General features: G+C 39.6%; 1 protein-coding gene across 1 annotated transcript; it reads right to left on the bottom strand.

Moving 5' to 3' along the window:
- Positions 1–25045: 25045 nt before the first annotated feature.
- On the bottom strand, positions 25046–56227 carry LOC149288005 (SR-related and CTD-associated factor 8-like). Its single transcript, XM_089492149.1, has 19 exons — positions 56198–56227; positions 39098–39181; positions 36639–36683; positions 36032–36193; positions 35047–35197; positions 34453–34583; positions 33813–33986; positions 33300–33376; positions 32774–32891; positions 31606–31734; positions 31239–31348; positions 30921–31114; positions 30649–30749; positions 30338–30451; positions 28848–29004; positions 28446–28597; positions 28011–28134; positions 27591–27662; positions 25046–26640 (listed from the first exon to the last, which is right to left on the bottom strand). The coding sequence occupies exons 1-19, from the start codon at positions 56225–56227 to the stop codon at positions 25046–25048; spliced, it is 3720 nt and encodes a 1239-aa protein (XP_089348275.1).
- Between the last annotated feature and the right edge of the window lie 15862 nt (positions 56228–72089).

Raw genomic sequence — 72089 nt, 5'->3', positions numbered from 1 at the left:
TGCTATTTCGTTAGTAAGGTGTAAAATTTCGCCAAGAGCAAGACGTTTGGCCGTAGCACCCATCCTAATCAAATGCCCCCGCATAACTGATTTGTGAGCCTCCCAAACCGTGGAGAAGGAAGTCTCACGGGAAACGTTGTCAGTAAAATAATGGCGGAGTTCCTCCATAAGGATTTGAACATTCGCCGGGGAAGAGAGAAGGGATTCGTTCAATCTCCAGCTCCACACCTTAGGCGGAAGGTTAGCAAAAGACATAGTCACATATAGCGGGGCATGATCCCCAAGAGTTGTGGGCCCGATACCAGAGGAGGAGAGCATAGGCAAGTGGTGATGAGAAACAAAGATGGAATCAATGCGAGTGTAGCGGGCATGAACATGTGAGTAATATGTATAGTCTTTAACAGAGGGATGTTGAACTCGCCAGGCATCGACGAGCTGTAAATCGTGAAGGACTTTCTTGACTTTCGATATGCGGGAGTAGGGGATATGTGATCGTCCAGAGGAACAGTCCAGTCTAGGGTCAAACGTCATATTAAAATCGCCCCCCACTATGGAGATCCCATCCTGAAAGTCCGCAAATGTGTGAAGGGCAGAAATTAAAAAGCCAGTCTGATTACGGTTAGGGGCATATATGCAAGCAAAAGTGACCATTTGGGACACAACAAAGCCTTTAATAAAAATACATCTCCCCTCAGAGTCCCTCCAGGTGTCCACCAATCGGAAAGGCAAAGATTTATGTAATAAAATAGCGACACCTTTGGTTTTAGTATCACAGGAGCTAGAGAAGTACGTTTGGGAGAATCGTTTAGCACATAGGGTCGGTTCTTTACCATGTCGAAAGTGAGTTTCCTGAAGGAAAGCCACCTTAGATTTAGTGGATTGTAGGAAGTGAGCTAACCGGGATCGGCTTTCTGGTTTATTTAAGCCCCTAGCATTGAGGGTGACACACTTAATAGTATTGGAATGCATGGGGGCGGTACTCATAAGGACCAAATGCTATCAACCAGACAGCACGCATCATAGGAACTACAAAAGACAACAAGAACTGAGAACGCAAATAGGGAAGTCCCACAAAGTGGGTTCGAACTTGATGTAGGAACATCAAAAGGAGAGCCATTAAATCCAAAAGATGGATTTGACCGAAAACCGGAGTCACTAAGGATCCGGATGGGCAGCTCGAGGGGGTGTAAGATGAAAAGGAGACTAACAAATGAAAATACAGATATGTGTAAAAAGAAAATGAGAGGAACAGGTGAAAGCACCGTGTCCCACTGCTGATACGAAAACATAAAGCTGACAAAGCAGCCCAACATAAAGAAATTGGCGTGTGGAAAACATATTAGGAAAACAAAAGTGTATATGGGGATGTGTGTGTGTGAGCAAGGCGAGTATGTGCACCAGAGGCGTAGACCTTATACAATGCTACAGAATTAGAAGCTATCCGGCACAGTCAGGAAAACAAAAATAAAAGAGTGCCAGTAACAGCGGGGCACAGAGAAGTGTCATGCAATAAAACATACGGGCATCTCTGTAAACATCATACGGTAGTTGAAACCCACAAAAGGCGCACGTAACAAGCTCAAATGTGGAGCAATCATACAATATAAGCAACAACCACTTGGGATGAAATATGTGTGTAAATGGTGTAGAAAACGGGTAGTGTGTGGGAAACCAGAGGCATTGCTTCTGTATCCAAAGGAAATCACCTCAAGGCTAAGTGTAGCATGAAATGCATGTGTGTAAGTGCAACCGGTAGCGGGTACCGGACATGATGTGCAAAAATATAAACAAAAGGTAAACACCGAAAACATAAAAGCGAGAGACAGCTGCCGGAAAAACAACAGGCACTTAGCTAGAACGTCCATCCAAATGCTTGGAAGCCCATCCGGGCGGCACCTGGACCGGCAAGACGACAGTAAGTCATCGTAGAGTCCTCAAAGGCAGTGTAGCTGGACACATAGCGCCGGTCACAGGGGCGTAGTGGTAGTCCATGCGATGCAGAAGCGAGGATGAGAAGAGATGCCGCACATCAAGCGACGGAACCAGCCCCTGGAACAGGCGAGTCCAGGACAAAAATCTTGGCGGGCCGAAGGTGGTGCAAAAAGTCAAAGTCGTGCTCAGGGGAAGGTGGTAATGTGCAGACGATCACACAGGATCCGGTGAGCCATTCAGGTAGGCAGAGAGTCACCCTGCCGAGGTCTACGCCGGCGTTGTGGTTTTGACACCCAATCGCGGTTCGGATCACCAAGTTTAGGCGGAGGCACGTAGGAGAGTTCCCAGTCCGGGACAGTTAATGCCGGTAGGCCCAGCTTCTCAAGTAACCCAGGGATATCTGCCGCTGAGCGCACAGTATAACGATCCGGCCCTTTACGGACCATCAACGAGAACGGAAATCCCCACTGATATGGGATGGCGGCCTCGCGTAGGGCAGAGGTGAGGGGGCGAAGAATCCGGCGATATTGTAGCGTGATAGGTGATAGATCAGGAAATACCTGAATGTTGTGTCCTTCCCATTCCAAGGTACCAGCTCTGCGACATTCAGCGAGTATGGTATCTTTAACGACATATTCCGTAAGACAGCAGATGACATCCCGAGGAGGGCGATCATCTGGTTGTCTAGGCCGTAAGGCTCGATGAGCCCGGTCAAATTTGATCACAGTGTCCTCCGGTTGGCGGAGTAAGCGGTTAAAAATAGTGCTGATGACATTAATCACCTCTGAGCCAAGAACAGTCTCTGGGATGCCGCGAATTCTCAGATTAGATCTGCGGCCTCGATTATCTAAATCTTCAATCTTCTGCATTAAGCGTTGTATCGTCGTGGCTTGTGCGTGTAATTGGTCTGATATAGTGTCAACAGTGGAGCGCGTGGTAACCGCATCAGCTTCTAAGGTAGAAACCCGATCTCCCATCTGCTGCAGGTCTTTTTTGATGTCGGAGAGGTCCGCTTTTAAAGGCGCATGGGCCTCAGCAATGATGGAAATGAGGTCGGCTTTGGTCGGCAAATCTTTCAAAGTGCTGCGCCAGTTATCCTCGTCTGAATTAAGGGTTAGATGCAGTGGATCCTTACCGGATTCAGATGGCAAGTCCGAAAACTGACTCCCAGGGCTGCCAGGCGGCGAGGCCTTCTGCATGGAGTCACGAGAATCAGCATCGGTAAGATTCTGGAAGAAAGACTTGACCGAAGTGTGAATCTGTTTGTCACGCGAGTGCGTGTGTTTCGGAGTAGCACCAGGTTTCGAGTGTTTCCCCATTTGTGCGAATTAAACGCCAATTTTAGCCAACTTTAAGCAGTGGGGTAGCGGAGCAGAAGGATTAAGCGTCCATCTTGGCAGACAGTTGGCCACGCCCCCCAGTAGATTTACTATCTTAACCCCCTGTTAATGTAACATCTTTGTTGAAATTAATTATCTTTTATGGGGTTAGATAAAAACTAATATGACAAGCTGAGCTGACAGGTTTAGAAGAAGTATTAATGAGAGAAGAAATGTGTTCTTGCGCTATGTAGTTGCAAATGCAATAGGACAACAAAGATGTTATAGTTCTGTTTTGCAGTTTTTAGACAAGGCTGCTGTCAGCCTCAATCGAGACAAGCAGACATACATGAACAGTGCCAATAAACATCTATGCAAATTGAGAATAGCAGGCACTGAGTTAGTAGGCATAAAAACCAAGATGAAGGTGTTACACAAGAAACTGAGTTGATCCTGGAGAAGCAACATGGAAAGAAAAATATGCACCAGATCTGAGATGAGACATACGTGATGACTTTAATCTAGCAATGCATCAATTCATTAGCATTATTCATGCATGTCAAACATATGGGGTAGGAACAGCCCTGTTAACAGAGCAGAGGATCAGTAGACGGAAATGTACCCCCAACATAAATATGCCAGCTTGGTTAGGTTTTTTTAATATCAACTGAAAATGTAAACGAGGATGCTGGTCACCGATCACAAGTGAGAGCTTACAATTAAAATACATTTACCATCATCAGTTACATGTCTGACCCAACAGGTAGTTCAGGAGTGATTGAATACACTTAGTTAAATAATTGGAAGATCTTTTATTTATTTTTTACAGGTTCACATTCAGGAAGTAGTTCTATGCAACCAAATCATTAGTAGGAGTCAACATGGTTTATTCACTAAGAAACCTATAAGCCACATTGTGGACCAGGGTTATGCAGTGAATGTGGTCATGTATGCATAGCTTCTCACACAATATACCGTATTGGCTCGGATATAGGCCGCCCCCGTATATAGGCCGCACCCTAAAAGTTTGGTGCTTTTTTAAAGAAAAAGTTTTTTTCTTTAAAAAAGCACCAAAAAAACATGCTGCCACTCTGCCCCCCCCCGAGATATGCTGTCACTGTCCTCCCTCCCCGAGATATTCTACCACTGTCCCCCCCCCGAGATATGCTGCCACTGTCCCCCCCCCCTGAGATATGCTGCCACTGTCCTCCTCCCTCCCCGAGATATGCTGCCACTGTCCTCCTCTGCCCCCCGACTTACCGGAGCTGACTCCCGGGTGTCTTGCGAGGCCGGCGGGGGACATCTACGCAATACGCGTATACAACTTCCGGTGCCGGATGTGCCGGCACCGGAAGTTGTATACGCGTATTGCGTAGATGTCCCCCGCCGGCCCCGCAAGACACCCGGGAGTCTGCTCCGGTAAGTCAGGCGGGGGGCCAGAGGTAAAACGCATCGTGCGGTTAGACAACCGCACGATGCACTTAGACAACCTCCCGTGCCGGCACCCCCCCCCGTGGGAAGTGCTGGCAGGGGAGGCTGTCTGAGCGTATCGGGGAGTAGGATGCAGGTCCCCTGCACCGCTGCGGGGGATCTGTATCCTAACCCCGCTGCCTGCCCGGCGCCCGGGACTGCATGTCCCGGGCGTCGGGCGCTAGACCCCGAATATAGGCCGCACGCCCACTTTAAAGACTTAAAGTGGGGGAAAAAAGTGCGGCCTATATCCGAGCCAATACGGTATATCTCAAATAAATATATAGGGCTGTGTGCTGCAGATCTATGGCCACAACTCAAAGCCAGTCAGCTTAATTTAATGCACACTTTTTAATCCTACCCATATTTATAGCGAAAAAGACGCAGATTCTTACAATATACTTCTCAGACACAACCAAATAATACTAATTACCCACTTAAGACAATACATTATATGAACCCCCTTATGACTCAAGTCAATATATTACATATATTACATATTAAAATAGTGAAATCCCTATTTCTATGGAATTTCACTACAGAGATGCCAAGTTGCTCTAGATAGAAAGTATTACTGTGCTAACTATGCATTTATATTTAATTCTACAACAAATCTTCTAAGACATTACCTCAGTGTTATTTTTTTAGCATTAAATTATGGCTTTGATTGCCAGACTTAGCAAAAGAATTTGCAGCTAAGCACATTTTTTCTTTAGCCCCAAAGAAACATACATACCATCGTGGGACTTTACAAATAGCTCTTAATTTCATCTGCTTTTGAAAGCATTTTTAAGTTACAGATGTAATAATATAGTAAGCATTTGCATGTTATCTTTAGCATCTGAGGAGACTGATGTAAAAATACAAGCCAAATATTACAGGCTGAATGAAACCTTCTGTGGGTATGTACTGTATGTATCATTTACAAAAGTACAAAAGAAACATATGTTCAACTTCTTTTTTTTTTGTGATTTTAAGACAATATAGTGCTGTCCCACCAAACAACCCAACAGTGGGAATCAGAGGCTGGTTAGGGAAATCTGTGTTTTTGCAAGACAGAGCTTTTGATCTCCGATAGTCTCGACCCTAGTATGTCTTTAATCATGCCCCAATGAACGTTGCTAAGGGTAAGTATGTAGTGCTGTGTGGCATGTATGTTCCTGTCTTCTGGTCACAGAGAATCCCAAAAGGGTCTTTTATTTAATGATTTCACATAATATCTTTGTAGATAGATATATTTATGTGGAATATGTGGACACCTGACACCTGTATGAGCTTGTTTGACACCCAATTCCAAACTATGATTATTAACATGTAGTTGCCCTCCATGATTATGGATAATTCTCACTTTCTACAAATAACCAACTTGTTATAAGGGACTTTGAAACTAAGATGACCATACTTCCTGAACAGCTGACCAAAACTATGTGGACACCTGACCATCATACCTATATGAATTTGTTAGACGTCCCATTCTAAATCTATGGGCATTAATATGGCGTTGACTCCCCCCCCCCCTTGCAGCTATAACAGCCAGCACTCCTTTGGAAAGGCTTTCCCCAACACCTTGGAGTGTGTGTAGGGGAATTCATGCCCATTCAGCCAAATAAGCATTTGTGATGTCAGATACTGATGTGGACAAGAAGGCTTGGCTTGCAGTCGGCGTTCCAATTCATTCCAAAGGTGTTCAATGGGGTTAAGGTCAGGGCCACTCGAGATTCTTCACACCAAACTCATCAAACCATGACTTTATGGACCTTGTTTTGTGCCCTATCATGTTTAAACTGGAAAGTGCCTTTCCCAATCTGTTCCCACAAAGTTGGAAGCACACAATTGTACTGACTTCCAGATAGTGATGTATGATTCATCACTCTAGAGAGCATGTTTCCACTCCTTCAGAGTCCAGTTGCGGTGTGCCTTACACCACTCCAGCCAACACTTGCCATAGTGCATAGTGATCTTCTGTTTGTGTGCAACTGCTCAGTCATTGAAAACCATATCATAAACCCCACAGTGCTTGTCATGATGTTGCTTCCAGTGGCTGGTAAATTTGATGTGCTACGCTCTACAGCACTTGGCGACCCATTTTGTGACAGTGTGTGTGGCCGTTTCACGGCTGAGCTGTTGCTACTTGCACTTCACAATAATTGCACTTACAGTATGGCAGAAATGTCATATACTGACTTGTGGCAAAGATGGCATCCTGTCTCATGTTTAAAGTCACTGAGCTCTTCAGTATGTCCTGTTCTAATGTTAATGTTTGTCTATGGAGATAGTATGCATACCTGCTTGATTTTATACACTTGTTAGCAATTGCTGAAACACCTAAACTCAATAATTAGGAGAGGTGTTCGCATACTATTGGTAATATAGTGTAGGATTATGGTATACACTCAAAAAAACAAACTCCCAGTACAAAACAATGTTGAAGAAATAATAATTTAACCTGCCAATACGATATTCTTAAAGGCATTTAGGAATATCATATTCTGTATGAGATATATTATTGATTTAAAAGAAAGCAAAGGTGACATTTTAACATCTGGTCATTAAAATAAATCCCAGAGTATATCTCTTATATGAATCATTATCTTTTCCTATTAAATTTTTGACATCCTAAAAGTACACGTGTAGAAATAAGGTGCAGGTAACACTGAGATTCTAGTCATACCACATCAGCATTTTTATATTTAGACCTTAGCCTAAGGCGTTGTTTTCCAGTCCAAAATGTCTCATACTTAAGCTAAAAAAAGGCACTGGAAATATTAAATTACACTTACAATGTGCTGGTAGCTTGCTTACAATACAACGGTAGCTTACTTACCTACACTCCTGGTGTATAATGATTTATAAAAATAGAACTGTTAACAACTTAACAATTCATGGATAAACAATGGCTATTAAATATATATCGCTAGGATAATAATTGCTCTTTAGTAACACTTTAGCTCCGCTATAGATCAAATATCCAACATAATAAATCCAACAGTAGTTTTATGATAGTCTACATGGGCGTTTCAAAACTAATTTAGACCAATGGATCTCAAGCTGAGCAGCTAATTTTTTACTTTTAATGCTGACCATGTAATCTTTATATTGTATGCAAAAAGTTAGAATTGCCTTCATCTTCAAAAATAAACTATTACAAAAGAAAAATTGGGTTACATTTTACAAAATCAATTACCAGAAATGTAGCGCTGAAGCTTAAAGAAAACATTACTATTTCTTAATCTATTCAGCTAAATCAGGAATCTTTCCTAATTGTTCTGAGTCTGGAAATGATCATCATGTCCCAGCCTAGCAAAACTGCATTCAAAGCTGTCTCCTCAACATACCAAATGTTTTACAGTCCCATGGAGAGTGACAGCTCTTTTAAGATCTTAACTTTAAGTGATTGAAGATGAGGATAAAGAGTTTTGGGTAAATATTAATGCCAAATCAAAATATGCTCTTGACCAGATGCTATGACAAAGTATACTGTTAGTCTTTAAAGAAGGAATTCACTTAGGGAACAAAGACAATTCACCTTTGACCATTTACATAGCATCAATAGGAGCCGTTATACATAGAATCAGTTGTATGTAATAAAAGTATTCAAAGCCTTGTAAGATAACCTAGTTTTTAATTTACAATAAAAGCCATCATGCAGCATGACTTACAGTCACACATCTCTCTGTGTTGTGTTAATAGTTTAAAGCACAACATATAGATTATGTTCAATGTTGGTTAACACTCATGGAACTTCCCATTGTAGGCTACCAGGAGCTCTCCCTCTTTCGCAAGAGTTGCTTTGTGAGGGCGTGTGGCTAGCTTACTCTGTAGACTTGACTACCCAGGGATAGGGGCGGGGTAAGCACTAGAAATTATTAAGTAGATGGGGAGTAGGAGGAGAAGTAGGCAGGGTGTGGACATGTTCAAATGCCTCTCCCATGCCAGAAGAAAAAGGACGGTGGCTCAGAGACCCAGGAAACAGGGTTTCACCTGGAGACTCTGAGTAAAATCTGGAGAGTTCAGAGTATGTTGTTCCCATGTATGAGGCTCTGACACTTTCTATAACCACCAGCCGCATTCCTAAGGCTACATTGGTTGGTATAGGCATGGTTACAGATGGATATGGACACAGCTCCATTGGACATGGGTTCCATTTTCCATGTGATAGTCCCGATTTTCCTTTTTGCGGGCAGTGATGATCATGGGCCACCCCTCCCCAGTGAAGGTGCCCAGTTTGGACCTGTGAGATGTTGGGGGTAAATACATTGATTTACAGAATCAATGTCTATTTTCTATTATCCCATACACAGGAGATCAGACTGTCTGACATCCTAAATTCTCCCTTGTCAGACCCAGCCTTTCTGAGTGTAATAGCTAACATCCGCCAGAAAGTAACTAGAGGAGAGACCTCTGACTGCCCCCTCTGCTGGATGTTTGTACATATAGCCATCAGCAATGCAAGGCTATGGGAGAATGCTTGAAAAAGATGCAAACCTTTCACTACTTTCAAACCATTTAAGTCAGTAGTATTCTGAATAATACACTATAGGGAAATAGGTATGTGTTGAACGTGGTCCTCTAGAGCATAACAAAATATGTAGGAGGGGTATTATCATAATCAGAATAAACCCTAATTGACATTTTAGTATGTATTTTTTATATATATATATATATATATATATATATATATATAAAAGCACATGTCCTGAAAAAGGATGTCTAATTTGTAGAGGTACATCAAAGAAAAGAATGTGAATCTTGATTAAACCAATGTATGGTAAACATGGCAAAAAAAAATTTTCTTTAGGGTACTAAAACCCCTAGGGACTGAAAGGGTTTTTAGTTGTTACGCTCCAGAAACGCATTAAATAATCTTTATGTATACACTACAGTATATAGCATACTATAAACCTTTTTAATGATTTTTACTATAGAATTTTATTCTAAATTGGACAAGACCAGAAAACATGGTTAGACTAGATGGTTCCGATCTGCCATCAAATTGTACGTTTTTAATTCTTGTTATTTATATATATATAGTGACTGTAAAAGACCTCTTTACATTTTGAGCTTCTAGAAAAAATGGAAATCAGGAGAAAAGAGGGACACAGGGATTTGTGACCTAAAGAGGAACTTTTTTTGGCCTGAAGAACACTTGTGAAGTAAGAGTTAAAAAGCAGTTAATCATATGTATGGTATTTGACCATTAATCTTCAGATATCATATATGCTGCTGGCTGCTGCTACTTGCATTGGATTTAAGTTAGCTTCCTGCTTTCAGTAGAAGTGGCGAGGATAAAAATTAGACAGCAACGAGTACTAAAGAAAATATGTACGAATATGCATAGGAGCCCATGCAAAACATACTCCTATATGCATTTTATATGTAAATATAGCTGGAGTGGGCCCTTTAGTTATATAAAGCCTTTAGGTTTGTTGATTTATTATATAGTTTTATTTAGTATATTCGTTCTAGCAACTAATTAGTTAAAAGGGAAGTTATAGAGGTTTACTGTTGTTATTGTTTTTATTTTTGGTATTATTACTATTAACTATTTAATTGGATTATTATAATCAAATATAAATTTTAATGCAAGACAGTTACCTCCCATAGGCCACTGATGAATAATCTGTTGTTTTGTAGTACGTGGCCTCAAATATTGTGGCACATCTCTGATTGGAAAATATCAACATTCACCTGAATATTTATACAGTATACCATACCTCCCAACATTTCAAAATGTGAAAGAGGGACACCTTTTTTTTTAATCTCACGGAACTCACCAATACAAGCAATTGCACTTTAAAATGTCGCGCTTGCATCCCCACTTAAAACGCTTTATTTTTGTCAGCACGGTCATGCATATTAAAAATAACCAACACATTGAATTGAATTCCCATAAGGCTCAGCCAGACATACTACTTCCATGATGCTGGCTGAGCGTCATGGGAAGCGCAGCAACAGTAAAGCTACAGATGCTAGCTGTGAACTAAAATTCCTATGATTCTCAGCCAGCCAGGTGTCCACCATAATGCTGGCTGAGCATCATTGGAAGAGTAGTTGACAGCAGCAGAAGTTTTTAAATTAAAAAAAGGCTAATATCAGCCTCCCTGCCAGGCCTCCTACACACTGCCCTTACACACACACACCTGCCCATAAACACAAAAATACACGTACACTGCCCTTACACACACACATATACACGTACGCTGCCCTTACACACACATATATATACACGTACACTGCCCATACACACACACACACACACATACACTGCCCTTACACACGCATATACACGTAGACTGCCCTTGCACACACACACAGACACACACACACACATACATGTACACTGCCCTTACACACACATATACTTGTACACTGCCCTTACACACACACATACATGTACACTGCCATTTGATTTTGGAATCAAAACATTTGCTACTGCAAAAATGTTTAGATGAAAAAGTTCCATTTTATTCAGTGAAACTTTTATTTCTTTATTAATTCATGTAAACTTTTTTTTCATGTTTAATAAAAGCTATGATTGAGAAGTTTTTGCTTTTATTTGCCATCCTGCCCCCCGTTACGCACATCTGCCCCAAAAATGCCTTATACCCCCTATATGCCACTCTGCCTCCCTGATATGCCTTATACCCTCCTATATGCCACTCTGCCTCTAGAAATGCCTTTTAACCCCCTATATGCCACTCTGCCTCCAGAAATTCCTTATAAACCCTATATGGCACTCTGCCTCCAGAAATGCCTGATACCCCTATATGCCACTCTGGCATATAGAGGGTTAAAAGGCATATCACGGGACAGAGTGGCATATAGGGGGTATAAGGCATTTCTGGAGTCAGAGTGGCATATAGGGTTTATAAGGAATTTCTGGAGGCAGAGTGGCATATAGGGGGTTAAAAGGCATTTCTAGAGGCAGAGTGGCCATATACCACTAAACCCCCCCCCCCCCCCGACTTACCACTGCTTCTGACTCCCTGATGTCTGGTGGGGGCAGTTGGTGGAGGCCGGCATTCATGAAATTAAAGGGGTTGGCATGCACGCACTGCGCCACCCAATGGTCGTGCCTCAGCACTTCGTCCCACGTCTTAAAAGGGGTGGGACGAAGCGTTGAGGCACGGCCATTGGGCAGCGGAGTGGGGGGGCAGGACAGAGGAAGTGATAGGCGGGACAGAGACCCAAAATCGGGTTGGGGGCATGGTATACCTGGATGAGCATAGTTACCCTTAGCAATTGTAAAGGGTTTATATATTGGTGACACTCTAAATGGTAGTAGGTGTTTATCCTTCTCACTATATCCAAGTATGGATGAAATTACTCATTAGTGTCTCATCTTCTATGGGGTGGCCGCTCATCATCTCATAGATAGGATTGTCACTTAGATTGCAATGTTATCAGAAGAAAATATGGCAACCCAACTCACAGCTTCAATATTCAGGCCAGATTTGTCCTAGATTTTTTTAAAACTCATCAGAGACCTACCCTAGGTCTGCCAGATTCTATGCAGAATGTGTAGTATTTCAACACTCTTCTTGATCCATGAAGAAAGTATTTTCAGCAATCCATCTGCCACTCTGTTCCATGGTTAATTCCTGCTGCCACAGTAAGCTCATATTAAGTTGAGGTGGTGCAACCAGAATAGTTCCTAGGCCTGTATGACCTTTTACAAATGAGGACGTCTTAGGAGAAATCAGGCCGACCTTGCTACCTATCTTTACATACGGTATGTTGGGAGGAAGCTTGCTACAATATGCCGAGCTGGTCTTCTTGTGGGTTTGGGATCACCCAACACTTGGTTAGGAAATGGGCTGAACTGGACAGTATGTGAGGGATCCTGGACACGGAAGATCTATGCAAACTGTTGAAATAGTATATAACAGCCCCAGTTTTCAGCAGCTATACCCACAGATTTCAGGGCAGACTGGAGGTATGGAAGCTTACAGCATCACATACATACTTCTTCTATTTTAGGAAGCCTAAACATGAAGGGTTAGATTGCACAGATAACTGAACAAAATAGGGGCACCATTCTTCTCAGAGGAGTCCTTATATGCATTTGCCAAGAAACATCTATAAAGACCTGCCTGCTGGGCTAATCCCAATGGATTACACTAACTCCTATACTGGAGTATAATGTGCTGTGTCCTCTGCCATACCAACACCCATGCGTCCATGTCTTTCCCTATACAGGGGAACATTGGGGTTTCGGCAATAGCATCATACAATTTCTCTTTTCCTGAAATGCATAAAGGAAAATGGGGGATATGGTTCCAATCTGGGTGCACATAGGGACCAGGCTGTAGTCCATTCCATCCCCACTGGAGAATTTGATGAGAACTCCAGGGCCTTCAAGGTCCTCATGTACGGTGCATGTTTAATCCAATCTAATTAGAAATTAGCTCCTAAATAAACATGCATACATTTACATACATACTCAGAGACTACAACCCACAAAAGAAACACAGAAAATGTGATGTTTGTAATAATTTATTGGAAAACCCTATGGTGTACTAATTTTAGGAAATAATACTTACAGTTGAGCATGAAATCTGAAAATTATTTTTATTTTTTCAAGCTATGTTTAGAAACAAACATTGATAGTATGAATATAAACTTGCCCTGCGTCATTGGTTACTTTCAAAGGACGAATATATTCTTGATACTGGACTAATCATAAAACAGTGTGTAATTGTTAAGTACATAAAGGAGAGATTGTTAGCAAATGCAGTAATAAAATGCCATATTTTGGTTTCCTTATATGATTTGGCCGCTTTTGGCCATAATCACCTTAGTCATATTTATATAAGCAAACGTTTGCTTCGCTGATCCTCAACAAAAACAATACTGCCCCTTTAACTAGACTCCATTCTGTAAAGGGGTGACTAGATATTTAACTCTCAAGATGTCAAGCATATATGGATAGAACATTGTAGAAACCAAGGGAGCAAAGGATGTTATGAAGATCCCAATCTAAGCTGCAAATAACTACATAATGTAGGTAAACCACAACATGACCAGTGTTTTAAAAGATGAGAGTTCTACACCCTGCTGAAGTTAACTCTGTATCTAAATGTAGTATTAAACATATGTGGCCCAAACACAGAAATAATCTAGTACAATTTTTCTCCTTTATATTTTCTGCCAAGGACCCTTATGTCACACAGGTCTAGGTTGTTCCCCTAGAAAGTTATTTTATGTGTCTATACATTTAGAGGATCAAATAAAATGAAAGATTTGTTTGACTAACATGCTATAAAGCAGGGTTGTCCTGAGGTAGGTCTTTATTTCAAAGGAGGAGAAATGTTACAACAAGAAAAAAAATATCCTCAATCTAAAATGAGGACTGATTAGACACAAGGAGAAAAAGGCAAACAAGATTGGCCAATAGTTTCTTATCTGTTGTCAAATGTTATGCTTCTATGTAGGTCAGATATGTAGATTGAAACCAGGTGACCTTGTATCTTAAGTGCAATGAGCACTCAACTTCACCAGCAGTACACCTGACAGCCAAAGAGGTACTCACCTCCTCTTGTTCATAATCAGCATGTCTTGTGATCTTCCTTCCTATATGTAACCATACAGACAGTGTTCTTAAGAAATAAATTAAACAATGCACGACACTCCCCTCTGCACTGATGTCATGCGGTTGGCTGGTGTCAAGAGAGATCTCCAATCTCACTCATTAAGAACTGTATTGCACTAGGGAGGCCAGTCACCAAGTAGGGTGACCTAGTAAACCAACTATTTTGCCAGATCTGCCACCCTGGGTCTGTGCCACTGATTGTTTCCTCTTTCTGTGCTGTAGAGGATCTATTGGGTTTAGTATTTAACTCTTTGATGGTTCTCCAAGATTATCATACCTACTGTTTACCGCTTACATGGCAGCACTTTCAAAGGGTTCTTTTATTATGCTTAGGGATACTAACGTTCTACAGCATTGCATCGCATTCCTAACCAACGTAGCTATTCTGACCCACTAGCAGCTGCCGCACCTATCACCAAGGATAGCTCTACAATCCTTAGATGAAGTCACCATGCATTCCAATGCATGTAATGTTGGCAGGCACAACTGCTTCCAGCCTGTTATGTTAGGGAGAGACTTCTGACATGTGGGATTGGTGGGGAAAGTGGAGGTAGGTGCCTTGAAGACATGTTTTTAAACATGGAAGAGTGTGAGGCGTTGACTGGAATTTCTAGTCATCGTAAGCTGAGGGAGCTTTTACCCATATTACACATTTGGGGGCCTAGGGTGGTACGTTTTTTTCTTCAATAAAGCAGTGACTGTGAGACACTTGGAGAGTTGACACACTGAAATGGGGGCATTGAATGTGAGGTTATAGGGGCTAGAAACTAAATAGGAACTGAGCCTAAAAATAGTCAGATGGCACCAGGTAAAATCTTCCAGCATCTGACTATGCACAAGCTTTGACAAACTGTGTCAGAAAGATCAGGGCTATTTTACCCAATGGAGCAATTGAGTTCCTAGTTGGGAAAAAGAGGCTGGAGTCCCAATTTGTGTTGGGCAACCATAAATAGATAAGCTGGAGCTGTCACTCTTGCATTAAGAAGGTTATGTATGTGCAAAAGATAAACTGTACCAAGTGAGCTCACACCACGTTCAAGAAGTAGAACTAGGCACCAAACATATGTAAGCTGATTTAGTGTGTATGATAATGGAGAGAGTTGGAAACAGCGGGTCTTTGTTGGTATGGTACATAGAAATGAAATGTACTGGTATACTGCAAAACCCAGCGAAGTGACCTGCATAGTGCATATAACATTACATTCTGGCCAGGTCCTAATTTAGAAGGTTATATATGTGGACCACTGCCCTTGCTTCCCAGTTGGTCGGATTAAATACTGCAAGGTATGGAGGTATGCTCCTTAAATAAGGAAGAATTTTTTTTACAAAAAATCTCACTACAACAACTTCAGCAGCTAAGGGCATATATCCAAAAGGGAATTAAGGCAACGTTACGTAAATAATACTTTTGTTTGCAGTTAACTCAATGATGGCATCCCTCGAGCAGGCATAATGAAGATCCTCAGACCACAGCTGGTTGTGGGACAAAATCTCAGTAAACAGTGGACTTCAGCCACAGATAAATTTTTTAAACTTGTCCCTGCCGGGGAAACTGAGCCAAAATGTGGTCAAAATAAGCATAACTAATCAGGTTTGTATCCTATAGTTGGCTTTTTTTGCTTAAACTAACCTACAATGAACAACCTAATAAAGAAGTAACCTAATAGGGAGGAGTCAGCCATGATACACACACTCTTTAGAAACTTTATTACGTATTTTAATCTGCAAACATTCTTAAATAAATGAATGATCTACATTAAGTGGACAGGCTAAGAAGTCCATGTCTTGATCTGTGCTGCTACCGAGGCTCCTCCCTACCTTGGCTTGGCTTGGGCCACTCCATACTCAAGCTGGGATAAGGTTCTATGACTGAATTTAGCTTTGGTACACTGTTCTTTTAATTCTTTATCCAGGTCATAATAATCTGAACAGCAGTAGTTATGTTATTTTTTTTACCGTGGGGTCCTGTATATTCATGACACTTTCTTCCTGTCTCCTTGTACTGGTTCAAAATAGTTTTGAACCAGCATGGGGAGAGGGTAACGTACCCCGTGGTGAAACACTGTGCGGGAGCAGCCGGAGAGAAAGCTGCAGGAGCAGTTAGAGGGTAGCGGGGATGGGATATATGTATGTGTTTGTATATATTTATGTATGCATGTGAGCATGAATGTGTACTTGTGTGTGTATTTGTGTGTGTGAGCATGGATGTGTAGGTGGGGTGAGATGGAGTATGTCTTAGTGAGTAAGTGAGTGTAATTTCTGTAAGTGTGTTAACATATGTTGTATGTTGAAAGGGTTGGGACCAAGGGGCAAAAAAAACCCCAGAGCAGTTGTGTGGGGGCAATGATGGCACAGACTACCTGTTAAAGTTGGGGGCCCCCGGGGCAATTTTAACACCAGAACCCCATGGTCTCTAGTTACACATCTGTCTCCGTAGCTGGAGATACTTGTGTCACCATGAACACATGTAAGTTTCACTTTCTGCAAATAACCAACTTTCACACTTTTTATAAGGAACTTTGTAACCAACCTGAGCATAGTTCCTGAACAGCTCAAGCTATTTGTAATTTGCACACACTTGTAATAAATAGTGCCCCCCCAACAAAAACATTGCAAAGTGAAAGGAACAAATAAATGCCTCCCTTGCCGAAAGAAAGACTAATTCTTATAATATGTATAATATAAACACGTGGCCATCAGAACTGTGTACATGTTATCATAATAATAGTGCAAAGCCCTTGTTCTACCACACCTGAAATATCAAACTTAAAGTAGAGAATCATCAAAAAGCTAGCTGAACAAAAAATATTGTTTCACAAATTACCTCCAAAGTATGAAATATAATCTAACACAAAATCTGTATTTCCTGTACTATTCCCAGAGGTGACAAGGTGTATTCACTAAGCTGGGAACTACAGGTTAACTACGTGATCATGGATATTTAAATCAGAGACATAGAGTCACTACCCACTGTGTATAGGATTAAGTGTGGGTGTGTTGCACACAAAAAGCATCAGGCAGATGTTTTTGGGAACAAAATTATACAGTAGTTCCTCCTTCAAAACATACTTTCCTCTAGTACTTAGTTGAATCCATTGTTGGATACAAAGCAAGTGTCATTCTGGTAACCCTAGATCAAGTAATATATACATACAATTTCTTTTATCACACCAGCCTAAGGGCTGGGCCTTCCATGGGAAGCACTTTTGCATTATATATTTTTTTCTACATGATTACACTGTTTTTTGCACAGAGAAGCTGTTTTAACACTTTTGCGGTAGTTGTGTTTAGATGTAATTTTCTCCTCATTCATTTAGTGTACCCACGCAAGTTATATATATATTTTTTTCAGGACAAGAAGGGCTCTCTTCAGATACCATTTCTTTGATCATATTATCTAATTTCCTATAAAAAAAATAAATAAAATATGATGAAAAATTAAAAAAACACCTTTTCTCACTTTTATTAGAAAAATCTTTTACTCCTGCTATGTTTTTTTTTTTGCTTTTTTCTGCAAGTTATTGGGCAATAAGTACAAGTAGCGTTTTGCTATTTTAAAACCATTTTTTCCCCAAAGCGGGTCACAACAACCTCAATGGGTTTGTCAGGTGTTTGGTGGTTAAAAGGCCACATTTTGGAAGTGTACTCTTCCCCCCCTATCTTTGAGCCCAGCAACGCCAATTTACCCCATCAAAGCATTAATTTCTTTAAAAATTAGACACCCCTTCAGTATTTGAAATGCTTTTACTTTAATTCTTTCCATGTCAAATTTTTGGCAAGATAAAACGCTAATTTTAGCACTAATGTTATTTTTTTTTTTTATTCTTTTTGGACTTTTATTTTACATTTTGCTGGAACTGGATGGTTCATAATGCATAATTATCACATTGTGATTAGAAAGGTGGGCATACCTGCATTCAACCTGCAGGTGGAGCCAGAGTTCTCTAGAGGGTCTGGAGACCCTCTGGCAAACTTTTCAAACTTTGTTATTCTCTTTTAAAGGACGCGCCACAATCTTGCGAGTGGCAAAATCACTTGCAGTGGCGGTTGTGACTGCTCTCCGGTCACAGCACGTCCTGAGGTGAGTGTTCGGTGTCGCTGAATGCCTCGTGATCGAGGGAGGGGCCAGACATGGCCCCTGATGCCGATCTCAGTGTTGCTGAATGCCTAAACACCGTTTAAGCTTGTTTAATAAAATGGCGTGCGAGGCACATCATAGGTCCTCACCTGACCATTTTGGCGTGACGTGCCTGACTCGTCAATGGACGTTAAGGGGATAATACAATCAGATCGACTGACAAAGTACACTTTTTTTGGGACACTGAAAAGCGAAGGTCCGGCTTTCTCGTGAGGAGGGGAGGTAGGTAGCTCCCCCCTCCCGCCTCTAGCGACTGTCTCAGTGGTTCTGACCCTTGTGAGGAGGAACCAAGAAGATCCGGCCCTCCTGCAGGCCTTATGGCTGGGGAGGGAAGGAAGGGGCCGCATATCCTTCGGGGGTGCGACCCTGAAGAAAATGAAGAAGGGGACCTGGTGTCGACCGCGGCCTTATGCACAAGTCACTTTTTTTCTTTGTTCTTCACAGCGGAGTCACAGCGGGCTCCAAAGAAAAAAATACATACTATCGCTTCTCGGCCTTTTGGCTAAGATCAAATGAGTACCTGAGAGAGATGGAAAGCTTGGTACTCTGGCCTTAGGCCTGGGATAGCATGAAGCCCCGATGCACGATGGTGCTGTGTGAGGTTAAGCGCACTTCATCTTTTTTGTTGCACATTTCCGGTAAGCGCTTTTTGCACCTTGGACCCCTCCATCCACTTTTTATTTTTGTATACCCTAGCCTTTCGGCCCGGTGTGCGGTGTATACAGGGTAAATATTTTATCACACTAGCCTAAGGGCTGGGGCTTCCATGGGGAGCACTTTTGTATATATCCTTTATTCTAAAGACTGCACTGTTTTGTTTTTTTTGCACAGAGCAGGTGTATTTTTCACCTTTTGATTTTTATTGAAATTGTATTGATATAAATTGTTTGAGCGACACCGCACATGGTTTTTGTACACTGAAAAGCCAAGGTGCAGCCGGGTGGCCTAAAAAGGCCCGGTTTTTCTGGTAAGGAGGGGAGTTAGGTAGCTCTTCTGAGCAGCCCCCCTCCTCTTGCGACTGTTCTAGTGGTCCCAACCCCTGCAGGGAGGGACCAAGAAGATCTGGCCCTCCTGCAGGCCTTATGGCCGGGGAGCAAAGGAAGGGGCCGCATATCTTTTGGGAGTGTCCTGGTGTCCACCGTGGCCTTATGGCATGTGGCACTAGCTACTTTTTCCTTCACTGCAGAGCCACTAATCTCGGGGCTTCAATACTAATTAAAAAAAAATAAATACATGGTATACACTTTAGTATGTCAGGTGAGAATTAGGATTTGCAGAGATTAAATGTTTACTGACCTTAGTGTATTAAATAAAACGCTATCTATGAAGTACAATAAAAGACTGGTGGACTGACAGAATGGAGTCAGTGGTGGTGGTGACAACTAAAGAAGACAACTGAGTGATTCCTTAAAACGAACACGCACATTAAAAATCCTGTTTAGCGTTACTTCTATTAGTTGTCATTGCACTTTGGTCTAGCTCTATTCCACACCCTATTTTCCCTCAATATGTTTTACTTCTTGACCTTGTTATTAAATGTGTCCACTTCTGGATGCAGAAGAAGCAGACTATATTTATTATATCATGCTACACCCCACCATTTTTACTGTACCCACCAACTGGAGGCTTCTCTATCCCGGCCATTGGTTATAAGTAAGGCAAAGTGTTCTTTAGAGTGGATAGAACTTAGTACCCATGTGGGACTGCAACTCATTACGAGATGAGCTGCTTGGACAAAAGGTGTTGCTTAGCCAGCCCAGTGACTAGATACACATTGTGGATTTTTTCTGCACTTTTTGGTATACATTTTTTTTTTATTTCACTTTCTCTAACTATATTTTACACCGCATCCCATTGGACATCATCACATTTTTACCATAGGATACTTGGCTTGACTTTTGGCTGTGCCTTCAACTACAGCTACTTTAGCTCTCGTAATGTAAAATACTGCCTCATCTCTGCTGTCCTGTGTCAAGACAAACACTGTATTACAACAATACAGTGTGTACCGTAAGACATCTACCTAAAGATGGAAAAATAAATATCCATCTTTGAATTGCAATACTGCCATCTACTGGTGTTTAAACATCTTTTTAAATATTTTACCTATAAATATATAAGCTGTCTTGGAGACAGCAGACTCGTGATTATGAATGTCTGTTAAACCTGTCATTTCTTTCAGACTTGCTGGTGTAGAATTTCTTCACGTTCATAGGTAGTCCTTTCACTTTTCCATCAGACTATTTCTAACTGACCTGTAAGTAAAAAATTATATTGTGGAATGCTATGGTGTTTTATTAGTTAATGAATCAATCAAGCCTTTTCCCCCTTATTTTTTGAATATTATGTATACATATATTAATATACTTTAGCACACTCCTCCCAACATTTTAGGTGTCCATATCAGGACGCCTGATCTGGGGCAAGAGACGGGGAGAGGCCAGTTGCATGATCACCAAGCTCACCTTACCCATATAGCCACCCTGTGACGCTAGGCCAAGTGGGAGCTTCAATGGATTATTTTTTCCTTAGATTGTAGAGCTCCCTGGGCTATTCAACCCATGATTGTCACTGCCCAAAAACTAGGCCTGTCCAGCCAAAAAAACACAACAGAACTTTTGAGTGGAATGCTTTTATTTCATTTTAGATTAGTACCCGTTTTGGCAGTCTGTGCTATTTACATTTGTAAACCAGCCTTTTTGTGATTTAATCCTTCAATCCCCTTAGAACTGTAGGTCCTTACAACTGTGGCAAAAAGCCCATTTGGACATTGTTGCAGTCTGGACTCTCCTCTGTCAGCAGAAGCCCGGGTCATTGGCTTCCTGTCAACTGACTATGTGTAATGGGAATAGTGGCTAGCACCGGTACATTAGCAGTCAAGGAATGCCTGATCATATGATTTGGCATTCCTTCTGGTAGGTGTCACTGCTGACCACCACCAAAAGTTCACTTGAGGACAGGAGAGCCTCTGCAGGCTCTATCTAGAACCTGCTGTGCTTTCCCATTGCTCCCCCTTCTGGCTAATCACTGTTATTGCAATCAGCTATGAAGCCCTGCTTGCTGATCACATTGTTGATGATGTTGTCTGTACTGGTTGTGAAACAAAAAGAGAAAAACTTTAGAAAAGGTTAATTAAATCAGTTATGCTAAAGGCTTACAGAAATATTTCCCCTTTAAGATATAATAACGCGATTATCAAACTAGGTTTCCGACTTAAAATAAGTCATCCCCAACCATAACAAAAGTTATGGGTGGTTGTTTTATTTAAATTGTATTTAAAAATGTTTGTGATGATCCTTTCCATTTTCCCAGATTGATAGGATGTTAATCTTCCTTTTTCAGAGTTTTCCAGAGCGTTCCTCTTCCTGTAGAATTTAGCCTCCATTACTCAATTTTAATCTATTTAAACCACTCACGTTTGACCCCTTACCTATTACCTACTTTTAAATTGATCACTAGATCATAGTGTCCATTGTTAATTTACATCATGATAGCATATTACTTTGTACTTTAGCGAGACATGGCTCCAGTAAGCTTGAGTTATACTCCATTATGCATGTTCTCCTAAATAGGCGACAGCAGACAAGTTTTCAATAATAAAAAAAAAAACCTCCTGTAATTATCGTATCAGTTGACCTAATGTGCATTATGTTCAGTTGGTAGATCTGAGATCTCTTGAGCATAAATCTCAGTGTTTGACAGAGTCTGACTTTATTTTTATATGGATTTTATGGCAACTTCCAAGAAACAAAAGTTGAACTTGTGTAATTGTTTAAATATTTTTGCAGATTGGTGCATCATTGGGGATCAATGATACACATCTGTATAAGATTGTATATAAACTACATGTATGCTATTCACAAAGCATGGAAGAATAGCATACAAGTCACACAGCTTTATGGCTCACCCAAGACAAATCCAAATGGCTGGTACTCTTAATGCAAATTCCAAAATATCCAACCTAATTTACCAAAAAGTGCTACTGCTGGTTAAACAGACAACTTAACATACACTCTTACGAAATGAGAGAACAACCATACACGCACACTCGTCCTACAATGATGTGGACCGAGCAGTTTATCACACTTCCTATTACAAAAATTAGACCGCAGCTGGAAAAATCCCAGAAGCCAGGTATATGTATAATATGTATAATATATATATACCACTTTATAATATGGTAACAAACACCTTGTGTGAATAGTTACAAGTCATTAGCAGCACATTATTAGCGACAAGTACAAAGAGCCTACTTGTGCACCAAAATGTGTTGCCTTCCCCCAAAGACCTGGGGGCCTGAAACACACGTGCTACATAGGCCAACTTTATGCTTCCAAGACCTATGTATTGAGTTATATAACTCCATCATTTTCTGCACCACCTATCTGCAATGGTAAACCACAAGTTTGACCACTACTTATTGTATCCTTTAATATAGTGGCCACAGACTGCAATCACAGCTTGAGCACAGAAACGTCAATGTCTGGCTTCTGTGCAGCCCTCGACGTCTGGAGTTGTATCTTCCTTCTAATACACGAATACCTTGTTTTTCCAAAAACCTCAAATTCTATCTTTCCTTTGCTACAACTATGGTACTAGCAAGATTACAAGGAGTGTTGGTGTATACGTATGTAGTCCTCTGAATAAAAATTAATATTTCATTAAAAACCCTACATTAATGCTCAGTGTCACAATCTATATGTACTATGCTTTCCCTCCTGTATCTAGAAAAGTATATATCATATATATATATATACTCAAATAGAAGACCACTATTTTTTTTACATTTTTATTTCTACAGAGCTAGCTACAAAACTTTATAAAACACTAGGAGTAGGAGTTTGTGGTTCCAACCCTCTAACCTCATCATGAAGTAGGGAAGGCCAACTACAACATCTTCACCTTCAAAAGAAATGGGTTGGCCCTTCATAATTGAATCAGTTAAAATTCTTGCTTTTATAAACATTCCCAGAGTAATACTGCTGTTCTTTAGTGGGTTTACAGCATATTTAATCAAATTTTGATAGCACTCACAAGTATTTGGATGGATATATTGGCTCAATGTATGAATACCTAGTAGGTCCATCAGAGACTAATACAGGTTGAAGTTTCACTTAATCAGAATAGGAAACTAATAGAAAGTTGTTTATCCCATGGTTTATCTAAAATTCCACATATTAGTGGAAACCTTTAATAGAATTTATAACTTGCGTAAATCCTATGAGAAAATGATGCTATTAATACCTCTTAATTGTAAGAGAACTGTAGATCTGAAAATACTGTAATTTACACGTAAAACCATCAACTACAGCAATTATTTTTAATGTTTGGTAATCATTATTACATCATACATTCCTGTTTTTGTTGAAAACATGTAGCAATGAATGCAGAAGAGGTCATATTAACACAACAAATTCAAAGACCCAGGCCAGATATTTTCTATCGCATTTCAAGGGAAAAATCAATGTAATAAAACACTGCAAAAATGAATATTATCCCTGGATACCAAATGATAAAATGTAGAAAGAAAAATATATAAAAAAAAAAAAAAAAAAAGAGGAAAAATGTCTTCTGATGAGAAATGCTCTGGTTCATCATAACAGAAGATGGCTGTCCCTCCAGATTAATATTTGGAAGATTTTTCCATCAGAAAAAAAAGGAATACATATGTTGGCATCAATGTTGCGTAAAACCAAGAATACGTTGTTCTGTACCACAAAAAATTAAATAAAAAAAATGAAAAGAAACGGGCATATGTTTCTTTCAAAGCGGCGAATACGAGCAGCGATAATCCGCCATGTTTGCTCAAGAAACTGAGAAATGACCAAGTTCTTGCATACATTTCAACAACTCTCCAGTTGTTTAAACATGCCTAAGTAAAACATTTAAATCACATTGCATGTTAAAAAAAAAATACAATACCTGGAACATTGTTATCAAACAAATGTTTTATTAAGATCTAAAAACAAAATGCACCCGACATTGAAACATACGTTTTTCATGTAATTTTTTTTTTTTTTTAAACTCACTGCAGTACAAGAAACAATTCACAGACACTTAACTGTATTATTACAGGGATCGTGTTGTTGTTGATTTTACAAAATATTTTTTTTCTCCTTTCTTTTGTATCTTAGTACTGCGAACGGCACAGACTGCCAGTGCTATTTTTTGAGCCAAATTGCAGGAACGTGGGATTAATCACAGCTTTGGCTGCTTGTTAAAATTCAAGAGCAGCCTGAAATGCACATTCAGTTCCAACATCCAACCCAACGGTAGCATTAAAAACTTATTCTTCCATAGGAAGTCTTGTTGACGGACATGTTGTTAAAGATTTGTTTTTAGGTTAAAAGCAAGTGGGGCAATGTTTTTGATTCCTAATTCAGAAATAAAAAATAAAAACAAATAGCTCTAACTATCATGTTCAGAGTAAGAGAAGTCTATATAAGTCAGTTGTACAGTTTTAAGGTGAACAGTAACGTCAGATTAATTTAATTCTGGCTGACAATGAGAAAACTAGTAAGGTCCAGTCAGCCAATAATCTATTACAGAGAGATGACAACTTTACAAAAGGTTTCATTACCTACTGAGTGATGATTATGTTCCCTCATTTTCTGTGCTTTCAACCACTGGTTGACTTTCTATTTCTGGTTTCTTGTCATCTTTCTCTTCGTCCAGCTTGACGGAAGATTCTGGCTGTTCACAAAGTTCAGGTTCATTTGATTTTTTAACAGTTTGTTGTGGACTACTGGTTTCTCGGTTTTCTCCATTAACCTGAGGAGCATCCTCCTCTTTATGAGTTGTGGTCGCCTCAGGGAAGTAATCAAAAACCTGTGGCTGAGGAGGCATCCAATTTGGTGGCCGCTCTCGCCCAAAACGGTTGCCATTGACCTCTCTACGGAATCCAAAATCACGATCATCTCTGTCTCTCTGTCTTTCCCAAGGTCGACGGCGGTCATCAAAATCCCTATGAGCATCTTGTTCAAATCCCCTGTTCCAATTTGGAATATTTCTAGGCTCCTGTCTGTAGTTTCCATGGTGATATCTTTCATCGTGGAAGCCTTTTGGACCTCCAAATACAGGAAAAGAATGTTGTCTTTCATCAAAATCACCTCGATGTCCCCAAGGTTTATCAGGTGGAAAATGTACTTGCTCCCTCCTACCAACACCATCTGGAGGCGGCCTTGCAAAATGATCTCTGCCATCAGTAGGTGGTCTGCCAAAATGATTGTGATCGTCCAATATAGGTCGTCCATAATGATCTCTGCTTTCTATATGAGGTCTTCCAAATGGATCACGTGTTTCTATTAGTGGTCTACCATAGGGATCCCTTCCCTCTAATGGTGGTCTTCCAAAAAACTCCCTAACTTCAAGTGGATGCCTTACAAAAGGTGGCAAATCTACTGGATGACCTCCAAAATGCATTCTTGCATCTATTGGTGGCCTTAATGGACTGTCTTGGCTTTCTGAAACGTTTGTTCCCTTTATTTCAAATCCATGAGGACCTGGTCCCCTTCTGTTTTCATGAGGGTCCATCTCTGGTTTCCTTTCACTATTATGAGATTCTTCAGGAGTTAAATGACCTACAGATTCAGAAATAAGTTTTTCATGGCCCTCAGAAGGATCTACAACAGCCATATCCTGTGGCTCATGATCATCTTCTCCATGCCCTACTTTAACGTCCCTTTCCTCAGCAGAACCTGCAACCTGATGTTCTTGGCTACCTACAGCTTGGATCCTCTCCTTGTCATTTTCACCTGAAGGTGATGGACCATGAGTCTCACGGCTTTCTATTCTGGGAAATCGATAATCTTGATCACCATCTTGCTGAATGTTATTATTTGAAAGGGGGATGCTTTTTTCTTGTTCATTAGCAGTATCTGTGTTTGACCTTCCTTGAACTCCATAAGGTCTTTCAGGACGAGGAAAAATATCACTTGGAGGGAAAGGCATTGGATGTACATGGGGTTCAATTAGTGTGGGAGGAAGCATGCTCCTTGGTGGAGGGGGTGGAGGCATCCCTGGTTGCAGCATAGCAAATCTTGCTGTAGGTGGCTGTGGCAGTAACCCCTGACGAATATCCAAATAAGGCATGCCAGCCACTCGACCATGCATGTAAGGATGGACAGTCGCAGTGAGAGGAGGCTGAACACCCAAAACTCCAGTGCTGCTAACCACAGTAGTTTGAGCATCTGAAAAGCACACAAACAAATCACAAACGTCATATTATTGTACAGAACTATGTTTTTGAATGGCAAGTACCTTAACTTTCATAAGCCTAAAGAAGACAACTTTGAAGCCTACAAAGTTATTTATACACAGTTGTATTTTTGTATGTGTAAAACGGAAGATTAAAGCAAATCTGTCATCGAAAGTGCTGTAGTGCTGTGCTGTTAGACTTATTCTTGCTTAACACTTAAGCTTGCATAATAATATACTTACTAGTGACTGCTGTCCTTTCAGATGATTGCTGTTCTGCTGGCTGTGATCTTTTTTCTTCTTGTTCTTCTTGATTACTTGCCGCGGGATTAAAAATAGACTGTGTTGACACTGTTGCAGTAGCTTGAGAAGTCACAACTGACCCAACAGGTAACATTAAGTTCCCGTACGAAACGTCTTTCATGGCATCTGGAGGCAATTGCATTTGTGGATGGACCAAAGCTGTAAAATATAGCAACGGATTAAAGTTTATTCAGTCTACTTTATGTGAATATCTTTGTTAACGATGCAATAGCAATTAAGGAATGAATTACATTGTTGGCTGAAAATTAAAGCAGTTATACATTTGAGAAGGGGGTTTCCCTTGGAACAGCATGCTTATGTTACCAGTGCCTTTTCCCGCTATGCACATTAAACACCCCTGAGCGTCTCAATTACCGAGTAAACTTGTGAGCAGAAAACATAATAGGTTTTAAGGCTCTGTGCCAAATGTATAGAATTAAGACAAGCAGGGATCCCCCGGTAATATAATAGGAACAACCACATCTGACAGGTTTGTCTTTTTGCATATGAAAACCAGGGCATATCAAGTCATCATTAGTGAACCATACAAAGAATATGATGGTAAAGATTATGGATTTAAAGTGTGGTAATTTGGCAATTCTGACGTTTCCATTCCATGGCAGGTAACTTTATCCCTTACCTGTTGAAATAGCTGAGTTAATAGCAGGAGGAGGTGGAATAGCAGGAGGGGGTACTGGTGGTGGAATGAAACCTGTAGAGTATAAACAGTTGACTGAATACATCAAGCACATATTTTTATGGCTGGTTAAGAGTACAGTCAAGCATCAATAGTTTACCAGGTATACAAAGAAGAATGGTACAATGGTCTGAAACTGTCGAAGGTTAAAAGTAGAGACCTAAGAAAGGTAATCAAAAAGAGACCTAATTTGCAAGATCCTGTATGCATAGACCTGTCTGCATATGTAAAATCTTTATTCATTACGGAATTAGTCGCACATATCCCTAAACCACAAATCTCACTCTTATTCATAGTTGGAATGTATGGTACGATATGCTACTTCAATGCCAACAAATACCCATAAAATAAATTAACACATACCTGGTGGTGGTTGTGCAGGGTTGAAACTGGCACGTAAAAATGGAGGAGGTGGAGGGATAGTGGTGAATCCTGGTGGAGGAACCGACATGGAGAACGCAGGGGGAACCAGGCTTACAGCTGGGACCTGTTTTTAAAGCAATAATAAAAATGAAGATTCATTTCAACAACATCATTCAACAACACCATGCTAATGTTTATTTACATATTCAATGCTTTTTTCTAAATGCCACACCAAAAATGGCAAAGCAAAGAAGGTATGAAGACATCAGTAAGAAATAGATAAGAATCAAATAAATTGTCAAATGAAAGATAAGATTCACAGGTGAGAAAAACGCAGAAATGAGGATGATAACGTAGGCTGAATGTCACATCTCTCCAGCGGCATAGCACGATAGTCGGGTTCCGGCTAGGCACGTCGGTCTTATGCTTCTTTACCTGCAGCATCGCAACTGGCTGAGTGTAGGCCTCGGGTTGTGTAGTTATAATTGCGTTCTTATGGACAACAGGACTCTGAACATTTGTAGTTACAGGAGTGGGTGGTGGCTCTTTTACGGTAGCGGTTTCGGTGTTTCTCTGGGTTTCCCATTCTGGAATACAAGATATATAGGTTTTGTTGTTGATGGAAGTTGAACTACTTTCATAAAAAAGCACAGTGCGTGTGCCTTCTTTAGGAGACCTGGGCAGTGAAATACGCCAATGAACTGAAGCAGAGTGCAGATAGTGTGGACATTATATTATGTATGTATGTATGTATGTATGTATGTATATATATATATATATATATATATATATATATATAACGCACACATACACACAGATTTATGTGTTTTTTTTTACCATTATTTACGGTCTCCTGGTCAATCATTCCACCTTCTGCAAAGTCATCCAGATCATCCAGTTTAACTTTCTCCCATGGGATATAAGTTACCCCAATATCAGCATCCCAGAATTGTTTGTATTCTGTCTTCACACCTTTATTTAAAGCCCAGGCAATCTAGATGAGAAAAAAAATATTTTTTAACTGCTGTATTTGTGTCCTTGAATAATCAATTTTGAAACATTTTTAAGAATTTTCTTTTTGACAAAATAACACGTTCAGATATTCTATAGTGTTCAGTTATATTTGTTTACATTGTGGTTTATATATTTTGTACAACTTGTACTAATGCATTGCTACAAAAAAAAAAAAAAAAAAAGAGAAAGTAAATATATAATGATAAATTTTAAGACGTTTGGGCATCTGATCAAAAACTATATTTTCACAGCCTTCACACTTAACTACTGTATTTGCTCGTTTATAAGACGACCCCCCAAAATCTGATTATTAATTTAGGAAAAAAAAAAGAAAAAGCCTGAATATAAGACGACCCTTTAGGAAAAGTTTTACCAGTAAATGTTAATTTATGTAAACTATTATTTTTTTTTTTAAATAAAAGCTTTGAGAAAAATATTTTGTTTTTATTTTCCAACCTACCCCCCCAGTTATGCACATCTGCCCCCAGGCTTGCCACTGCCCTAGAAATGCCTTATACCCCCTATATGCCACTGTGCCCCATGATATGCCTTTTAACCCTCTAAATACCACTGTGCCCCATGATATGCCTTTTAACCCTCTAAATGCCACTGTGCCCCATGATATGCCTTTTAACCCACTATATATGCCACTGTGCCCCAATGACCCCTATGTGCCACTCTGCCTCCAGAAATGCCTTATACCCCTATATGCCACTCTGGCATTTAGGGGGTTAAAAGGCATATTATGGGGCAGTGTGGCATATAGGGAGGTATAAGGCATTTCAAGAGGCAGAGTGGCGTATAGAGGGTTAAAAGGCATTTCTGGAGGCAGAGTGGCATTAAGGGGGTTAAAAGGCATTTCATAGCACTCTGCCTACAGAAATGCCTTATGTCCCCCATTTAACACCCTCCCCCCAAACTTACCGGTGCTTCTGACTCCCCGGTGTGTAGCCGGGGCAGCGTGTAGACATCTAGGCGATTCATGTAGGCAACGTCTGCTGCAGCCGGAAGGAGGTGCGGTTAGCAGCGGGGGTTGTCTGCGTCCATCGCACAGACCTTCCCCAGCTGTCAGTGAGGAGAGTTCCCCGAGTCAGAAGCACCGGTAAGTTTGGGGGGCATAAGACAGGAGGATCCAGGTCCCCTGGATCTTAGTCTCATAGTCAGATCTATTTGAGGTCTGAAAAAAACCTTGTCTTATATCGAGCAGATACGGTAATATTTATCAACTGGGAAGTATGTGTGAAGCATATTTAGGACTCATGCATCTTACAGCGGTTTCTTTCCAATACATGTCACTAAGACACTAAACAAACCTTAATAATTTTGGATCCAATTTTGCAGGAGCCAGCACTAAGCTTCTGAAGTGCTCGGAAAGCATCTTGCCTGTGAACCATGCAGACATAAGCACAACCTCTTGGCGGAATCATCTATAAGGATAACATGTTATTAATAAATTAAGAAATGTAAAAATGAAAACATGTTTTGATATGTTTTATTGTTGAAAAATGTAACTTATACAATAATGTTTTTAACTTTTCAGTAAAGATATGTTTCATTCTATTTAAAATTTGATTTATATCACATCAAGTGCATGTCACACAAAAAAAGTAGCTCTGCTACTTACATTGATTGATTCAACTTGACCAAACTCTTCAAACACGTTGGTCAAATCTTGCTGCGTTGCCTTTTTGTCAACCTGACCAACCCACAGTGTGGTACTGCACACTAACAAAAGGGATACAGGAAAAAAACCATTACATTTGCACATACCATTTTGGTAACAAACATCAGAGGATCTGCTAATGCATGATTTATTTACTGAAGAGATCCTATTTTATATATATTCCTGTATTTTAAAGATTTTAGTACAAAAGTTTCCAAGCTCGGTTTGCATACCACTCAGCGTTTTGGATCTTATAGGAGGCAGGCCTTTTTTCTGCCGTTCTTTCTCCCTCTCTCTTGCTCTTCTCTCACTTGAGTACGATCTGGATGTCTTCCGTTTTCTTTCCCTGGATCTCGAGCGAGAGCGTTTTCTGTGTTTACGTTTTCTCGAACCAGAACGTGACCTTGACCTCCTTTTTCTCGGTGACCTTTGGAACATGTCATAAAGAAGTAGTAGATCATGCATTTTTGTATTTTGGGGATGGATTTGATGTATGGCAAATCCAAAACTACTATTTACAAGACTAATCAAATGAAGCAATGATTGTGTACCTTGAACGAGACTTTGAACGTGTCCTTGGCCTTTCATCTTTCATTAACTTCTTTTCCTCTTTTTCAAACATCTCCTCACTTACATCCTGCATTTCCTCAATTTCCATATCCTTATAATAAGAAGAAATTGTTTTCTTTGTGTGTATATATATATGACAAAAATCAATAAATATACATATATTAAACTTGGCTGTACAAACTCTTAATCACCAAAGCAGTAATTGAAACCTGACCTAGTTCCTAGCGGTTTATAAGAACAAATGTGATGAATTAAGGATAACATACTGAGTAATTCAATTACATTTTTTATATAACTATACAGAAAGACAACTGTATATGGAAAACAGATTAGTCTTGGTATTTTCACCTCTTGCTGCATGTTCATTGAGGCATGGATTTGCGGTTCTTGTTCCAGAAATGGCTGTTGGCTGTCATCCTGAGAAGGTGTAGCAGAATTTTCAGATTCAGATACTTCCTGGTTTTCCTGAGCTGCCACCTAGATGAAAACATTGGTATACAGCATCACAATGGCTATAAATGTTTATATTATCTTTTAATTACATCACACTAACAATGTATGTAGCGATTCTTTTGCAGTACATACATTCAAAGGGTATGACAAAACTAGAACTGACAGAGTAAGACAGACCAGTACATTAGGTAAAAGGGGCGCTGCAGGTAAGTTGAGATGTAAAAAAACCCCAAAAAACATATTCCATTGATACTGTTAAAACCAGAATAATTCACACATTTTAGCCTTTCAAAATTATGCAAATGTATTTTATCCACATCAACACTCTTTTTACCCAACCTCAACAAACAAGGTTTACTAAACAGTGGATTTGTAAAATCTGTGAAGTAATAGTTTATATTAAAATATTTTTGTGTATATCAGTCCCCTTTATTACACTTCTATCAAGACAATCCAATTACTCCCATTGTCGATTGAACATAGTTGTATCTAAATCAGATGGACCTTCTAATCACAAACTAAACAACTGTGAAGCTCAGAATACCTGCTTGTGTTTTGGTTTTAAAGATCTAAATGATAGAATACACTATGTTCTGATGTTTGCATGTAGTTTGGTTTTCACATATATAAAATAACACTTTATTTAAAAGGGACAAAAGGGACAAGGTGATGGACGATTAACCTAACTAGGTGACCTGATTATATTATGCTTACGTAAAAACATAATGATGAAGTCCTCAACTGTTTCATTTACAGGTGTACTTAAATCCAAATTATAGAGGAGAAGGTCAGTCTTTTTAATAGCCCTATTATAACAAAGTAATGATTTTGTTTAATATCCCTGTTCTGAGAAGTATTTTGTAGTTATGTATCTCAGTCAATGACGGAGGTTAAGCTATCAACCATGGCCTGTATGTCACCGACTGTTCCAGTACATGACCAGAGAGGGTCTGAAAGAAGTCTCATCTTTAAAAAAAAATAAAAAAAATAAAAATAAAAAAAATAATTGGAGTTTGTTAAAAGTCTTCCCTTCTTCACCATAGGAAACAACAATATACATTACCTTTGGGGTATGCTGATGCTCCATGAACTGCTGTCGAAGATGCTCTAAATTTTGCTGCTGCAAATGTTCAGCAAGTTGATGAAAAATTGAGTGGTTCATGGACTCGGACACCAGAGGCCTGCAAGAGACAAATTAAGACATATAAATATTGTATCCTCAGCGGCTGCTGAAGCACGTATGACCAATGTTTAGTTGGTTACTTGGCTAATTACATGCAACTCTTCTGAAACTGAACATAAGCCTATAATATAATCACACAGATAAATAAGTGACATCACTAATGTATTCGGTCATACATCTACCAAACGGTGTCTAGAGTTAAACCAACAGCAGTTTAAATTAGCTCAACAGAACATGAAAAAACCTGAAAAACACACTTACAAATATTTTAAAGGATTAACTGAAATAAAGACACCGCTGAAACATGTATGTACAAGGTACAAACTGCAAAAGGGCACTTTGTTTATTTTCCAAGCTCTGTTAGAAACACACACACACACACATATATATATATATATAGCCTTACATCTGTGAGGTCTCCTTTTTTGTCTCTTCCGTTTGGTCAGAACCATCTGTAAAATCTCCAAACCTGTCCATGAGTTTCTAAAAAATAAAAACACTCAGATATAAATAGCTGTTAACTACTTTAGATAGGATACTATATCTACCTAACTTGGACTCTGTTAAAGGCCTCCTGGGAGTCATTGAGTTACAGCCAGATATAAACATAATGTAAAGGGTGGAAAATCCTCTATCATCACAGAGTGGATTGTATCATTAATAGACAGTGTACAAAACCGGCATTTTTCTGCATTTAATAAACGCCAGTACATGGTCATACCACATTGTATAGGTGTGAGTTTAATCTATTTACTAGTTAAGATTTATATTTAAGGAATCAAGCAGCAAAAGTGTTCCTCACAGGGCAAAGACGGCTGGATTTTAACTGGTTATAAAACTATTTTCAACTTGCAAAACTATACAGATATACAGTATATATATTTAACTTATATGGATGAGTGCACATTGTAAGAGGTACCTTGCTGAGAGACATGCTTTGTTCCAGTGGGTTGAGTGTGTTGGTTGCAGCTGCAGCCGTGAGTTGAGCTGTAAGTGCCTGCAGTTGAACTACTAGACCAGCATCTAGTGCTTGAAGAAGAGACGGCTGGGGCTTCTGTTGCTGTACATGCAAAGACTGGACCAATTGCTGAAGCTATAGTTAATGTAATACATAATAATGATTAAAAAAAAACAATTTTAATACTCATTTAGTCGTTGCTATGTACTGAAAATTCCAAAAGCTATTTTTACAAATTCAACTGTAATATATAAACATTTAGAAAATCAGCATACTGGGGAAAAACTAAAAATTCCCAGATAACTACGTTAAAGTCATTATTCAATAAATATGCTAAACTTAGTACAGTGCCTTTTTTCTCAAATGTATACTGAAATAAAATCTTAGATTTCTATTTTTTTTTAAATTGAAATAATGGTAACACTGCCTATTTTTACAAAATGCTATGGATTAAGTAAACCAGGAGCATACACAATGCATTTTAATGTATTAACTCTGCCACTATTTTAACACTAGGTGTCAGAAGAACACTAGGATTTGGAAATGTCCGCTGGTTGTGATTTAAGCCCCTGTTCATCTCTTCCACATTCAAAGGGCTTACCTGCTGTCCCTGAGGGCTCTGTAGAATCTGGGCCACAGCAGACAGTGTATCAGTATTGGTAATCTGAGCAATCCATGGGTCGGGAATACCCTGTACAACATTAGCTGGAGTTGCTGGGGTAGCAGGAGTACCTTTAAAACAAATTCACCGTAGTTATTTGATAAAGTTGCGATTTCCGTGACTGTATTTATACTTTTCCTTGCTCATAACCCCATAACCTCATAATTTCCTTTTGTGATTTTGCCCCTTACTTTCTTCCTTAATTTTGGTTCCACTTTAGCTATTAAAATGTTTACATACATACACATTAGTAAGTGCAACAGGAAAATATATATATATTGTGGATCCAAATACCCGTCAACCCTATTATACTGGGCACTATATCTAGCTAATGAGGATTTACTTAAAGCCCCCCTTAGAGAAATTGAGTTGGACTTGTAGTAGGGCTGAAGACTTCAATGTAGACGCCACATACAGTCTGTAGCATAACTTCCACTGTCAGCAACTATGGTTCGTATCTACTACTATCAGCTAAATATAATATTACAACAATATACACGTCAACTACTCTAAACAAATAAAACCTGAAGATACCTGGTGTGTTAATAGCAGCTGCAGTGCTGGGTAAATTTGGAGTCAAAACAGGAGGAGGAATTCCAGCAGCCATGTCAAGGAGAGGCTGAATAATTTCACTCTTGAACACATTATTCTTCTGCCACAGGTTTAGAACTCTGACAATTCTACTCTGAATAAAACAAACAGCAAAATGTTTATTCCTAAAAATGTTTAGTTTCATAACGGTGTGCTGTTCTGCTAAAGTTAATCGTTTTCACAAATCATTGGAAACATCATCCCTACTAAGACTTGATGTTTAAACTCTTCCTAGACATAATCCCTTAAACATATAGCATTTTGATTCATTGACAGTAAAATGTCAAATGGTCATTCTGCCCCTATGTCCTATTTGGGATCTTTGATTCTGGCCAATGCAATTTACCCCATCAAATCAAATGTTTGAAAACTAGACACCTCAGGGTATTTCAAACGTCAATATTTTAACTCTTTCCATGCACACATTGAAATTCGGGTATGAATTTACAGCCCTTGGTATATGCCCCAGTCAAACAACACCCAATATGTATTCAGCAACATCTCCTGAGTACAGTGATACTACGCATGCATAGGTCTGTTGGAAAGGGGCTAAAAGGCCACATTTGAAAGGAATTTTTGGGAATTTTGACATCTGGTTAGTCTGTGCCATGGCCATTTTGGGACATCTTGGAACCCGGCCAATTCGATTTACCCCATTAAACCATTTTTTAAATAGACACCTCAAGGGTATTTCTAATGGCGGTATTTTAACTCTTTGCAAGCCAGGATTTTTGTGAATATATAGTGCTAATTTTGGGCTCCTGCTGCTGTTTTTGGTGTTGCTAAATGCCTCAACTTTGATTGCTTCCTATACCTGCTTAAACTCATGACATCCCAGGCACCTCAATTGTCGCCAGCTGGATGTTTTGCCGTGAGGTGCCTGGCATGTCAAGCGGTTCATAAAGTAATTTGATTCTGAGGTGCATACCTTGTCATCTGTAGGACAGCGATATAGGTTCTGAAATGTGTTGATAATGTTATTGCTAAACCGAGGAGCAAAAACATCCTTGTCTTGACCAAACTGGTGTCTTGATTGCCGTACAATGGAGTCAATCACATACAGTCCTGGAACTTTATACTCTGGTTTACACTGCACAAAGAAAGAAGTAAAATGAACAGTTGAACAAACAGTTCACTATTAAAATCATAATTCTGCCACAGAAAGTTTTAATTACCCTTTTGCCACTATTTGTGACCAGATGAGGTGGATTATAATTCTGCACTCCCAACAAATCGTTATTTGAATCATATATTTCTGAGCAAAGAAGATGGAAGTAGTGTTACATTACATCTTGGCATTTTTTACCGCCATTATAGTTTTTGCAATATTTTGAAGTGCCTAATATATAAAATTAAGAAGACCGATAACAGTAATCAACGAATGCTGAACAGCAATAGTAAACAACCTCAAACACTAAAACATGGGTGCACACATTCAAAAGACTGTCATGATAAAGTGTGTATGTAGTGCAGACTTTAGATATTAGCAGTCCTTATACCATAATATATGCAGGAATGAAGCAGAGGGAAATTACCTTCTGGATGAATTTTTCAACACTCTGAACAACATGCTTGTAAAACTAGAAAAGATGAAAAAACAAACTTTATATTTTCCAGAATAAAAATTGTGCCTTCGCATTATTTCAATGGTTTTGAAAAATAGAAAACAAAAACATATGCAAACCATTTGGCACCTTTGGGGTTTACTTAATAAACCAAGATGAAACATATCAGTTCAAAAACCTTGGAAGACCATCTCTTAAATTAGGGTAAGCTAGTCCTACCTGCATAACAAACTCCTGATGATATTTCCGGTGTGTTATCTCACTGATCATTGTGCACTGTCATAGCCAGCTCAATGCCCTTTTTGATGAGGAACAGGTTTTTATATGTTTATTTTAATCCATTTTCTCTCTTTTTTTATCCTAAATTTTCATCCTGGTTTTTTGGTCTGGTATCCTAAGTATTTTATTGGTAATTTAAAATAGATCTCTCATATATGCACATTTTTATACTCTTTTATACATGGATTTCTATAGATTGTTGTTCCATTTTTGATGTCTCTCATTGTTTATATATGTATATATACACACACATTATATATATATATATGTATGTTTATTATACACATTTTTAAACCGCCCTATATACCATTATTAAAGTTGTTCTATCGGGTATACATTAATATCTCTATTGATTTGCTTATGCAGTATGTATCCGCCCTTTTGCACACCCTATATATCTTAGCACTATATATCTTAGTGCAATTGCTACAGAATCCTGAAGTCGTCTAATGGAAGAAACGCGTTGATTCTAGGGCTGCAACTAACGATTATTTTACTTAATCGATTAATCGGATAAAAAATGCAATTTTTTTTTCATTTAAAATAATGAAATAAAAACCGTACAATTTACACTTTCATCTCTTTATTGCAATGGCCTCTCTCTATTCATCTTCTTATTTTACTGACATAATAATAAAAGCTACAAGAACCCAAACACAGTGTTTCTCAAACTAGGTTTTAATACAAAGTTATTAGTAAATATTAATTCATATGTTAACTATTTTTCATATTTAATAAAAACTGAGAAAAAAGCCTTGTTTATATTTTCTTTTGTTTACCAAATTTCCCCCAGTTATGCACATCCCCCAGCTTGCCACTCTGCCCCCATATATGCCTTATACCTCTTATATGCCAGTGATATGCAACTGAGCCCCCTGATATACCTTTTACCCCCAGATATGTCTTATGCCCCCCTGATATGCCTAATATCGATATGCCTTATACCCCGTATATGCCTTATAACTTCCAATATGCCACTCGCCCCCATTTATGCTTTATACCTCCCTATATGCCACTGTGCACCCTGATATGCCACTCCGCTCCCCATAAATGCCCTGCACCACCCTGAAATTCATTATACTCCCTGATTCACCACTCTGCCTCCCCCAGGTATGCCACTCTGAAATTCATTATACCCCCCATACACCACTCTACCTCCCCTATACACCACTCTAACCCCCCCAGATATGCCATTCTGCCTCCCTGAAATTCATTATACCCCCCATACACCACTAAAACTCACCCATACTCCACTCTGCCTCCTCCCATACACCACTCTGCCTCCTCCCCCCTCCCATACTCCACTCTGCCTCCTCCTCCCCCCCTCCCATATTCCACTCTGCCTCCTCCTCCCCCCTCCCATACTCCACTCTGCCTCCTCCTCCCCCCTCCCATACTCCACTCTGCCTTCAGAGCATTTGCTCTGAAAAAACCTCTTTTTATAATCGATAAAAATCGATTCGACTAATCGATAATGAAAATCGTTGGTATTATCGATTTTATCGATAAGTTGTTTCAGCCCTAGTTGGTTCTTTTTGATCCTATTGGGCTTCCGTAGAGAGAGATGTCCACCTGCTTGTAACAAATCTTTACTCAGTGGCAGCTTCCATTGCATACACCGGACACTGTAGGTCAGTTCATCTCTAGCGTTGTAGACTCTATTCCCCTTGGACTACTACGTGAATAGCCCTGTTTTTCTTCTACCAGTATTTGGATTCAGTCACCGCTTGTACATCCAGCGTGCATTACTGTTCCTAGCGCAAGATTAAATACCATTGTTTTTGGAATCTACTTCACTGCTTTGTGTTAACTATCTGCCTTTTGGTTGCTCCATCTGTAATATTGGAGCCACACTTGTGAGTACATTTTCATTATTTTATTTTTTACATTCATATGCACTTAAATGCATATGATAGCTGCGCGTCGCCTTGTAATTTTTTTTATTATATCTTCTCTATACATTTGGCATGATTCCTGTTCAGTCAACCGCATCTCCTGGTTAGGGCTGCACATGCCCAAGTTACTTATCCTGCATCCAGCTCCAACGCTGATTTGGCGCTCCCATTGGATTTCTATGGTAGTACTTTCTGTCCATTTACTGGCCATTGTTTAATAAGAATTGTTTGCAAGTGCAGAAAAAAGGGACTCACCTTAATGGCTTTAATTGCAGCCTTGGTAATCTGGGTCATTTTAGCCTTGGAAATTGGCGGCTTGTAATCATTCAGCGAGTATAACTGTGAGAAAATGAAAATGTACAAAACATTAATTTAAGACATATCAGTAAAAGAAAAAAAAAAAAAAAAAATTTTTTTCAGTTGCATCCCCATCTTAACCTGTCTTAAGAGTAAAGTTAAACTCCTTAAAGATCAACATTATTTTATAATTTAGGACCAAAGCCTTTTCTCTTCCACAGAGCAGTGTAACATGACGTGAGACAGGGATCTTTTTGGCAGTAGGCTTCTAGTGGCATCATAGTGATAATCACAGGCATCTAATTTGAAACACAGTTTTACTTTTTATTATTTTAAAAAATATCCCTTTTTTATAAAGTAATAAAGGTAGTAGTGAAGTAATATAATATCCCTGTGACTCAAGGCACAAATAATCACAGTGTTCATCTGAATATGTGCTGATGATAAAAAAAAAGGTTGGTTTCCCATTCAATTCTTCTATTAAAAACACAAAACAAAAAGCAAATTACATAGTAGTTAGTATAGCTTAATAATTAACATACAAAACTCTGCAGTCATTGGGATAACTCCAGGTCAGGTAACTCCCTCACTACACATGATGATGGGTCAATGACAACAAGTTCCTCCAGAAAGAAGGGCTGAAATGGCCCTGCATAATGCATAATGCATAATTCAGGTGGGAAGACCTGGAAGATCTCTCATTGATTTAACCATATATTACACATGGTCAGCCAAGCTCCCCCTGCATCTTAAATTCATTATGTATAATAAAGTTGGCAATACATTTTATTGCCAAAAGGAAAATACATACGTGTATTAATATAGTACATTAGGCTGTAGCATTTAATACAAGTGTGTATTGTTCATTGTAACAATTACAATATGTTCTAACCCTTTTAGATTAAAGTTTCTAACTTTGCTAAATTCTAATTAGCGATTTCACAAGAAACAATGCTAGAAGACTTACGTCTCTGTGCCTTCCAGCAGTAGCAGCTTAACAATGTAATCTAGTTAGTAGGGCTGGTTAATGGATGCATGTGCACATACACTGGGAATGCTATGAACGTACACATTCTCCCAGTGGACATCCTTTGCCCGCTTTCAGCACCGTACACATGCCAATGTATGCCTGCACTTAAACCCCTTAACAACCTTACAATCATACAGGTACGCCTATAAAAAGGTGGGCCAAGATGCCCCTTAGGATGTAGCTTTATGTCATGCCACTTTTTTCACTACAGATTGAATGTACACAGTTCCTTCATGAATACCCGACTGCTCATTCCCTTAAGGTAGGTGTCAGTGCAGACACCCACCGGAAGGGTGAGGAGAATACAGACCAAGTAGGGTCTGTCTATATCTTGCTTGGATCGACTGACCCCCCCCCCCCGCCCCTTTGGCTGATTGTACACACTGGCACTGGGATCAGCAACACAAGGCTTTGGAGCCCTGCTTGCTGATCACTGTGTCTTCAGTGGAGGGAAGATCAGAGGAAAGAGTGAGAAACCTTCTTACTGGAAAAGTAAAAAAAAAATAAAAAAAAATAATAATAATAATAAAAATTTATATATATATATATATATATATATATATATATATTAAAATAAATGTCCCATCATTCTATCGCCTTAGCACTACAAGTAACAAATTATAAAGGAAAAATCCTCTTATCACTGACCCACTTAAGCCAGTAGTGTTAAAAATAGTACACTATAGGGTAACATAAGGGATGGATGTGGCTCTCCAGAACAAAAAAAATGCAGGGGATGTTGATAAACAGAAATTGGAATATTGTTCAGCAGGGGCACCTGGCACTTTAAGCAAAAGTTTAAAAAAAAGTGTTTATTTTATTATAGTTTTTTTTATATATTAGCACTCATAATTATTATGTTTTTGTGTGTTTCTATGGTTTGAAAACACTAGTTGACCTGAAAAAAAAGATGTATCATACATGAAACACTGATAAAGCAAATGATAAAAATGACAAAATATACAGTATTTAAGGTACTAAAAACCCTCGCTACTAAAAGGGATTAACAGGCTAGAGTGCCATAGTGTGTAAAAAAGAGCCATGAACTACACATGCATTTTCTCAGAAACACAATATAGTACCCTGACATTAATGGAAGCAGGATAAAAACTCTGAGCACACAAGGATTTAGGGACTTGTGAGCAAACAAACACAACGAAAGCTGGATAAATGAAGGTATACAATATGAGAAGACACTGGTAAAGTGCATATTAATAGAAACTTGGCACAGATGAATAAAAAGACTGATGTGATTTCACCAGCCTTGCCACTGCACAGAAATGCTCTTTTTTACTAAATCATTGGTATTTCATGAAATCAAGAACATGCTACACTGTTTTAAAAGGGACACTCCAGTGTCCATACATTATGTTTAAGCTCTTTTCCGATCAAGTATTTAAAATGAGTCGCATATGTACACTTTTTTCCTTATTCTCTCCCACCTATGCCTTCCTTCTCTTTCTCTCCCACTCTCTCTTTTTGATGCCCCATTCTCTAAACACAACACTATCCTGCAATCCCTCCCTCCGCATACAAAACTATCTGGCCATTCCTACAAAAAAAAATAGTTTAGACACAGAGCGGGTCCTGAGGCCCATGGTGCGTAAAACACTCTTCTGATTCCATAGCTGAAGAGTTACACACTTCCGTTGCATTAATATGAGCACAAAAACCGTGCGACGGAAGCTTCATGGAATGGGTTTAATGGCCGAGCAGCTGCATGCCAGCCTCACATCACCAAGTACAATGCCAAGCATCGGATCATGAGGAGTAAAGCACGCCACCACTGGACCCTGGAGCAGGGGAAATGTGTTCTGTGGAGTGACGTATCACAAATGCTACCAAGGAAGACTGTATATAAATTGTTGGCAAGATAGTACTGTGTACCACAGATCATACATTCTTTCAGTTCTCCTACACATTTGGTGGGACTGCACACCAATTTACCCCTTCTGGTGAGAAATTGATTTCCTCATTCAGCAGATCATGGGAACAGAACTGCCCTCCTCTCCATCAGGCCCGGACTGGGACAAAAAATAGGCCTGGGCATTTAAGCCCGAGCAGCCTATACTTATTTATTTATTGTTAAAGCCCACCCTTCATGTACCATCTTTGCATTTACTCATTCACACAAATCATTAACACATTCATTAATGCAGTCTCACAAATCATTCAAGCAATTCATCCACACATGAATTCATTAATTGTCATACGCATTCACACAATTCATCCACACATTTATTCATTCATTCTCATACGCATTCACACTACCCCCTCTCCCCATCTTATCTGCCCCTTCTCACTATGTTCCCCCTTTTCACTATGTACCCCCTCTCACTATCTATCCCCTCTCCCCATTGCTCACTATCTAACCCCCCTCTGCCCCTTCTCACTGCACCCCCCTCCCTCACCCTACTTTTACCTTGTTGCCGGAGCAAGCAGCAACTGCGGCCGGGCCCGCGGCAGGACCGGACTGACTGGGCCTATGCGGCCTCTACGGCCGCATTAACGCAGGGCATAAGGGGCACCTGCCCCTTAAGCCCGCTGCAACTGCGACCGGGTCCGCCACTCTAAGGGGCCGGGAAGCCCCCACCAGGGCCGGCCTTAGGGGTCTGCGGCCGCACAGGGCTTACATTAAAACATCGGGGGGTTTTTTTTTTTTTACTTTATTTAACATCCTCCATGTTAAATAAAGTTAACAAAAACTTTATTTAACATGGAGGATGTTAAATAAAGTAAAAAAAACCCCAAACCCCGATGTTTTAATTTAAACCCTGTGCGGCCGCAGACCTGTAAGGCCGGCCCTGGTGGGGGCTTCCCGACCCCTTAGAGTGGCGGACCCGGTCGCAGTTGCAGCGGGCTTAAGGGGCAGGTGCCCCTTATGTCCTGCGTTAATGCGGCCGTAGAGGCCGCATAGGCCCACTCAGTTTGGTCCTGACTGGGCCTATTTTAAGGTAGGGGCCTGGAGCTGCAGCTCCATCAGCCCCTAAGTCAATCCGACCCGGCCCACCAGGCAAACGCCCGGTTTGCCCGATGGCCAGTCCGGGCCTGCTCTCCATATCCTACTTCATCATACATAAAAAACATACACTATATGGAAAATGTATTGGGACACCTGACCATTAGATCAGAAGGGATTTTTATGACATAGCATGCCAAATATATAGGCATTAATATGTAGCTGGTTCCACCTTTTGCAGCTATAAAAGCTTCCACTCTTCTGGGAAGGCTTTCCGTGGCAAGAGTATGCTGAAGAGGACATTTTAGACAATGCTATGCTTCCACATGTTTGTGAGAAAGGTTTAGGGGCGGCCCTTTTCTATTCCAGGTGATCTCATCCAACATCAGTGCCTGACCTCACAAATGCTCTACTGGATGAATGGGCAACAATTCCCACAGAAACACTCCAAAATCTTGTGGAAAGCCTTCCCAGAAGAGTGGAAGCTGCTATAGCTGCAAAGGGGGGGGGGCAAACTACATATTAATGTCTATGTTTTTAGAATGCAATGTCATAAAAGTCCCTGTTGGTATAACGGTCAGGTGTAATACTTTTGTCAATACAGCATATACACACGTTGTATGGTTTTGGTTCAAACAGTAGTATTCATATATGTCCCCATACTTTCCACAGAATTCCAAAAAAAAGATATATGGTATGTATTGATATATAGCTATACGAGTATTCTGTCCTTTTATTTTAAATGACTGATTATGTGTACCAATAAGGTTTCAAAAGTTTACTCAAACTAAATTGAAAAGATTAAAGTTAGAGAAAAATGCTAAAATTGCAGTTTTATTATTATAAAAATCAAGGTTGGCTCCTAATTGTACATAAGATTGGTGAAACCAATAAGCCCCATTTAACCAACGCCTGCTATAAGTCTGGAAGTTATCCTGACGCATACTCGTCTTAAAGAGACACTTTAGCCATCATATGCACTTTAATACATTTGATAGCTGAGCTGTCCCTTTCAATTTCTGTGTGGTACCTGTTGCATGGGGGCTGCATAATCCCTCATATGCATTGGCCCCTTTCCCCACAACACAGCCAAACAAAAGAAACAAGAAGACAATCAGTGTCAAAAACATTGGAGATGTCTCCTTTTAACTCTTTAATGCCTGTACTGATTTGAATGAGCTTCATCAAAGGGTGATAAATACCCTCTCTTTTCTGAATATATAGCGACTCTGAAATAACCTTCTACCAAGTTTGGAACATACTGAAAAATACTGATATGGGTAAACATCATCATTGCAGGGAAAGAAGGAATATGCATACATGCACCTGTTTTCCATGGGTGAGTGGCTTGTGATTGCAGGCTTTTTAGGACCAAAGATTGTCTAAACTGTTTTCATAACTTGGTCCTCAAAGATGCTATACCAGGATCCAATAAGCTGGACACTGTAAAGCTACTTACTCATAGTAGGTAAGCAGGATAAGCATAGACTCTTAAAGGTCAATGCCATAGTGATTGCATAGAAGATGACCTGATGATTGTAGGTATGGGGGGGCAAGAGTTCTCACAGCAGCAAACCCACTCAAACCCGAACAACTCTGAAACCAACCTCAATGGCTTCAAATCCCTATATGAGAGAAATGGTGGGTATAGTTTATGGCTAAGCAGATGTTATCGCCGCCCTACAAACGATGCCTGTACCAAACAACAAAAAAATGTGCATATGATAGCTCAGTGGTTCCCTTTGCAACCATAAAGGGCCTGTTGCAAATGCTTAGGGGAATTCTGTAGAATCCCCCATAGGCATTTTCCCCTTTCCACAACCCCAGCCGTCTGCCGTGCCGGAGGTGAGTCTCAAGAAGCCAATGGGGTTCTGCAGCAACCGCTCCTTAAGTGTGGGTTTTATTATTGTATGTATGCATGTATGTATGTATGTATGTATATATATATATATATATACACACACACACACACACACACACACTTCAGGTCCAGGTTTTTTTTTTTTTTTTTTTTAATATCCAAAAAGCATTGTGTGATCGGGCATTCCTTATTTGACGGTGTACACGCGATCATCCCGTGTAATGGCAGGGAGATGCCCCCGCAGCTGCAATTAAGTCAGGGCCCGCCGGTACGTTATAAAGGGGGCCTTGGCATAGCCGTTAGTGACGCACCGGTACATCCCAAGGAGCGTGAAGGGTAAGAACAATTATAAAGGTATACTTGTAAATAAGATTACAAAAGGTATATTTAGTGTAGTATAAAAAAAAAATGAGAAAAGAAGTTTGCAATAGCTAAAAAAATGCATGCACTAGTTTTTCATGTAGCTTAAGAAAATATGCATCGAAAATAAAAACACATTTTTGACTCGCTCCTTGAAATTACTCTCATATTTTGGAGGAAGAATTATGTTTTAGCTTTCATAAGGGGTGATAGGGAAGTGGCATTTTAGACAATTTTCTGTCTTAATGTAAGTTTTCCCACGGTTTACAATAAGATAACATAGGGGCTTACGTATAATAAAACTTCTTGTGCAAGGACAACAGCGAAAAGTATTTTAAAGGAAGGGTCTTTATTTTAGAGCTATCCAGAAACAAGGCAACCAAATCCATATTATTTGCACGATTCCACATAAACGGATATGTAAAATCTCCCTAAAGAACAAATGCATGTATTACATCTCGATATAGTTTGCGCTCAGGGCTTTTTTGGAGATATATTTTAAGGTTTATCCCAGCTAACATCTAATCAATTTACTGTCTTAAAATCATGTCCCTTCTTTCTCAGCCACCATTACAAAAAGCTGAATCAATCAACATAGTGCACTTGTTGTAAGACAGGTAACTTTTCACCTGTATATTGTGCCAATTGTCCGTTGGTGTACCTTGCCATGCACATGTGCATCACAAGCTTATGTTATTAAGGGGCAGGTGAATTAAGGGGGTAATAACAATGCAGATCCTGGCAACAGCGAGGCAGATGGTTGGTTCCATGGCATTTCTAAAAATACATAGCTATCTAAATTTCTGTAATCTGTAACCAACTTCACAAAAGGTTTAATTACAGTGGACAATATTAAAGGACGCTCCAGTCAGTATGTGCACTTTAATGCATATGACAGCCGCGTGTCCACTTAAAATTTTTTTTTTCCCCTGTGTAAATGCATGGATGCATCTAAACAGCTTAATGCATGCTTGTTTCGTTGGGCTGTATGCGACATACAGTCCCTTTAAAGGATTTGAAAAAAGTAAATTAAAAAAAAAAGTCAATATATCTGTTATAAAACACAGATGTGTATAATACGCAGGGGTAACTACACAATTTGGCAGGAAAGAAATGAACGTGTAATACGTACCAACCAGATTAGGTCACTGGCTCATGATTGATCAATGACTTAAATTGATCAGATAGCGATTTATTAGGTTAGAAATGGTTATCAAAAATAAAATATATGATCAATAATGTGATCAGATAAAAATATTTTTAACATTTTTTGGATGACAGGTGTCACTGAGACAGGGTGGGGTCACTCCTGACCAGTGGCGTCGCTACAGGGGGGAAATTGCCCCCCCTAGGTTAATCCTTGCCCCCCCTGCCGAATTTGGAAAAAAGTCGCAATGCGACTTTAAATCTCGCTCGGCGCCCCCCATTCTCCTCCACGAGGCCTCTACCTCCGTCGCGGTGCCGGCATTTCATCCTGAGCGCCGAAATATGACATCATATTTCGGCGCTCAGCAGTGAAGCAGCGGCCACCGCAGCAGAGAACGAAGACAGAAGCCTCGTGCTCCCGTCGCTGGACCTGAAGGTGAGAGAACTACAAAGGGGGAGGGTAGATAATGAGTAGGGAGAGGGGTTAGAAAGTGATAAGGGAGGGAAAGGGGGTTAGAAAGTGATAAGGGGAGGGAGAGGGGGTTAGAAAGTGATAAGGGAGGGAGAGGCGGTTAGAAAGTAATAAGGCAGGAGCGTCCAACATGCAGCCCGCGAGACCTCGAGGTGCGGCCCGCGTAAGATCGCCAGCCAGTGCAACCGATCTTACGCGGGCCGCACCTCGCGCATGTACTGGCTGACTTGGCATGATAGGAGTGTGATTGCTAACAGCAATCAAAGTCCCATCATGCCTAGGTTCCAGCACTTACACATCCGACCAGTAAATGCTGGAACCTAGGCATGATGGGACTGTGATTGCTGTTAGCAATCACACTCCTATCATGTCAAGTCAGCCAGTACATGCTGAAACCTAGCTAGCTGCCCCCCTTGTGTATTGATGCTGCCAGCAGTATGGGGTCTGCACATCACTTACAGCCACCCTGTACCAGCATGTACTAGCTGACTTGGCATGATAGGAGTGTGATTGCTAACAGCAATCACAGTCCCATCATGCCTAGGTTCCAGCATTTACTGGTTGGATGTGTAAGTGCTGGAACCTAGGCATGATGGGACTTTGATTGCTGTTAGCAATCACACTCCTATCATGCCAAGTCAGCCAGTACATGCTGAAACCTAGCTAGCCGCCCCCCTTGTGTATTGATGCTGCCAGCAGTATGGGGTCTACACATCACTGACAGCCACCCTGTACCAGCATGTACTGGCTGACTTGGCATGATAGGAGTGTGATTGCTTACAGCAACCACAGCAAGCACAGTCCCATCATGCCTAGGTACCAGCATTTACTGGTTGCCTGGGTATGATAGGAGTGTGATTGCAGTGTGGACGCCAGGGCTGGCTTTGGGGTATGCAACCTGTGATCTATGCGTATAATTTAGGGGGTTTTAAATATACCTTTTAATTACGTGTTTTTTTGTGAATTCCAATTGATCTGTACCTGCAAAGCTGGGGTTGTGTGTTATTCTGTAGATCCATATCTGCTATGCTATGTTTCCATACATTATTTATGTATACCTGCAAATACAGGGTTAATATGTCTTATTCAGTTGATTAATACCTGCAATGCTGTTTCCATGTATTTATTTTATCTATACCTGCAATGCTACCATTCATATACTATTGTATACCTGCAAATACAGGATTTGTATGTCTGATTCTGTTTGAGATCACAAGTGAATTTCAGTTGATCTATATATGCAAAGCTTGGTTTGTGTGTTAATGTGTTGATCTATACCTGCTATCGGCAACTGGGGCTAATGTTAATATATATGGGCAGCAGGGGCATCAATACACAGGGGGCAAAAACACTAAGGGGGGTATAAACGACAATGCAGTGTGAAAAATCAATCCTGATGTAGACATCTGTGACGTAGATTGTGTCCTGCTGTTTGTGTGTTTTTGGTTATCAGTGTAGCAGAGCCTGTCCTCGGTGTGTGTGTATAGGTGTTGGTGTGGCAGAGCCTGTCCTGGTGTGTGTTTGGGTGTTGGTGTGGCAGAGCCTGTCCTGGTGTGTGTGTTCGGTTGTCAGTGTGTCAAAGCCTGTCCTGGTGTTTGTGTGTGTTTGGATGTGGGTGTGGCAGAGCCTGTCCTGATGTGTGTGGGTGTCTGTGTGGCAGAGCCTGTCCTGGTGTGTGTGTGTTTGGTTGTTGGTGTGGCAGAGCCTGTCCTGGTGTGGGTGCCAGCCAGAAGTGGGGATGCAGAGATACCCGCCAATGCTGCTTTGGATAGATTGAGAGGTGGCCACTGGGCAAATGCACCAAGCAAAACACAGCTCAGTTTGCGGAAGGTGACAAAAGCACATTGCCCCACTTATCCACGCAGAAAAAATGAAGGTCTCATTAATGACCAAAGATTAAGATCAAAAGTAATAATAAATGACTGTACTTTGGAACACAGAATGCCCTGAGATGAAAGAAGAAAATGACAGAAAGACGCATGGGTCTCACTCTCTTAGCAGATATGAGGGAGCCCTTGCTTGGTTTTAAAAGTGCAGTCTCATCTTTTCTGATGTAGTATCAAGAATGCCATTCAAATAGATTTTGGAATGTATTAGTAATTAATTACTACTACTACTACTACTACTAAAATTGGATGGATAACATCCAGCTTTTTCTTTTCAACAACGTAACAGAAAACAAAAAGTTTAACACATTTTGGCAACTGCAATCATCCAGCCCACTTACTTCAGCCAAATAAGAAACGTGTGCAATAAATATTATAATAGATTAAAGATGAAATATTTCTAAATGTGAATTAGTTTCATAACCATTTATCTGGAAATAATCAGTTTTATTTAAAAAAATAAATAAATAAATATATATATATATATTTATATGAGGATATAGTACTCAAACTCAGTTTTGCCACCTTTTGTATGAAGATAACACATGTGTTCACTGTTAACACAAGTTTTAGTAAAAAAATTCAATTCAATCTAATAAAGTATTAACTGGGGGGCACTCAAGATCATTTAAACATAGAACGGTGGCTGTGATTCATTCGCCCAACAGTCCAGGGAAGATAATTTCCTTCGTGGAAAATCTATTGTAGTGTTTGAAGGGGAAACCCTACTGTTCTAATGGTGAAAATGTGCTTTATCAAACCAACTCATTTTCATCTTCCATGGGTATTCCAAGCTTGGGTTCGGCGGGGCTCCCAGGACTTATTCTCTGGGTACCAGCAGCAGCTTGCAGACAAAGAGATGCTCAGTGAATGGTAACGGGTCGTACCTTTGGAGAGTTATAGTTAAAGAGTACAATGTTACACTGCAGAAAGCGTAGCTTTTAGAGAAGCTACAGAAGGGAGATCTGCAAGTCCCTCTCCTTCCGTACCCTTGGGTTTAGTTGGAGACATGGAACAAGTCAGACAAGAGACTGAGCTTAGTGAATCCTTATTGTTTTTGTTATCTGAAAACGCTCACTTTCAGGCTAAACGTCAGCCAACCTAGTAAAGATTCTAACAAACCGGAGCTTCATTCCACTTCTATTACACTGACCTTAAATCGCTACTTGAAATATTCCTAAAAAGCAGATGTAACATCAGGTGACATACGGCCCACAGGCTTTCCGCAATGGATTCAGACTCTCTCATTATATATGTACTAATTGCACTTAATAAAGGAGCTAAAAGGAAACACCCCAAATAATATATTGCTATAAAGTCATGCGTTAATAGACTAGATATAACAGGTAGGGACAAAATGCAGCATTGCTAGCTACGGGTTAACTACAAATGCCCTGATGTTTTATTTATTGGCCGACAACTACAACTGGAGTGCCAACCATTTTCACGTCAATGAATTGTATAGGTTCCACTATTCTTGCCCATGTAGAAAAATGTTTCTCTGGTATATATATGTATATTAAAACAATCACAACTAAACTCCTAATGCACTTATAAAGCAGAGCTGGACAAATCCCAGATGCAAGGTTGTCATGGCGACACATGAAACCGCTTTATACAGTTGCCTAGTGCGGTGGGACGAGCCTGCATTTACTGAGCTCACAATGCTCCGGTAGTAGTGGGACAGCGCCTGGATCCCCGATGCGGAGCAAATTTGTCAAGCTTAGATTAGACAATTTAAATACATTGGTCACAACTGAGTTTCTAATACTATGCAAGGCCATCAACAATGCAACATTAACATTAAACAGGAACACGCCAAGAATGTTCAGATATATTTGTATGCAAGGTACCATTATTGCTATATACATTAAACAAAACAGACGTCGTAGTTTAGTCACTGATGTCCTTGTAAAGAAAACAATCCTTACAGCACAAAAAGGTACTACTATAGTTATGAAGCAATAGATATGACTGTACAATGATTTGCAACATCACTGGCAAATCGATTATTATAGTCACCGCTGGTGGCTGTATCCGATACTAGCCAGCGAACACTAAAAAAGGCAACATAGTACTAAGCGATCCTAAAGTAGGCAGCAACTTGATCTTTAGTAAAGAATTTATGTCATCAACCACAAAGAGAAAAATGTAAAAACACTAATGAAAGGAACGTGTAACAAGCAGCTGGGTCGAATCTGATGAAAAGCAGTAAATAAAGGCCACAATACCACCTATTCTCTATAAGGTCTCCATAGACTGTTGCTATATATATATATATATCTCACTATACTGGTTAAAAGCAACAAAACATTTGGTAATATACACGGATAGCTCAACATAAAATGCACATGCAGAAATTATTTCAGTTACAGGTTTCTTATAAAATAGTCAAACCTGACTAGATCGATATAGGGGCACTTCTATACCCTGATGTCGACCCTAGAAAAGATGACACATTTGATTAGACACGGGAACCAAACACATCATGTAAGCAGTACTTAAAACAAACACAACAAAATGCCTAGTCCAAGTACAATCGGTGATAACATTAGCCTAAATATCTATAGCACGGGATCTTCCTGAAACACCATTTTTAATGAACGAAAAGGGAGTCATTATTTTCTACAATACATTTCCCAGCAGGCCCGGACTGGCTATCAGTGCCCAGTGGGTGTTGGCCAAGAGAGCCACGCATATCCAGCCATCAGCCGCACTTATGTCAAGTGCCAGGGCCTACCTGTCATCCCCAGTCCGGACCTGTTTCACAGTGACATATTTTTCAGTGTAAAAATCAAAGATCACATGTATTTCTTAAAAAAAAAACCAAAACTTTACCTGCTTAATAAAGCTAACAATATCCTCATTTTCCTGCACAGTGGTAAACGACTAAATGCCTCGGCCTATGGAGAAAGGACTTAAAGGGACAGTTACGCTTAGCTAATGGGACAGATGCCGTGTTATTACACAGCTGATTTTAACATCATAACAGGCTTCATTTTATATCTTGAGTGAGCTGGGCACCAACTACCAGTTGCTTGGAAATAAACGCAACAGGAGGTATTTCAATCGGAACTAATAGCTTAACTTTTAAGATCCGTTTTTTTACATCTCAGGCACAGGTCACAATACAACGGGCTTCAAACTCTACATCCCGAGAGAGACGGCAAACCGAGAGTTACGCACATACTTGTTTAATAAATGGGACAGCCTTTTGGTTGAAATGCCTGTTCTAAAGCAGAGGTATAAAAAAAACAACTTAAGGCCTATTTGCATCCGCTGGCAAACCCAGAAAGAACGTTATTGCCCAAAACAGTGCATTATGTTAATGCAGAGTTGGCTTCCTTCTGCAATTTCTTTACAGAACACAATATAAGGGGGACCGTTTCCTACAAAGCTTTTATTACTAAAAGTACCTATAGCTTGTAATAATGATTAGGTACATACAGAGAACTAGACTGTAAGAGGAAAATTAGCACCTATTCACTAATAGGAATAGTTAAAGGAATATTAGTCTTGGGTTGCCCCCCCCTCGCTTTTACCATCTTATTGAGATTCAGCACACATTTCTTAGGCCACAAAAAGCTCTATCGTGTCAGATTTCTATGAGAAATGGATGCTGCTTGGTAAAGCCTGCGCTCCTGGTGCTTGCACAAGAGCAGTAACCTAGAATTACAGGTCATCTGTGCTCATTCATTGAGCCAGTGATGACAGAGGGATGCAGAGAAACAGCCGTACTGACAACAGGCCACAAAGTAAATATTGTTTGCTGGCCTGAACCCTAAACAGAAATGGGATGGGACAGTCCATGTAAGAAGTACGTATCATACCGACCACTTCAGGTTATAGCCCATACAGCACAGTGCTTAGTCGCAGAACATTATACTAATGCAAAGTTGATTAGCTCAACATATGCATATGATAGCTGTGTGGCACCACATAGCGTCCCTCCTACAAATGCATGGGCAACTCTGCATAATCCACTCATTTGCATTTAGCACTTTAGCCGCCCTTCCAGCGGCCGAACACGTGCCCCTACAAGTGATATACTCACCCCAGCACTGCCCCCCCCCCCGTGTGTATAAGCAGAATGCACCCCCTTTGTCTGAAGAGAGTGCTTTCCTGTCACTGAATCGCTGGCCCACAGAGGAGGAGGGCAGCTGCAGGGTTGCAGCTTCAACCTCAAGGAAGCCTCCATCCCCTCCAATTTTGGAACAATGTATATTAGAGAATGTACTTTCATATGCATTCATCTTAAGCGGGACCATCAGGGACAGTAAACTGTTCCTTTAACCTGCTATTCAAGCTCGACTTGAGCACAATGCATACTTGGTCTCGGAAGCTCGCAAATAAGCTCTCAGTTAGCCAATAAATGGTATTACTTTAAACTATACTTTTCTCCAATGTACAATTTGAAGAGCACAAAACACACCAGTAAATAATGAAGCTTTCAGGCCTCACTTACCAGGAAAATACTAAAATGTTTCACTCACTGATTTATCTAAATACTACATATAAAAAAGTCAGACCCATAAATAACTAAATTGACGGCTATTTATTGCACAAAATGCTGCTGCATCTCTGCTATTTAGTAAAGCAGGCGTGTTAAATTGAGACATCTCCCCAAACATTAAAGCTGTAAGCCATGGTAAAGTTTTCGAAACGCAGGGATAATTTTAACATTTTAGCACCAAAACTACTATTTCAATAACTATATTATCCCTCAAAGTGTATTCACTGATTTGGGTCTGTAAGCCGGAAAAGGATAAGATGCTTATTACCTATTTTCTCCCCTGATCTAAGAGTTGCTAAAGAACAATTCTTTCTAGTATTTATTGTTATTCACACGTGGTTAAATTAGCAGCTCTGTACATTTTGGATTATAAACAGCAAAATCAACAGGTTTTAACATATGCTGTGTTTTAAATTGTAATCTTGCGAGCAGACTCCTCTTTACCTAATGTACCTGTTCAACTAAATCTGTCCATTCTAGTTTTTTCACACCCTTTAAAAGGTATGTATTGTAAGAAGTGCTGCATAACTTATCTAAAGAAAAAATGGTTCTGTAATTACACTTTTCCTGTATATGTACTTTCCTAATAACTATATTATTTGGGAAAAACAACAAATCCACTGTAAACAACAGCGTCCTTCTTTCATCTCTTCCACCTTTATTTTATCATCTTACCTTCCCCTTTTCCACTTGGTTAAAGCATAAAGTATTTATTTAATAAAAACTCTGCAGTCATAGACTTAGCAGCACATTAGAAGGGGACAACGAGGCACAATGCCTATACATAATTTTTGGTTTCTTTTTTGGGGGAAAAGGAGGAAGTAAGTTTTGGAGAAATGTTAGAACAAGAGGTTGTAATCTAAAAACTAGAAGGTCAGAGGTTTAGATGTAATGTAAGGACGTTTTACTTTACTATAAGGGTGGTAGGTAAAAAGGTGAAACAGCCTCCCAAAGAAGAGCCTCCACACCACTCCTGTAACCCGGAGATTCTCCGTGCTGACGCGGAGAAGCCGAGTTCCCAGGTATGGTAATGACACCTGCCATGTGCAAAAAGTATTCCAACTGATTTCAACGGACACGCTTCATGCCACTGATTGGCTTCTTCAGGCAGCCAATCAGTGATGGGAAAAAATCTGGTACAGTGAGGAGCTTCTCCTAAATGATGTCATACTCTAATATTCATTCTTCATTTGAGGGGCTGCATGGGACACAGGAGTGTCTCCAAGATGAAATGCTAATGAGCGAACAGCTATGCCATTCTCTTCTTGCGTGCCAAATTAGATTTTTCTTTTTTTCTTTATACGTTTCTAGATTCCTAGTGAAGCTGTAAAATGCAGAATCTGATTCAAGCAGGAATTATCCACATTTAGGGTAACCCGGTGTTTTGTAAAACATTATGATTTGCCAAACAGAGTTAATTGAATAACTATGCTATGCCACGGAAAAGTGGTAGGAAACAATAAATCGATCTCTAAGAAACCTTTAGTCCAATTTTAATCTTCAACTGCCCTTCAAACCAGTTCAGACCATACTTTAGTCTACAGCCACCCACATGTATTAGTCTTCCAGGTGTTAAATATATGGATTATTAGTATTAAATGTAAATTCTTTTTATTGAACTGTGATTCTTTACATAGTAAAAGAAAGCATATTTAGCCATTCATTAATGAAAAGTTCAAGAAAACTCTGTAGGATTATGAATAGAAGTTTAACTATTTGTAAAAGTTCTCCTTTTCTTGTTACAACTATGATGGGGATCTTTGATTTAGTAACAAATTGTGACGAAGACTTGGTTTGAGGAAAATTTCTAAAGCATGCATTTTCCGTACACAAGAACAGGGATGTATTTTACCGATAGTAAAAATGATACTTTTATATAAATGTTATGTGTTCAAGGAAAAACAAAGGTAAAGGGGCACCACTCCAGAAACATAAACAATCATTAGTTATTTCAAAATACATATGTAACTAATTCTAATCGGAGGCTTAAAGCAGAAAAACGGGCAGCATAGATGAGCCGAATGGTTCTTGTATGCCATCAAATTCTGTCCCTGTATATATATTTAAATATAAGAAGGGTTTCTATTTTCTCTCCGGGACATGGGGTAAAGCATTAAACTTCTCCAGTGACCGAGATGAGGTTTATTTTCTGAAAGATTGCTAAAATACATTACATTTGCATTATAATGCAATATTGTTATGATTTGCTAGTTGCATCTTATCTAGAGAGAATGGATGTCATTGTGACTTAGTAACACGAATGCGTGTGAATATGAAGTATTGAATGGTCCCACACTAGACACATTTCTATTGCTAGGAGTCCAAAGTGACTGATTCCAGCCTCCATCTCTGTATTAGCGTGAAAAGGCCCAATTGAGTGCTATGCTATGTATCCAGTAGTGGGGTGTCTTGGCGGCAGCGATGTCCGTGTAATAATGTAACGTAGTTTGTCACTATGGGCTATGCATGTCTGGAGCACACAGAGGGGCCTAGCACACTGCACAGGCCTGGACGAGGCACCGCGCAGGGGTATCCAGCACAGCCGCAGCACATTCCATAATAACGAACGTGAGCCCAGAAATACCGGAACGTCTACATAGAAAAGGGCCATTGTTTTGAAATAAAACGACTGCGAGGACTACGGACAGGGACGAATAAATACCACAGAACGAACGAACACAGCGGGGCCCGTGTCGCTCGCGCACTGTTAAAAAAACCCAACCCAAATCAAGAGGGGGAGGAAGAGCCGCTGTCCCCAGAATGCGAGTATCGAAAAGCGAGAGAGAAAAAGAGCGTATGATGTGAATATGGAGGGATCTAGGGATACAAACCTCGCTGTTAAAGGTTTTGACGGCCTCCATGTTGTCGGGTGATGTAGAAACGCCGTGTTGTTTGGAGGAGGAGGCGACGAGTAGAGGACGGCGCCACAGAGCAAGAGGAGGGGATGGCAGAGGAAGGAGGAGTGACACGCAGTGTGTGGGAAGAGGGAGGGCGAGGAAGTGCTAGCGAGTGTGTGAGGGAGGATGAGCGGCGATGCGAGGTTTATTCCCCTTATGCAGAAAGCGCTTTGAGCTTCATATTTTAAGGTTTAGCTACGAATTCCGGCGCAAACTACCGATCAGATCCCGCCAGCTGACATGGACCAGAGCAGCCGTAAACGGAAATGTGTCTGCTTGTTTGTGCAAAGCCTCAGCCTCACTGGCTGAGGTAACGCGATCTTTATACGACGAGGCTGCTGTGTTTGCTCTGCGTTCTAGGCGGCAATGTGTTAACACGCATTGTGGAGACTGAAGCTGCGTGTACATACATGCAGCTCCAGTAATAACAATAACAAAACGCAGGCGGAAGAGAGGTGTCACATTGTCGATGCTTGCTACCCGCCATTTTTGAATCGGGCGCTTAAATGTCTATGTAGACACAAAGGTACTAATATGATGTAAAAACGGGTAAAGTTACAGATGTATTGCTTTTTATAGCATAATGTCCTAATTTTACAAGCGATATTTTCTATATGATACGTAAATAAGTACTTAAATAATAAATACAGATCCTGAATTACAATATCAGTTTTACGGCAGGGTATGCCTTAAAGCGGAAGTGATGAATAGCCCCCCCTCAGCTAAATAAGGCGGAACCGGAAATCAGTCACCAAACTCTAGCGGTCACATCTGCATCGGCTTCGTAGCAGTCATTGAGATGTTACAAAGCGCCCTCCTGAGGCCTAATTGTGAAATCTCTTCTGAGATGTTTTGCTGGTCTGTTACCAAATTTTGAAAATTAATGGTACTGCTGCAATCTGTATTAGCTCCTTACTCTTCAAGGATAATGTAACATACATTTCAAATGTACCTTTGATTAAAATTACCTATTTGCACCAATTTTTTTTTACTCCAGTAGCCAAATAAAACATTTTAAGGTTTCATAGAATGAAATTTAAGCTGGGGACTGTAGGGATAGCTATTTAGTATACAAATGAGTACACACAAGCTACCGGAACCTGGCCCTCAATAGCCAATGTAACCTTGACAATACTAAGGAATTATTGATTGACATTATTGTGCTATTGTACTCCACAGCACCATTTTTTTAAAGAGCAAAATAAAAATAACCTATTTCATACCCCCAAATATGTTATAGTAATAGTGTGTGTGTGTGTGTATAGATATAAAAGTGCTGAAGGTCAAAGAGGACAATCGACCAATTTAAAATATAATGGACCATATTCTGGAGACAGACTACCAGTGACGTATTCTGTTGTAGGCATCTGTAGACTGCATTAAAAGGTGCTGTACGCCGCAATATGATGTCATATCTGCCTTTAAATATAATCACTGTAGATGTAAATACATCACTGTAGACTGCTACATATTGGGCAATTAACATGTACATTTAGTTAGCTCCCACAGGGATTTCTTCATCTGTTGAACCTTGTCCCATAATTTCACTTTATAAAGGGTGGTATATGTGAGGACCCATTCTATAGTGAACCTGGGACACACAGCAGTAAAATATTCAATAGGTTCTATGCTGACCACACCAATTTTGCTTTTATTCAGTCTCTATATTTTCACACAGCTACTCAAGTTGAGAAAACAAGTCTAACAAGTTCTGCTGTTCCAAGCACCCATATCTGTTCATCCTGTAGAAGGCAAAAAAACTTTGGGTTTCTATTTACAAAGTTTACTACAGTGGTAAAAGAATGCCATACATAAAACATTAGCACCTCGTATAAGCACATTTGAGTCATTAAAAGAAATTGAAACTTGCCAAAGGTAAGCTACATAGATAGGAGGCCTGTCTGGTGGAAATGACACAGTGGCTTTACAGGCTCCCTTCTGTTAATCCTCATTAGGTCCGTGTTACCTGGAATGTAATAACTAGATTTGTGCATTTGTATTCGGGAGAACATGAAAACGAGACAGGAGCCTCCTCTGGCATCAACCAATGTAGAGCAGCTGGGCCTTACGGCTGTCCAGGTCTCCAACTAGACTCTGGAGGGCTTGGACCCTTCAGATGGCTCGAGTGAGGCACCCATCCCAGGCGCACCTCAAGACCTCCTCCTGCGATGTAACAGATCCCAGCAAACTACACCAGATGTTATCTCCCCACACGTTTGGAATAAAATTGCACTAATTTATCCTATTCCTGAGCGTCTTTCGAATTTGTTTAAATCTCCCCACAGATGACCCCTCGCCAAAGATTGCAGATTGAAGACTAACTTGCACCCGAGCTGCGATTAACCTATGGTATGTTCACCTGCTCCTGTTGGACCCATGTCCAGATACACCCTATCGACCCCCCACAACAACCAACATGACACTTTAAATGCAATTGAATGGTACTTGTCAGATCCACAGTCACTGTTCCACCACAGAATGTGTCCTGTGAGGACAATTTTGCACATCCTACAGGACCTTCAGAAAGGGATCCTAATACTAGGAGATGACCTCAAAACAGCCCTTGACTCAAGAATCGATCTGTTGGTGGGCCATACTCATACTTCCCTATACGTAACTAGAAAAAATTCATTCATCATCTTCCCTTACTATGCCAATCCCACATAGGACTATGCTCATCATGTCCCTCTCCTCCCCCTGTCCTGCCCCATAGAACACTCTTGGCGTCTGAATAATTCTATTTTCTCAGACAGGGACACAGTCGAATCCACTGGGTCTTTATTGACTTAACTGTAATACTTTGCAGCTGTGCCAACCCCTGATTTAATTATTAGGGTATTAAAATCAATCAACTCTTGTTGTAATAATACAATTTGCTTTATTCGTAGACAAGCATCTTTAATGCGTATCTTGCTCTGTGTCCTCTTTAAAGATGCTTGTCTACGAATAAAGCAAATTCTATTATTACAACAAGAGTGGATTGATTTTAATTCACGGAGTTCGAGTGCCGCTTGACTTTGTGGATTAAATAACTCCTTCCCCTATATCTGGTGTCAATCTAAATCGAAATACCTAGGTATCTGGCTATCCGATGACCCCCTCCTGACTGTACCAGCTTAGATCTGAACTCTTGGACCAATATCACCATCTCGTGGCTGGGGAGAATTAACACTGTAAATATGAATGTCCTGCCACATTTACTATATCTGCCCGTACAATGTTTAATTTTGGGGAAAAACAAGCTTCCCAAATCTAACCTCATGGGATCTCCCTCGACCCAGTACAGTGGGAGAAAATGTGTGCTGTTACTCACTGTTGCTCCATCAGCAATAAAGCCCAGGAGATGTCATACAAATTATTGGCAAGTTGGTATAGACCCCGTTCGATGGTCCATAGCTATCACCCCAGCAGCACAAGCTCCTGCTGGTACTGTGGAGAATTGTGCCTGGCAATGCCCCACATCTGGTGGATTTGCCCCAAAATTATCCCTAGTAGCAAATACACTCACTCCTGGGGTTAAATTGCCAGTGCATGTAATTTAATCAATTTAAATTTACATTAGTGTGCGTAATGCATTTTTGAGAAAAAAATACTGGCCTAGCCTCACACAAACTTTTGTTGAATTAGATGTTTTTTTTCATTGTTTATTTATTTAGACCAGTTTAAGTGACAATTCCAAATATACTGTAAGCTGTTTTACTTTTTGTATATATAATTGTTTTTTTACTTGATCTGAATAAAAGTTCCAAATGTTATAACTTTCTCTACACTGTATGATGTGTAATTTTTCTTTAATTCTGCAAAGCGCCAGAAGAGGGCAAACATTATAAGTCCATCTTTACCTCTGACAGGAACATATGTTACAATGGTAAGTAGGTATGCTGATCAAAGCACGTATGAGTAAACTTATATTCATGGACCGTAATAAAATATGGGTGCAGATATTCATGGAATATGGATGCTTAACTCCTAATAGCAAATAAGCAAACTGGAACTAGTCGAAACTCCCTTAAGCACTAGTAATGGTCAAATCCTTCAATGAATGCAGGACATTACAAAGTGGTATATACAGAAATTCAGGATCATTGAATTGCTCCGTTATACATATATTTTATTTGTACCCAAATTTTTATTTTTTAGTTTACCTCCACTTAGGCAGAACATTTATTACACTCCTTGGTATGTTAAGTAAATACATATTAGCATATCCCACAAATACAGAGTCTATGGCAACAACCTACAAGATCCTGATTTTGTGCCACATTCCAAGTGTTCCTGCAAAAGTGAAATGTGATGAATATTTAAAGATTGGCACTGAACATTACTAGGAATGATGTTTGCAGTGTAAAACTGTTTATTCAGCAGAATATGTGGAACGGCACATTTAAAGAATTTTCCCAATAGCTGAAATATGTTACATTTTATCATTGTAGCAGCTGAACATTGATAAACATTTAATTTCATTTAAATTAAGTTGATTAAAAAAATAAGCACAAGATATATAAATTAGTGTCTAAATAGACAATGGAACACACACTTAAATGTTGGTTATGGTGCACATGGAAGAAGATATATTTGAACACATCTTCCAAGGCTTATCTACCTAGAACAGGTTGGTTATGTCTGTTGCAAAAAAAACATCCCAGAGCATAGCGTAAGAGTAAAATACTGCTTATTAAGAGATACATAAAGCTTAAACTTACTTGCCAAAGTACCAATTTGCTCACCTTCCAGAAATAGATATTAATTCTCCAGTTTTAATCTAAATATGTAGTAAGCTAAAATTCCACGCAAACTGTCATTCAGGATGTATCAAATAAGCTTGACAAAATAAACCAGAAAGAAAACCAGACTAACATAAATATAAGACAAATGACGGCTTCATCGTTGCCTAGCAAAAAAATCCAAAACATTGCAGACGCACTCATGTGCATTATGGAAATTTTTACTAATAGATCAGAGTAAATATCCTTAGTTATTATCTTGACCATAAAAGATTACCTGACCTGAAATATAAATATGGAAACTGCAAATGCACATTTTATCCATTTTATCTGAAGGAATGCCAAAATTTCAGTAGCTACCCATATTTCAGTATCCAACTGGAAAAAGTTTAGTTGGCTCCCTCTGTAGTCTGTATCTGTGGTAATGCTCAGAATCCTTAGTAGGTGTGTGTTTGATGGATGACACTACTTAAAAAAAATAGAACAAGGATCTACGCTAACATTTTTTGTATGCTTAATTTAATTAAATATGGAAAACTGCTAGCAGAGGTAAATGAAAGAAAGAAACCTATGACTGGAAAACTTTAGGTTGGAAACAGCTGAGTTACTTTCTTTGCATTTATCTTGGCCTCTAAATTCTTGGAATCAATTTACCGCACTAAAGTAGTGGGATGAAATTGTACACAGTGTATTTGTTGATTTTGGCAATTTGAAAGGACGTTATAAAGTAAGGGGAAAGGACACAATGAGACAGTAGATGTTTTATGTGGTGAATTCGGCTACTACCAGAGCAGTGCTGTCGAAGGCACTTTATCCCAACTCATTGTATGTCCTTCAAATCCTCTTTTTGACTGGTTCCAAGTCAGATCTCAATGAGAGCTATCAACTCCACTCTATCTTTGACAACACGTGCACAACAACACACTGTGCAAAGGTCATTGAGATACCCGAGAACCATACTCATTGCCCTCTGTGAGAAATGCATTTGTAGGAAGAGCCCCAGATTTTTGGACATAAGGGACGTACAGGTAGGGATTTTACTCTTGGCCATGTCTACTCAAACATAGACTCATTTTCCCCATTATGTTCTCACAGGGTACTGGAGATAAGGATTACAATCTGGTCGGATCACTCCCCAATTATACTAACTACAAGATTCCCAGATCACCTCCCCAGGGATCGGAGATTGTGTCTTAGGGAGACCCTGTTTTCAGAAAACATTGAAACATAGAATCTGACAGCAGAGAAGAACCATTCAACCCAAAGACTCAAACCTTAATCACGCCCTTGTCTTGTCTTAGATTAAATATAGACTATGCCTGCGTATGTATAAATCCCCTTGCTGTTTCAGCCTCTACCGATGGGCGCTGTTCCACTAACCTACCACCCAATAACTAAAGTAAAAAACCTACTATGCAATGAGGATCTTTATTGATGGCACTAACGGTAATAAGGCCTGGACAAACCCTGTTTTGTTTTGTACAGATATTTTTTATTGTCTAGTAAATATAATCTGCTTAGTCAGATAAGTATGAAATAACCCACATTCCCTCATATACGGTAATTATATCACACTGACTTGCCCCAGTGATTCCATAATGCTACTGAACTTTACTTTCACAGAAGAGCAATTTCTTGAAGTACACCCTACCTGCTGGACAATATCATCATTAGAAGCATAGAATATATTCCTTATGGTGCCGCTCAAGTTTGATTGAGGAGGAATCATGTCGTTGCCCTTGTTGGGGAGGTCCCCTGTGTCTATACAATCAGTAAAGATCAAGTTTAACTAGGCTAGCTGTAACAAAAATAAATTATACAGAACTGTAAAATGTTGCCAGCCCTTTTATGATCTATTCTTAAACATTGCAATAGCTTTCCTTTCCCACAAGAAGACAAATGTATTTAAAAATAGTATCCGTGTATGCTATTGTCTAATTTATGATTTTAATTCAGAGTGAATTCTGGGCGGTAACAACAAAAAACAATGCACAACAATAATGTCTGGGTTACTTTAGGAATTGCATTCTCCTTGTTGAGAGGGCGTCATATTGTTTTAGTCATGCATCATTTCAGTCATATCGCATTGCAACTTTGTTATTATTATGTTTATAATTCTATTATATAGCTCCTAAATATTACACAATGCATGGGATATTATTAATCCAAACCGATTAAGATAAACTGGTACATAGGGTGTGCTTGGACATCTAGAAGAGGGTATTTTTCCAGGACACATATACTTTTTGCTTGTTGTTGACTGGTACATTTTAAATGGAATGCACCTGCAGTGCGAGAATCCAAATAAAGGAATTATTATTTACGAATTGTTTGATTACTTCATCCTGATACACTGACATAGTCTATATTGTTCCCTTTGTGTGTTTTGCTCAGTATTTAACACATACACACTACATCCAGCTATCTACCATGCATGGAGCCCTCTTCAGAGCAGCACTTATGAGCTGCTGCGCTTCTACTGCTGGATCACATGATATCACCCTATATTAACCAAGTGAGCCCTGCCTCTGGGAGCAATATGTTAAGGGAGTGCTTGGGTGCAGTGCACCCAACGCATTTGCCTCAGTATGCACATGGGCACCGCGGCACCCCCTCATTCAGGTGCCCCAGGTGCTACAACCTGGTAGTAACACTGGCCCTGCTTTTACCTCTCCTCACCTCAGCGAGCAGGGGGCAAGGATGTTCCCGGAGGGTAATTACTTGTCTTTTAACTCCTCATCCCAAAGGGAACAGCATGGGGGTGAGGCAAGGCTCGGGGTTCTTTTTTAATTATGTTTAACCCTCCCATTACACTCGGCAGGGATGGTTTGAGGGGGGGTATTTATGGGCAATATACCGTCCCCAGGTTTAATTAACACCCTCTTATTGTGCACAGGGTGGGTGAAGAGGGGGTAATCTTTGCCCACTTTCCTTGGCTAATAGGGGGGCTCATCTATGGTTTGTGGTATACCACACATCTATAAAGGTCATAGATACCATATAACTGATGACAGCTCCCTAGTTGAAAAAAGAATTGGTCTTTCAGTGCTATTCTGAATGTGCCATTGACTGGCTGACAGGAAGCATGCTCTGATAACAAAGGAATGAAAGAATCAGCATTTACAGGAAAGCCTCCCTGAATTCCAAAGCCGCCATTCAAATTTGATTAACCTGTTGCTTTTAGCATCAGGTGGACCCTATTGTTTTGTTTCTATTTGTATTACTTTTTTTTGTTTTTCAGTTGGTCTAGTAAGACCCAGCCAGTAGTCAGCATGTAGTTTGTGAGGGGAAACATCAGAAGTTATGAACTTTTATCAGAAACATTAAGAATACATGCACTGTAGATGTATCTTTATGGAAAATAATGTAATGACAATAATAAGGAGTAGCAAAAACTCTTTTGGGTCTTTAGATAAATGCACGCAAAGCAAAATACATTACAGTTCCTTACATAAAAAATAATAATTGTTTTTACAGTTAATGTTTTAACATATTGATATAGAAAAGTTTTTTTTATTTTTTTTATTCTTTTTGTTGCAACATAATATTTCTTGAGTTCCTACTAATGGAAACTAGTCTACACTTGTTTGATAATTTAGATTTGGATTCAACGCTTTTATCCATGCCCTACAGGGAATATTTTTGGTGGTCTAAAGCTTTTTATTTGGATTCTGAAATGTGTCTCAAAATCAAGCCCTTTAGGCGATGGTATGATTATAAAAAGCAAGCATTTTATATACACGGAAGAAGAAAAGAACTTTTCTGTTGTGTCATGTTTTAATATCAAAACCAAAATGGTTAATCAATACATTTGAATATAAAGAACTTTAGTGCAGGACTCAGAGGACAACCTCAAGGTATTGTTTATCAGTCTATCAGTTAGATTTCTGCAAATCTTCTGTATAATTTTGATAAATGTAATTACTAATGACTATTTGTGTATTAATGTTGACAATTTTCTTTTCTCTCACTCTCCTCCTTACTCTCTTTTTTCTTCACTTATTTCATCGTTCATTGTGCTCCTCTACATAGTATTACAATAAATCCATGCATTAGGTAATATTTTCCATCTGTACAGCTTTGCAGAGCAATACATTCTTTGTGTTATTGGCAGGAGAAAATGTAACTTAATATTTATATGTGTCCACATCATCAAGTTTTGTTCTATCTCAACCTGATTTCTTATTTTTAGTCAAACCAAGCTGCATTCACATGACCAACTTTACCCTTTTCCCTATGACCCTTTTCACTATACTGTACTATTAAGTTACTAGATAACTGCATGTGTGCGAAAACTGAAACCATCAATGTCTACTTGGATTCTGTCAGCCACTGATATAATCAACAACTAAAGGGCACATTGGTGTCTTAGTAATAACCCAAAATCTCCAGCTAAAATTCACAGTCGACCATTAGATAATGTGTAATCCCCAAGACATTCAGATACATGTCTAATTTTCTAGATTAGAATAGATAATTTCATTTTACATATCAGTAACTTTCTTGTCCAGGCTTTACCATTCCAAGACAGAAGCATGAATGCACCGAAATAAGAATGTACTAACAAAATCCAATGTGAGGTGGCTTCAGTATCTCCTGGAAGGTAAGATCTGATGTTCTCTTTTGTCTATTTCTTATAAAAATGGTTATTCCAGTTCTGTTAAAGATGGTAAGGGCACAAGCCACAGATCCCTACATGAACATACTTGATCCCGATTCATTTTATTCCTTGTGCGATTTTATCTCTACATCAGATCTTGTCTTTTCCTTTAAACTCACAACATGTCCTCTTTTCCAATGCTTAAGTCTTGACAGCAAGGCCAAATTAAGTAGCTTTGGGCCCTTGAGCAATTACATAGGAAGGGCCCCATCTTTGGATTTCCTGACTTTAGCAAGTCAATTTTTATTCTGCTTTTTGCCTTTCTCTGTATATATATATATATATATATATATATATATATATATATATATATATATATATATATATACACCGTATATATTGCGTGCAGGGGCCTCTTTACCTAATGTATTGATAATAATTTGATGGGCGAAGGTTGTTTTTGCAAGTTACCAGCTCTTTACATAGGATATCTTAAAAAAAAATAAAAAAATAACGACAAGACCTTAGACTTTTTTGGCCATGAAAATGACAACAATATGGTAAATATTTTTTAAGCATGTGTAAAATATGAAATCATTGCTAGATAAGTGTGATTGGCACACTGAACAAAAAACAAAGCTGTAATACAGACATTATACAAGAAAGTAAACTAAAAACATTCTGAGTGTGTCCATTATTTTTTTATGCTCATTTCACAACCAGCATTTTATTTAAGCCTAGTTAGCAGTTAATATTTGCGTGAAAATGCAAGTGGAAATGGACATTCCAGATTGTGTTGCTGATTGAAATTCCAAACAAGTTAAACAGTCATTCCCTGAAGGATTTTAATAACCAAGCTTCTACATATATAATATATATGTATATATATATATATATATATATATATATATATATATATATCTTTTCTGCCTATTTTATAATGCTCAAATAACATATTTACTTTAAGATTATACTTTTCGATTTGCTGATTGCGAGGTTGCCAATTTCTACACTATGGCAAATGTTTCCACATGGAATTCCACAACTGGAGTTACTTAATCAAGAATTTGCCTGTTCTCAGATTAGGATCAATTTGGCTATGAATACACATCAGACCTCTATTAACACTGTTAGTGTTTCCAATCTGCACATTATTTTAATAATTATTCAATTATGCCAAGATGTTCTGTAAGTTCTGCAACATTCCCTAGGTATAGTAATGCCCCACACACATATTTTTTATGCTTTTCATTGGGGGTAGCCTTGCGGGTTTTGATCTTGATGGTCACTAATGAGTCTAGGGTATATTTTATTTTTAGTTACAATTTTTTAAATTTTCTTTAATTATGAATTATTTTTATTTATTCATATTTGTGCACAAGGAAAAACTTTATCATCTTGCCATTCTGATCTCATCATGATGATCCCCAGTAGCCAAGTGCTATTTACTACCTGCTATGCCTCCCTTCAACTCATGGAAATGTTTCACTAATGGCACATGTCTGCTAATGGTTGTAAGTGTTTCACATAACTAGTGGAGTTTACTGCACCGTTTGGATATTTCCTTTCCATCACTGATCGTACTGAAAAGTTCAAATTGTAGTTATAATGATAATGAATTTATTTGTCTATTGTTACATACACTGCATGAATGTCTTTTATAATCTCCTATCTCTGATATGTTTGCTTCTGCCGAAGAGCAATGTTCTACTCACGTACTGTGCATTCTTCTTGGCTTTCTTTACTGTTCTAATAATTCTCTTTATACAATTATATATAATGCAATTACTCTTTGGTACCACTTTTTTGGAAAAACATACTGCATCAATGTGAAGCATGTAATCAGAGATATCATGGTGTCAACTTGCAGCACTGACTCCAACGTAACTCTCCATTCCCAATAACATTTCCACTGCTGAAACATTTCGAAGGTTATTATGGTTACATTGCAAGCAACACAGGAGTCTTCATCGTTTATTGCTTTGTAAAGTCAGATGCAGATGTTCCTCAGTACTCCACTTGACCATTATTTCAAATATTTTGGCAGACTTTGGTTTTATTGTGTGGTTTGACAATTGTTTAGTAAGTTATTGGTACTACAGTATATCTCTCACACATACACATTTATATTATTTTAGACCTTATTTACCTTGTGTTGTGGTGTAGTTATGCAGACTTTGAATATATTTCTGGCATAGATTGAGATATTCATCATTGCTACCATCCACATTGAAAAATGTGGTAAGAGAATCAAAGATTTTATTGGTGTGTTCCATCAGGATCATAACTGTTCCACTTAAAACAGACAGTTGGGAGATATGCCAAAAGTACCACATTTAGACTCACAGACAGAAATGGGCACTTACATGTACCTAGGATTAAACCTCCAAAATAGAAGCAGTGTATTGGGGGAGTTTTAACAGACAATTCTCACAATGCAGAAGATAGATGTACCAGAGAGCAGGCTGCCGAAGGATCTCTGAATGTACAGGAACAATTTTCTGTTAAATGTGTATTGGTCATTTATCCAGGAATAAATTAATACTTGGGGCTAGATGGGGAAATAGGCTTGCAAGCCAACCCTAGTTAGATCTCTATGACCCTTAACTTTCAACAGAGGTTCGTCTTCGTGGGGAAAAAATATTCGTATTCCACGAGTATTTGCCCGTTCCTGTGTTCGGTTCTGGTGAATATTCGTGTACATTCTTCGTGTTCAGGGGATACAAGGGGTTCTGTCTGTACCCCATGATGCATAATGACTAGAGGGATGTTACAGACAGGCGCAAAGAAACAAACCACAGGCAGAATACTATGATATGGTCTGTATTGAAGATGTTGGCATGAAAAACAAGTACAGGTGGTAAGTCTCTTGGCAGGGAGCCAGACACACAGCAGGAAGCCCACTGGCAGGGCTTGAAGGCAGGAAGCCCACTGGCAGAGCTTGAAGGCAGGAAGCCCACTGGCAGGGCTTGACGGCAGGAAGCCCACTGGCAGGGCTTGACGTCTTGGGAGCCCACTGGCAGGGCTTGACGGCTTGGGAGCCCACTGGCAGGGCTTGACGGCTTGGGGGCCCACTGGCAGGGCTTGACTGCCCACTGGCAGGGCTTGATGGCTTGGGAGCCCACTGGCAGGGCTTGACGGCTTGGGAGCCCACTGGCAGGGCTTGACGGCTTGGGAGGCCACTGGCAGGGCTTGACGGCTTTGGAGCCCACTGGCAGGGCTTGATGGCTTGGGAGCCCACTGGCAGGGCTTAACGGCTTGGGAGCCCACTGACAGGGCTTGACAGCCTACTGGCAGGGCACTCGGTTTGGGAGCCCACTGGCAGGGCACTCGGCTTGGGAGCCCACTGGCAGGGCACTCGGCTTGGGAGCCAGGAACAATTCAGGATCAGGTGCCAGGGAGATTAGTAGATTAACGAAGACGAACGCGAAGATTATTTGTCTCGTGTGTCTTTGTCTTGTGTATGTTTTGCCGCCGCCATGTTCGTTTCTTCAGTTTTCGGGCTGAACAACGAAAACGCACCGTTCGTGTTAGTTTTCATGTTCGCCCGAATAAGAAGTCTAATTGTAACATGTACAGTACCTGAGTCTTGTAAAATTATACAGAAAAATACTTCCTTTAGCAAATCCTAAAGGCTGACTAGATGTGGGGTTTGTGTGGACTGCATATGCTCCAAGTAAATTTATTTAAGACCCAGTACAGGCGGTATGATACAAAAAGAGCTTAGAAGGTAAATGATGTTCAAGTCTGAAAAGCTTTCTTGGATTCCTTGCCAAACATTCTTGGGAAGTCATGTAGTTTTGCTTAATTCATTACATAATCAACAACAAAATATTATTTCTTGAGAACTACATGCTGCTGATGAGGGTTTTCCTAGGAGTAGTGGAATAGTTAATACTGGTCGATATATACCAGAGATAGTGTAATCACAGTATGTATGTAACCCCTTTGTGAACTAAAATATGATTTACAGATGCATCATAACTCATGCATAGCTGAACTTAAGGTTATTAGACAGGAGACCTATCTTTTTTGTTGAAATAATGAAAGCATATATTTGGAGTTATACTCTTAACAAAATTAAGACTGGATATAATTTATGGTTTCTCATGTTCCAATGACATTCCAACCAAATTGTCTACTGTTTCCTCCTCAACAGCCTACACCCACCTAGAAAACGATGCTTCTAGTACCTATATTTTTTACACCACTTTCAAAGGTCAGTACAATACAGCATCTAATATGGTTCTTGACCACATAGTATTTTTTATATGCAGATAATGTTACAAAAAATTTACATTTGCTATACGCTTTCAATATCACTGATCACTTATTACTTACCAAAAAAATACCGTATTTGCTCGATTATAAGACGAGGTTTTTTTTCAGAGCAAATGCTCTGAAAAATACCCCTCGTCTTATAATCGGGGTCGTTTTATAATCAGACCTCAAACAGGTCTGACTATGAGATGACTAAGATCCGGTGCCGGGAACTCTGATCTCTGATAGTCTGGGAAGGTCTGCGCGATGGACGCTGACAACCCTCGCTGCTAGCCACGCCTCCTTCCGGCTGCAGCGTAAGTGCGTGGGATCTACACGCTGCCCCGGCTACATGACAGGGAAGTCAGAAGCACTGGTAAGTTTGGGGGGGAGGAGTGTTAAATGGGGGGCATAAGGCATTTCTGGAGGCAGAGTGCTCTGGAAAATGCCTTTTAACCCCCTTAATGCCACTCTGCCTCCAGAAATGCCTTTTTAACCCTCTATACGCCACTCTGCCTCCTGAATGCCTTAAACCTCCCTATATGCCACTCTTCCCCATAATATGCCTTTTTACCCTCTAAATGCCAGGGTGGCATATAGGGGTATAAGGCATTTCTGGAGGCAGAGTGGCACATAGGGGGTCAAAAAGCATATTATGGGGCACAGTGGCATAGAGGGTTAAAAGGCATATCATGGGGCACAGTGGCATTTAGAGGGTTAAAAGGCATATCATGGGGCACAGTGGCATATAGGGGGTATAAGGCATTTCTGGGGCAGATGTGCATAACTGGGGGGCAGGTTGGAAAATAGAAGGAAATAAAACCAAAATATTTTTCTCAATCATAGCTTTTATTAAAAAATAGTTTACATGAATTAACATTTACTGGTAAAACTTTTTTCCTATAGGGTCGTCTTATAGTCAGGCTTTTTCTTTTTTTTCCTAAATAATAATCAGGGTCGTCTTATAATCGAGCAAATACGGTATTACCTAGAAAGGTCAGATGCCTGATTATAAAAATAATCTTATGACTAAGACTACCTACAGCAGTGTTTCTCAACCTTTTTTTCACCCTTTAAGACATTTTTTTAACGGTGAAAAAGATCGTTGTTTACACACTTGGCTCGTAAATAGAACATATTGTTTATAATAATCTTAGTAACATGGTTTCTAATACACAATTACATACAAGATTGTACTCTTAACATAATTTATTATTCGATTAATAAGTGCCTTGGGCTTGGTGAGTACTGTACCAAATAGCTATCTCCAAAATGTCTATCAAATGGGTTATTGACTATAGCCCACTTGAACTGGATGTTTTTGTCTATTGATTACGGTAGACCCCAAGGTCTACAGTAAATGATAGACCGCCTACATACAAGGTGTGCAGGTATTATACATTATATATATATATATATATATACTAACTATCATGTCATTCACAGCTCAGCAAAAACATTAACTCATTTTGAGAATAAAAAAGGTATTTAAGGCATCTGGCCTCTATCTGCACTCAACAGTACAATGCCTGCGGCATACCTGTCTTAATCTTTGATAGGATTTATGGTTTGCAGTAAATTTCTATAAAAGCTTTATGATGTCTTAAACATGATTACTCTTGCTAAGCACTTCTTTTGTTTTTGCTTGTAAGATCTCACTTTAAGACTCTTTATGGGAGGGTTTAATGAAGCAGAGTTTGCCATGTTATAAGTATTATAAAATACAGAGGCACTGCTAGGGCGAAGGGGTAAGGGCATTGAAGATAGAGGTATACCGAGAAAGCCCCAGTGTCAGAAATCATTACATTAGAATTTACATTTTAGAAACTAAGACACACTGGGCAATTCTTATGGGGTGTTTAAATGTCATGATAAGGAATAAGCAGGCCAAGCAATTGCTTGAGGCCCATGATGGGTACCCTCTCACAGGATGAAGAGTAGTGCAAGTGTGCTATTGACATTTTACAGTATTTTAATGTGAATGCACATACATACATTTGTCTTTCCACAACTTGTGTACAATAAACTTTTTACTTGGGTTTGGTATAGCATATATCCCCTGTTTTGTCTACAAAACTATAAAACCATAAAAATATTACAGCCATCCACATGGATATGCATATTAATCTGTATATATAGAAATGTTGGCTTGATTTCAGACGTTCCTTACAAGATCCTCTATGTAAAAATGGCGCTGAAAGGAAAAAAGTGAACAATAACAATAATGGTTAACAATAAGTTA

The sequence above is a fragment of the Sceloporus occidentalis genome, unplaced genomic scaffold (genome assembly GCF_023333645.1).
Source record: "Sceloporus occidentalis isolate IW3139 unplaced genomic scaffold, rSceOcc1.0.p SCAF_54, whole genome shotgun sequence".
In the NCBI taxonomy this organism is placed as follows: domain Eukaryota; kingdom Metazoa; phylum Chordata; class Lepidosauria; order Squamata; family Phrynosomatidae; genus Sceloporus; species Sceloporus occidentalis.
The sequence above is the reverse complement of the archived record's forward strand: the minus strand, read 5'-3'. Positions and strand labels throughout refer to the sequence as shown.

What these genes read in the sequence shown, in the direction of transcription:
- LOC149288005 (XM_089492149.1), bottom strand. Translation starts at nt 56,227, where the DNA reads ATGGAGGCCGTCAAAACCTTTAACAGCGAG. An exon ending in AAAGCATGTCTCTCAGCAAG is followed by an intron (nt 33,377 to 33,812) that starts GTACCTCTTACA and finishes TTTATTTTTTAG; the next exon opens with AAACTCATGGACAGGTTTGG. An exon ending in AGCATCAGCATACCCCAAAG is followed by an intron (nt 31,735 to 32,773) that starts GTAATGTATATT and finishes GTTTTCATCTAG; the next exon opens with GTGGCAGCTCAGGAAAACCA.